General features: G+C 45.5%; 1 non-coding gene across 1 annotated transcript; it reads right to left on the bottom strand.

Annotated features, from left to right (window-relative positions):
- Window positions 1–36415: 36415 nt before the first annotated feature.
- Window positions 36416–36490, bottom strand: Trnat-cgu. Its single transcript has one exon. It is a non-coding gene; the product is annotated as a tRNA-Thr (tRNA).
- Between the last annotated feature and the right edge of the window lie 35599 nt (window positions 36491–72089).

The following is a 72089-nucleotide window of genomic DNA, read 5'->3' as shown; positions in this document are numbered from 1 at the left end:
CATCAAACCAGCCTCAGTACTGAAGACCACAGCAACATCAACAACAAGTTCTAGTTGATTGATGACCTCAGATGTTAAGTCCCATCCTGCTCAGAGCCATTTGAACCATTTTTTACTTCTCTTTATATTATAGTTATACAGGGTGACAATTACTGAACTATACGAAGTAAAATCGTCTTAACTTCTCAACGGTTTGCTTTAGGTCGTTAAAATTGCGCGGTTGGTCGCGGGCATTAAGGGAATTAGTATGCGCATGCATGGTTTGATTTAGCGACGAGGCTCACTTTCATTTGGATGGGTTCGTCAATAAGCTAAATTGGCGCTTTTGGGAGACTGAGAATCCGCATTTCGCGATCGAGAAGTCTCTTCACCCTCAATGGGTGACAGGTTGCAGTCACAGAATAATCGGTGCGTTAGTTCTTGATGGCACGGTGACAACCGAAGGGTAAGTGAACGTTTTGGAAGAGGATTTCATCCCCACTATCCAAAGTGACCCTGATTTCGACAAGATGTGGTTCATGCAAGACGGAGCTCAACCCTATCGAAGCAGGAGAATGTTGTCCTGGTGGAGCACTTTGGGGACCACATTCTGGCTCTGGGGTACCCAGAGGCCATTGGATTGGGCCTCGATTGGCCGCCATATTCCCCGGATCTGAACACGTGCGACACCTATTTATGGGGCTATATTAAAGACAAGATGTACAGCAACAACACCAAAACCATTTCTGAGCTGAAAACAGCCATTCAGGAACACCATCGATTTTCCGACACTTCAGCGACCCATGCAGAAATTCGCTCTACATCTGCGCCACATCGTCGTCAATGATGGCAGGCATATCGAACATGTCTTAACCTAAATCTGAATGTCTGTAGTGACGTTCAATGTCAAATAAAGTGTGTGCGCACCGTAGTTTGTAACTAATTTACGTGTTTTTTTTTTATATAGGACGACATCTGTCTGCCTGTATATGTGTAAAAAATGCACTTTTCTGACTCCGTACTTACTATAAAGCTATTTTTCAACATCAGTCTAGTTCACTGTACGATTTGCTCATACGATTATGTTATGTGCACAAAAGTACTGTTTCCAAGCGAAAAATGCTTTATCTCTGGAGGATATGTTTGTATTATGCTGGATGCTTGCCAGTTTCTTGTGATGTACAGCGTTTACAGTGAATAGCATTTAACTGTGTGAGCGATAGGCAATGTAAATGGAAACTGGCAAGAGGTGAATGTTAACGCTAATAGCGCCTATAGTGCCGCAAGTAAGTAGAGAAATTCGTTAATCGACATAATTTGACCTATAGCTAACGCGCAGGGCGAGACGTTAAAATCTTCCCTGTATGGTTTTCACAGTAAAGGTTGTCAAAGAGTCCAGCATCGTGCTGAAACATAAAAAATTAAACATCTGCATGTCTGATCTAAAGATGAACATGAACAGGTTCGTAAAGAGGTCAAAGGGAAAAAATATATTTGATTTACAAGTGAGAATGAAAGTAAATTTTAATAACACAGAAATATTTCGGTGAAATGTTGGTGGCTAGCATCCACTATTATTGGGAAAACATGAGCAATGTAATTCGAAACGATTTATGCAAAAACGTGAGTGAAGTTGGAGCTTGACTTACTAAAACCACTTATTGTCACCTAAGCGAATGTAAAAGAGATTGCTAGAAATAAACAGTGTCAGCCATCTTGGTGACAGATTATTTCTTCGTGTAATTGAAGGTCTCCAAAACATTCGAATTTTCGATGTTCACACATTAGCACGCCACTTTAAAAATTTAGTCGGTTTAGTTAGTTTAGTTAGATGGGTGCTAGATTTTGTTAGGTGTCATATCAGTCAGAAGTAATGGTCTCAGAAACATTGGGAACCACTGCTCTACGTGTTCACTCGCAAATATCGATCTTCACTCGCAAATATCGATCGCGTATTGGGAATTATTGTTTTAAATTTTGGGGGTAGCAGGGACGAAATACATAGGGGCAGAAGGTTATTTTCAAGTCGTGGGCTATCATTCAATCTGTACATTGCGCATTCTGTAAAGAAAAACAAGGTGAAATTTGGAGAAGGAATATAAGTTCAGGGGTAGAAATGACAAATCTGAGGTTTCGCTGATGGCATTGTAATTTGGTGAGAGACGGCAAAGTACTTGGAAGAGCAGTTGGTCGGAGTAGATAATCTCTTGAAAGGAGGACATAAGATGAACAAAAATGAAATAAGAAAGAAGGTAATAGAAAGTAGTCGAATCAGATCAGGCGATGCTGAGGAAATTAGTCAGCAAACTAACTGACGTGGGCCGAAGGAGAGAGGATTTCAAATGAATATTGGCCTTAACAAGGAATGGGTTCCTCAAAAAGATGAACTCGTCACCATTGAATATAAAATGAAGTGCTATGATATCGTTTATGAAAATATTTTTTGCGAATGAGTGTTTTACGATAAGCAGCATAGACAAGAAGAAGCAGAAGCTTTTGAAATGTGGTACTACAGAAGAACGCTGAAGACTGGCTGGGAAGATCCGGATAACTGTTCAAGGGGCACTGAATCGAATAGGGGAGAAATGACCAAAAGAAAAGATCATTTGGCAGGACATATTCTGCGGCATCAAGAAATCGTCTGGTAATAGAGGGAAGTGTGGAGGACAGAGTTGTACAGGGAGACTAATCCTTGAGTACAGTAATCAAGTTCAGAAATGGTCCAAATGGCTCTAAGCACTATGGAACTTAACATCTGAGGTCATCGGTCCCCAAGACTTAGAACTACTTAAACCTAACTAACCTAAGAACATCACACACATCCATGCCCGAGGGAGGATTCGAACATGTGACCGTAGCAGCAGCGCGGTTGCGGACTGAAGCGCCTAGAAACGCTCTGCCATAGCGGCCGGCTAATCAAGTTCAAGTGGATGTAGCTTGCAGTAGTTCTGCACAAGGCAGACTACGAGAAATGATGGATGAAACGAGTGTATTGGCTGCAGACAGCCCGCATCTCGTGGTCGTGCGGTAGCGTTCTCGCTTCCCACGCCCGGGTTCCCGGGTTCGATTCCCGGCGGGGTCAGGGATTTTGTCTGCCTCGTGATGGCTGGGTGTTGTGTGCTGTCCTTAGGTTAGTTACGTTTAAGTAGTTCTAAGTTCTAGGGGACTGATGACCATGGATGTTAAGTCCCATAGTGCTCAGAGCCATTTGAGCCATTTTTTTGAGCTGCAGACAGGAACAAGAACAGTTAATGATTGTAGCGCCCGGCTCAGTGGGTTTCGCGCAGTCGGTTTACATGAAATGGTAAAGCATCACGTAACGACATGCTGCACGCGGGACGTGTGCTCCGGCTTGCCCCCTGGACCCGGTATGTTGACACTGGACGTAGTGCAGCAAGGCCGCCGGCTGCGGGCCACGCCGGCGACAGAAGGCGTGAACAGCGCGGGCGGCGGCGGCGGCGGGCGGGAAAGCCGAGAGTGAAATCGCGAGTGAAAGTGAGGCGGCCCGCGCGCCGCCGGCATCGCAATTAGAGTGGCGCTGGGCTGAGGCTGAGCCCGCCTGTGGCGGCCTTCAGGGGCGCAGCGCCGCGCCAGCGAACGCCCGCTGCCGCTGCAGTCCTCCGGACAACACGGCCGCCCGGCGTAACAAGGACGACGGCGGCTGGCTTATCCCAGTCCGCCACCTGCTCTCTTAACCTTCGTTACATTCCAGGAGAAATATTCACTCTGCGCTGATATGAAACTTTCTGACAGATTGAAACGTGTGTTCCCGACGGAGATTCTAACTCGGTACCGTTGCCTTTTGCGGGCAGGTGCTCCACCGAATGAGCTACCCAAACGACTGAGCTACCTAAGCGCGACTCACGACTCGCCCTAAGAGCCTCACCACCTATCGAAGGTCCCGAGTTCGAGTATCGTTACGGCACACACTTTTAACCTTCCGGGAAGCTTCGTTACATTACATAAATCAACCTCGCTTTGACCCAGTCAGTTAAGTAGCTCATAACACGTGCTAATAACGCATTCTGACGTTATTGGTTTGTCACGTGTCGCTAAGCGATTATATACCGGGTGATCAAAAAGTCAGTATAAATTTGAAAACTGAATAAATCACGGAATAATGTAGATAGGGAGGTAAAAATTGACACACATGGTTGGAATGACATGGGGTTTTATTACAACAACAAAAAAAGTATTACTAGACGCGTGCAAGATCTCTTGCGCGAGTCGTTTGGTGATGATCGTGTGCTCAGCCACCACTTTCGTCATGCTTGGCCTCCCAGGTCCCCAGACCTCAGTCCGTGCGATGTATCGTGATCGACCGACATCTCTAGGGATGACGAAAGACGACATCCGACGCCAATGGCTCACCATAACTCCGGGCATGCTTTACACTGCTGTTCACAACATTATTCCTCGACTACAGCTATTATTGAGGAATGATGGTGGACATACTGAGCATTTCCTGTAAAGAACATCATCTTTGCTTTGTCTTACTTTGTTATGCTAATTATTGCTATTCTCATCAGATGAAGCGCCATCTGTCTGACATTTTTTTAACGTTTGTATTTTTTTGGTTCTAATAAAACCCCATGTCATTCCAAGCATGTATGTCAATTTATACCTCTCTATCTACATTATTCCGTGATTTATTCAGCTTTCAAATTTATACTGACTTTTTGATCACCCTGTATATCTTGCATTAATATTTCTTGCATATATTACTAAAACTAGCACCGCAGATGTTGTGGAAATGGAAATGCTATTGATATACGGTTGGTTACAGACTGAATTGGTAGTCAAGGGCTCGTATTGTTAGCCAATAAATAGATTGTAATAACACTTAGATAATGTATTTTTGTGCAAACACACACCTTTTAAATGAAACAACGCCTGTTGACATTAAAAAACTAGAAGTAAGAGAAAGCAGAATGTCAGTGGTGCTTATTGCAGGATTTTACTGCAGAGATACAGTATTTAGAAAAAGTTCCCACACCGACACTTCTTTGTGCCATTCAGCCTGCGTAGTTGCTAGGTACGATGTTGTTACGTTTGCTTACAGTGTGCTTGTGTCTTCCTTGAATGCACTGCGACTTGCTATTGAATTAGTGTGTGACACTCATAGCAACAGGTCGTCAGTGGACGATGGGATTTACCAACGCACAAAAAAATGGTTCAAATGGCTCTGAGCACTATGGGACTTAACATCTATGGTCATCAGTCCCCTAGAACTTAGAACTACTTAAACCTAACTAACCAAAGGACATCACACACATCCATGCCCGAGGCAGGATTCGAACCTGCGACCGTAGCAGTCGCGCGGCTCCAGACTGAGCGCCTAGAACCGCTAGACCACCGCGGCCGGCACCAACGCATAAAAAGCTGACATGCTCGCGGTGTATGGAAAGTGTAGGAAGAGTTTAGTATGTCCTTGTACGGTGTATGCGGCGAGATATCCAAATAGCCGTCAACCACCTCGACAATTATTTATCAGCCTCTTCAACCAGTTACGTGAACTAGGTAGCGTAGCACCTAGACAACTTAATAGAAGAAACAAGTGACGACAGAAGAGGGGGAAATTAATGCTCTTGCTGCTGTTGCAGTTGATCAACACGGTAGCTCCTGCGCTGTCGCACGAGCAGTTGGCATGAGTCAGGCAGGTTTCCTCGCTGCCACGTCTCTCTCCGTCAAGAGCTGCATGGAAATGATTATGAGAATCTTGTGAACTTCTGTACATGGGCATTAAGACAGGATGCTCCAGATATATCATGTATCTTGTTTACTGAAGAAGCCACATTTACTACTAATGGCAAGGTAAACTACCAAAACATGCACTATTGGTCTGTTGACAATCCCCGTTGGTTTTGTCAGGTGGAACGTCAGCGTCCATGGAGTGTAAATGTGTGGTGTGGAATAGTGAACCATCAGCTCATAGGCTTGTTTTTCATAGCCTGAACATGCACAAGTATCGCAGACTCCTAACAGGCCGTCTTCCACGGGCATACCAATTACACCAGATGATATGCAACGATGCATTAGTGCAGCCGGCTCGGACATCTCCGCTGAAATGCCAGCACATGCGCAGTAGTTGTTCATACCAAACTGGAAGCGCATATTGCCGCAAACTGTGATGGTCAGTTGTTTCGTTACTGGTCAGAATCCACATAATGAGTGTATGCTCTTGTGTGTATGGTACCACTGGTATAGTACAAGTATCAGTGTGGGAACTTTTCAAAATACCATATCTTGTTAACGACTCACTCAAGAATCCTGCAATAAACGTTACTGACATTCTAGTTCACCCTACTGCTAGTTTGTAATGTCATTTCCCCATTTAAAAAAGTGTGTGTTTGCGCAAAAATACATTTTCTAATTATTGTTACAGTCTGTTGATTAGCTAAAAATACGAGCTCCTGACTTCCATTCCATTCTGTGCGTACATCAATAGCACTTTTCATTCCCAGTATTTGATGTGCAAGTTTTAGATAATTCACCCTATATATGTACACGGGATGGGCAAAATAATGTGAACATCTGTAATTACTTGGGAATGGTTTATTAATAAGGGGCTGGAGCTCCATTTGCCCGTAATACAGCTGCGATTCTTCTTGGAATACTGGCTTATAATGCTTACATAGTCTCCAGTGAAATGTTATGCCACTTTTCGATCAGAACCTCTCCTAACTCTTGTAGTGACGAGGAAGGCTGAAATCTGCTCCGGAGTCTGCGCCCACAAGGATTCGATAATATTCAAGTCCGGGTACTGTGCTGGCCAGGGAAGACGCTGCAGTTCAGTTGCATATTCCTCATACCACGATTGTACTGTCCTGGCTGTGTGAATGGATGCATTATCGTCCTGAAATATGGCATCGTTCTTGGGGAACAACATTCGAATTATGGGGTGCACCTGATCACCTAACATCTTCACATAATCATTGGCTGTGACACGGCCTTTGAGAGTTACGATGGGACCAGCAGAATATCATGGTATGGCTGCCCCCACTCTCACACTTCCACCTACATGCTTAACCGCTGGAATCAACCAATCAGTATTGTAGGTTTCTTCTGATGTTCTCCAGAAGTAAACCCGGCCTGATGTTGGAAATAACGAAAACGTTTACTCGTCGGACCATATGACGTATTTCCACTGACCAGCCATCAAGGATTTATGCTCCTGACACCGTGTTTTACGCTTCTTTGCGTTGGTTGACGTCACTAATGGTTTCGGTACAGCAGCTCGTCCATTAATATTCCCTTTGTGGAGTTTTCGGCGGACAGTGTCAATAATACGGGGTCTCGAAGATGGCTATTGAGTTCTGCAGTTACTTTATCCGCCGCAGTTTTGTGTTGTTTTGACACAATTCGTGTCATCGTACGACGATCTCGGTCATTTACTTTTGATTTGCACCCACTATTACATTTACACGGTGATGTTTTTCCATGTTTTGTGTAGGCTGTCATGACTGGAGACAGTAGCACTTGAAACATTCAATAAGTTGGCTGTCTCGGTTACTGATGCTCCAGCTAATCGGGCCCCCACAATCTGCCCTCTTTGGAACTCTGTTAGGTCTTTCATTGCACGTCGACCTCGGCCTCTGAATGCAAATACGAAGTGTGCACTACTCGTAAACAACGAGCACTTGTGCCTAGTCCGTACTGAACATGCGCAGTCCAGCGCGACACGTGCCTTACCTGCATTGTTGACCGCCAAACTCAACCATCCCATTACTGCCACTGCTCACATTATTTTGCCTATCCCGTGTGTGTATGTGTGTGTGTGTGTGCGTGATTTTATGTTGTATTCTCGTAATATTTATGAATGGAAGAACAGGGCCTGTGTATTCTGGCATTTTAGCTCATGTTCCTCCCAGTTGTTAGAACTTGGCGAGACAAGCCACCTGCAAGCTTTAGACGGTGGGTAGACAATGGTGGTAATCTAGGAGGTCTCGCACCAGGAATTCCCGTGGGCAGTGGTCGACCAAGTAAGCCGTTTTGGTATCTCTTACGCCAGAGCACTTCAACGAAACCTTTCAATGCGAAACATGTGAACCCCCAAGAGACTTCAACAAAATCTAACAGGTTGTCCTAAAAGCGGAAGCAGAGAACAGAGTCACCGCTATATTCCCATAAACAGCGTGGCAAGCATCCACCAGGTCGTTTTTCGTATTCCAAAGGTATCTGATACCAGGCGTTTACTCACAGATTCAGGCCAAAGGAAGGTGCTAACCACATGTGGTTTGCCAGTTCGTTTCGACCCGTATTTAACTCCTGTGCTGCGAATTGTAGTCCTGTTCTTACCTGTTCGCCATGGAACCTGGCCGCTGGGCCGAAAGTTACGCCCGATTTCCATCTCTACTTAATCCTAGAACATTAGAGGGGGGGGGGGGGAGTTACATTGCTACTACACCATCGTAAAATTTGCTGCTCCAATTTTATTCAACGAAAGTCATAAGTCATAGATTACGCATTAGTTAATTACAATTATTAGACCTCCAGCGGTGTGTTACGTACCATATTAAGTACAAAATGTCTTGTTTTATACTATACTGTAATCTAAAATTGTATGAGGACTTAGTAATCTAGGGTTAGCCGACTAGTGATTGCAACCAACTTTCTGGAATATTTTAGCAGTAATATCACTGAGAAAAATTACAAAAAAATAACCGACGTATCAAAATCACACGTAGGCCTATGTAACAGAAATCGCCGGCAGTTGTAGGTGTCGTTAAGGTGATAGATGTACCTAAAAGTGTAGTCGAATAGGAAGAATAGTTTTTGTTGTTGCACTAGTCTTCAGTTGGAAGACAGTCTTGATGCAGCTGTCCATGCTTGTCTACAGTGTTCTGAAACACGTCTCTTCCACTGAACAAGTGCTCATAGCTCTTAACGTATTAAGTATTTTAGTCCACATGTTCACTAGACCTTTTTTTGTTTTCTTCAATACTACCACCTCTGAATCTTTGTCGTTGTAATTCTTGTTCACCTTCCGTGAAATCTTCTCGGGTGATCAGCCGAGTAAAGGCGTCGTCTTCTCGCAACGTTTCGAAGGGTTTCGTACCCATCATCTTCAAGCTTGAAGATGATGGGTACGAAACCCTTCGAAACGTTGCGAGAAGACGACGCCTTTACTCGGCTGATCACCCGAGAAGATTTCACGAATGGAATACGCCGAGAAAGTCTCAAATCACTTGTTCACCTTGTTTATATCAAATCCATGTATGTTATAAAAGTGGATGTACATGGGTATGTATGTATGCTCCACGTCCTCTCGTAAACCACTGGACCCACTTCAACGAATCTTGGTACACATATCACTTAGAGCTTGGAACGAATCATTTTGAGGATAAGAACGACGTACCTATCGGAGGGGTGGGGTAGCGATGAAAAGGCGATGCAGCCCACACCGCGGGAATACCCATACTTTATATATCCAGTATTGCGAATGAGAGCACTTAACGACTTGCAACAAACTTCACACATAATTTTAAACATTTATGCAAATTTTTCTCGCTGACAGCCCCAACAAAATGGTAAAAGGAGAAAAGTTTATCGCTTACTACACTTTCGCTACACATTTTGCAGACGGTATTCATACACACTACTGAATGTGCAAACTTAGTTCAGGAGACATGACGTTATTAACACTGAGATGTCTAAACAACTGCCGCGTCATGCATGACATTTAAATTTATTACTTCTTTGCTATATACTATATTCGTAATAAATTTCGCACATCGTATTCGCATAAGCCTTTGAATGTACCTACAAAATTATATCAGTGTATGACACACAGTTCAGGAGATGTCATGAAGGCTGAGATACGCGAAAAACTATTGCATAATGCATGACGTTTAAATTTATCATTTCTTTACTACTAACTGTGTTCGCAACACATTTTACATACGGTATCCAGACATGCCGCTGAATGTATACACAAAATTATATCATTGAACGAGCATTGGCGACATGACGTCATAAACATTGAGCTGCATGAAAGAGAAACTACAAGGAGAAATTCACTAGAGATACATGTCATACACTGACGGAAAAAATTAGTACATCCGGAAAGACGAGGTCGATTTTGATCCGATGACGGCATAAGGCATATGAGGGATAGTAGATATACTGATAATGGTTTCAGCGTCTTCCGCCAACAGATGGCGTAGTAGCATACCTGAGCCCCGTCTATGTGTTCCCTTTAATTGGGAGTTCAAGCAGCCAGAAAGCTCAGTGTGCCGCAAATGTGTGACTGGTTGGTTGATTGATTTTGGGGAGGGGACGAAACAGCGAGGTCATCGGTCCCATCGGATTAGGGAAAGATGGGGAAGGAAGTCGGACGCGTACTTTCAAAGGCACCGTCCCGGCATTTGCCTGAAGCAATTTATGGAAATCACGGAAAACCCAAATGATGATGGCCGGACGCGGGTTTGAACCGTCGTCCTCCCGAATGCGAGTCCACTGTGCTAACCACTGCGCCACCTCGTTCGGTGCAAACGTGTGAAGCAAGCTAGCAAATATCCCATGGAGCCGCACTGAGCGAGTCTGAAAGGAGTCAAATTGGGGAGTTCCGAGTGGAGGGAGGCTGGTTCTTTCGGAGAATTTCTACAAAAGCTGGAGTACTGCGCCAGATGTGCAACGACGCTGGTATCAGGAGACACGTGAACATTCTCACACCAGTAGACAAGATTCTGGACGTCCACGCAGCACAGTCGTCCGCCAGGATCGTCATATTGCAAGGGCAGCAGCGGCAGATCGTACAGCTACCGCAGCACAGATAAGAGAGCTTGTGCGCCCAGACGGGTCATCACGAACTGTTGAGAACCGGTTATTAATAGTGGGACTACGGGCACGTACAGCTGTAGCCCGTCTTCCAAGCCACCGCATCGACGTGCGCGGCTCGAACTGGTGCCGTCAGAGGTTCACGTAGAAGGTGGAATGGCTTGCGGTGGTCTTCAGCGTTGATAGCAAATTCAGCCTGCACGGAAGTGATGGTCGTTCGCGCGTACGACGTAGACATGATTTCCTCTGTCTCGTAGAGAGCATTGTTTCATGACACATTGGCCACACTCCAATCCTTGTGGTCTGTGAGCTACAACTCTCTTTCTTCTATGGTGTTTCTGGAGACATTGGTAACTAGCAGAATGTTGTTAGACATGTTCTTTTGACATTCTTGCAACAGGAAGCTGATGTGTTGTTGCAACGGGATAATGCTCGCCGACATGCTGCCCTACATAAGGCTCGTGAAACTCAACGTGATCTGCAAGATGTGCAGCAACTTCCATGGCCAACACGATCTCCGGCCTTTTCTCCAATGGAGCGCGAGTGGGATATGATGAGAGTGAAATGACTCCTGCGATCCGCCAACCAACTCTTACAGAACTAAGTGAACAGGTCGTGCAGGCTTGGCACAACGTATTCTAGGACAGTATTCGCCATCTGAACGATCGGCTGTATCCCAGAGTCAGCTCCTGCATTGCAGCACATGGAGGCTATACCACATACTAGTATAAGTGGTTTAGCATTCGTCGATGCCTGGTACCTCATAACAGCACGTGTTATGAATCTGTAAATTTAATCATTTCATGTACTCCACATGCACAGTTGTGGCAATAAATCTTTAGTGAACTGGAGACATCTAAAAGGGTGTATTACTTTTTTTCCTGTGGTGAATGTGTACAAACATATTTCAAATGTATTAAATATATGTGGCATTCATGTGACATCTGTGTAAGCGGACAAAGCTGCGGCTAAAAAATTCATCCTAAATCCATGGATCGTTTCCAACCAAACTTGGTACACGTGTTACTTATTAACTGGAAAATAGTGTTTATTGCCACATTATTTTCTGAGACCGCTTTTGTTGCTGTTGCTGCTGTAATTCTGTAACACAGGTGTGTATCTTGACATTAAACTCACGACGCGAAGTTATTATTTAATAATATTTATACTTAAGTCCCCTGTTTCACAAATGCATTCAATTTTTGACGTGCACCTTTCTTTCATGACTCTGGCAGAAAGAAGAGCAGATTTATTACCTTACTTAAATGGTGAATCTTCTTTAGGTGCCACTCCCCATATATTCTGCTGTTTCGCTTGTGTAAGTAGACACTCTTCGCTGCGTCAGGCTGGAGCGATCCCTTCAAGCTGACGCAACAGTTCCTTAGAACAACACGAACTTCTCGCATAAGACAACAATTGATTTGATGTTCAAAAGAAATAAATCCTAAGTTCTAATTGCAGTAGTTTCTCCGAAACAGCACGTGTTATGAATCTGTAAATTTAATCATTTCATGTACTCCACATGCACAGTTGTGGCAATAAATCTTTAGTGAACTGGAGACATCTAAAAGTTTCTCCGAAACTACTAATAGTATTTTGAAAAGTGAATCGCCGTTGAATTTTTCTCTTTTGGAACAAGTATACTAACAGCAAAAGTTACAATAGCTACATCTGAAAAAACGAAGTTGATATCGATCTCGCTGTATGAATATACAGGGTGTTACAAAAAGGTACGGCCAAACATTCAGGAAACATTCCTCACACACAAATAAAAAAAAGATGTTATGTGGACATGTGTCCGGAAACGCTTAATTTCCATGTTAGAGCTCATTTTAGTTTCGTCAGTATGTACTGTACTTCCTCGATTCACCGTCAGTTGGCCCAATTGAAGGAAGGTAATGTTTTTGCTACTCATTGCTCTACAGTACTAGCATCAAGCACATCAGTACGTTGCATCAACACGTTAGTGTTCATCACGAACGTGGTTTTGCAGTCAGTGCAATGTTTACAAATGCGGAGTTGGCAGATGCCCATTTGATGTATGGATTAGCACGGGGCAATAGCCGTGCCGCGGTACGTTTGTATCGAGACAGATTTCCAGAACGAAGCTGTCCCGACAGGAAGACGTTCGAAGCAATTGATCGGCGTCTTAGGGAGCACGGAACATTCCAGCCTATGACTCGCGACTGCGGAAGACCTAGAACGACGAGGGCACCTGCAATGAACGAGGCAATTCTTCGTGCAGTTGACGATAACCCTAATGTCAGCGTCAGAGAAATTGCTGCTTTACAAGGTAACGTTGACCACGTCACTGTATGGAGAGTGCTACGGGAGAACCAGTTGTTTCCGTACCATGTACAGCGTGTGCAGGCGCTATCAGCAGCTGATTGGCCTGCACGGGTACACTTCTGCGAGTGGTTCATCCAACAATGTGTCAATCCTCATTTCAGTGCAAATGTTCTCTTGAAGAATGAGGCTTCATTCCAACGTGATCAAATTGTAAATTTTCACAATCAACATGTGTGGGCTGACGAGAATCCGCACGCAATTGTGCAATCACGTCATCAACACTGATTTTCTGTGTACGTTTGGGCAGGCATTGTTGGTGACGTCTTGATTGGGCCCCATGTTCTTCCACCTACGCTCAATGGAGCACGTTATCATGATTTCATACGGGATACTCTACCTGTGCTGTTAGAACATGTGCCTTTACAAGTACAACACAACATGTGGTTCATGCATGATGGAGCTCCTGCACATTTCAGTCGAAGTTCAAAATGGTTCAAATGGCTCTGACCACTATGGGGCTTAACATCTACGGTCATCAGTCCCCTAGAACTTAGAACTACTTAAACCTAACTAACCTAAGGACAGCACACAACACCCAGTCATCACGAGGCAGAGAAAATCCCTGACCCCGCCGGGAATCGAACCCGGGAACCCGGGCGCAGGTAGCGAGAACGCTACCGCACGACCACGAGCTGCGGACTCAGTCGAAGTGTTCGTACGCTTCTCAACAACAGATTCGGTGACCGATGGATTGGTAGAGGCGGACCAATTCCATGGCCTCCACGCTCTCCTGACCTCAACCCTCATGACTTTCATTTATGGGGGCATTTGAAAGCTCTTGTCTTCGCATCCCCGGTACCAAATGTAGAGACTCTTCGTGCTCGTATTGTGGACGGCTGTGATACAATACGCCATTCTCCAGGGCTGCATCAGCGCATCAGGGATTCCATGCGACGGAGGGTGGATACATGTATCCTCGCTAACGGAGGACATTTTGAACATTTCCTGTAACAAAATGTTTGAAGTCACGCTGGTACGTTCTGCTGCTGTGTGTTTCCATTCCATGATTAATGTGATTTGAAGAGAAGTAATAAAATGAGCCCTAACATGGAAAGTAAGCGTTTCCGGACACATGTCCACATAACATATTTTCTTTCTTTGTGAGTGAGGAATATTTCCTGAAAGTTTGGCCGTACCTTTTTGTAACACCCTGTAGTTATCAAAACAGTCTGTACATTTAGTGAGAACCATCTCATACTTAATTCGGGTGAAGAGAGAAATAAAAGTTGGACGGTTCCGGAATATCGAAGATAAACAGCTTAGCCGATCCACCATGTTTATTAGAACACGTTTCCAAAGGCAGCCATTTGTCTTTCGTCATATGACCGCCTCGTCCGATTCCTTTGCGCCCCCCCCCCCCCCTCCTGTGACACTCTGTGGAGCGCGCTAAGTAGGAAGTGAAATGAATCGTGCGATTCGCCTACCAAGTCTTACAAAACTGCTTGAACAGGTCCGATTAGTTCGCCATTTAACCAGATCTGCTAACGCGCACATACTTGCTCTTCTGCCATCGACAGGCTGTGCACAACAGGCGTGGCAGTGCCGCAGCAGACGTTAGGATGTTACTGGCAGGCTCTTGTATATATTCCCATTAGCAGTACATTCCAAACCAGTGTATCCGCCCGCGCTGCAGCAGCCTACTCTGCGGAAAAGCCCGGACAGTAATTAGCTCTCCGTTCAGAGTCGGACTGTAGGGCGCAGTGTTCCGACATCCGGGCGGCCATCGTGCCCCTGCCAGATACACCGATATGGGAAAGAGAAACTAATTTCGCTGCTAAATTGGTCTCGGCGAGCGCGAACCAGCGATAGCGGCCGAGTGCTCTTATCGTCTCGCAGTTCGCCAGGCCACGATGAACTCGTATCCAATGCAGCCCCTTTAGCTTACTGTGTTTGCTCACTAATCAATACACGGTATCGTTGCGCGTTTATCTGGTATATACTGAACTGCAGCGTAATTTGTACGTTGTTGGCCAAACATTTCAAGCGCAAAGTGTATCTGTTAGTGGCGGCCGTACAAAAGATACTCGGGGACTGCTGCAATGTAGTTTGAGAGAGATTGAGTGGAGTTCATACACTAACTCCGCTGTCATAGTTCAGCTTTTCCGTCGTAGTCCGAACAGTTTGCTGCTGCCTCAGAGATGGCACCTTAAGCAGGGCTAGGGTCGATTCCCTTCACCAACCGCGCCTTAGCTTGTGCTTCAACTACGACGAAGTCATCGTCTGTATTACCACGTCGGGTGACTGTTCGCGAACGATGTTGTCATTGTCTTTAGGAAGGCTGTAACGGCAGATACCTGTGGAGTTTCGGCGCTTGATAAAGGGACTGGCAGTTGGCCTAGAACGTAAGTGAATGTGACGTATTCCAGCATTCGCTCATACCTTACTTCTCACCAGCCGTGCTTCACGTCGGGAACCGTAAAGTTACAGTGGAGGCTGATAGTAACAGGCGTCCACCAGGTGACGGTATAAGCTACTATATACTCTTCCCAGTGTACGTAAATGATTTATCATCAGGCTTGTCCTATTGCAAATTAAACATGTACACTGATGATCTCCAATTGTATCTAAGTGCAAAACCAATAAATCTTAAGACAGCTTTCGAGAATCCCAATACCGACCCCCGTGCACTATAGTTTTATAGCTCAACCCGCCCAAACCCGAAGCGGTACTAGTTGGTCATTCTAGGCTCATTAGCCCGAATTATCGGGAAACCGTAACATCTTTAACCAAAAATGAGACAAAGATTAACTTATCACCTTCAGCAAAGAGTCTACGAGTAGTAATATATGAAAATCTAAGTCGGATTGAGCACGTAACTGTAATGTGCGAGAAGGCATCATAGTCTCTCCATGCCCTACAAAAACATAGAAAGCTCGTGGCCCTTGATCTGAAAAAGAAATTTGTACAAACACTTATACTTCCATTTATTGACTACAACGATGTTATCCTGCAAGGCCTTTCTCAGAAAAGCACACATCGCCTACAACTGGTTATGAACGTCTGTGTTCGTTGTAGCTGTGAAGTTCAACTCTTCGACCATATTTTACCATCATATGCACAGGTGTCCTGGCTGCATGCAGACAAGCGGAGAGATTTCCATACCCTCCCGTGCGGTTCTGGGCGCTACAGTCTGGAGCCGGGCGACCGCTCCGGTCGCAGGTTCGAATCCTGCCTCGGGCATGGATGTGTGTAATGTCCTTAAGTTAGTTAGGTTTAATTAGTTGTAAGTTCTAGGCGACTGATGACCTCAGAAGTTAAGTCGCATAGTGCTCAGAGGCAATTTTTCCATACCCTCTCTCTTTTCTACTGTCGCATCAATCAACACTGTCTCTCATATCTCTGCTCTATTTTAACGCTCTTACCCGTCTAATATGAAAAAAACACCCGTTCCCGTAAGAGCAAAATCCTTTCTGCCGTACTCCATTGTTCAGCCACATTCTGAAAGTCTTCTTCAGTAGCACGAACCCGACACTGAAGAAGCCTCTCGCATTATATTAGAGAACTGAAGAACATCTCCAGCTTCAGAAGACAATTAATGGCATTACTACTGAAGCGACAATAAGGATTACCATTGTCGCTGTATGCACTCGTTACTCCTGTACATCCTCCTTTTCAACCTCATCTTCATTTCCCAGTATTCTTAGCCAACGCAGTCTCCTTAAATGTCCTCTACTCTCCCCCCCCCCCCCCCCCCCAACTCACTGTATCAGAAAACATATATTTTGTAAACTTATAAATACTTATTTCGTCTGCCGTTATCATTCTTGCTATTAATGTCACAATTATTATTATTATTATTTCTCTTTCCTGTCTCAGACGTTAGTCTGGTTAAAAATGGAAATTGACGCGGACCTTGATCAAGCGTGACTTCCTTTTAACTGTACGGTATATGTTACATTGCATTTAGGTACTTTCGGGCAATTGAACATGTATCAATAATTACGGATTTCTGTAATTGTATATATACGTTTGGATGTAGCTGTATTGCGTTGATGTACTGGTGGATATTGTGTGGTATGACTCCTGTAGTTGATAGTATAATTGGTATGATGTCAACTTTATCCTGATGCCACATGTTTTTGACTTCCTCAGCCAGTTGGATGTATTTTTCAATTTTTTCTCCTGTTTTCTTCTATTTGTTGTATTGAGTATGGATATTTCGATTAGTTGTGTTAATTTCATCTTTTTATTGGTGAGTATGATGTCAGGTTTGTTATGTGGTGTTGTTTTATCTGTTGTAATGGTTCTGTTCCAGTATAATTAGTATTCATCATTCTCCAGTACATTTTGTGGTGCATACTTGTATGTGGGGACGTGTTGTTTTATTAGTTTATGTTGTATGGCAAGTTGTTGATGTATTAGTTTTGCTACATTGTCATGTCTTCTGGGGTATTCTGTATTTGCTAGTATTGTACATCCGCTTGTGATGTGATCTACTGTTTCTATCTGTTGTTTGCAAAGTCTGCATTTATCTGTTGTGGTATTGGGATCTTTAATAATATGCTTGCTGTAATATCTGGTGTTTGTTGTTTGATCCTGTATTGCAATCATGAATCCTTCCGTCTCACTGTATTGCCTTTTCTTAGCCATGTGTTGGATGCGTCTTGATCGATGTGTGGCTGTGTTAGATGATACGGGTGCTTGCCATGTAGTGTTTTCTTTTTCCAATTTACTTTCTTTGTATCTGTTGATGTTATGTGATCTAAAGGGTTGTAGAAGTGGTTCTGAAATTGCAATGGTGTAGCCGATGTATTTATTTGAGTGATTGCTTTGTGTATTTTGCTAGTTTCTGCTCGTTCTAGAAAGAATTTTCTTAAATTGTCTACCTGTCCATAATGTAGGTTTTTTATGTCGATAAATCCCCTTCCTCCTTCCTTTCTGCTTAATGTGAATCTTGCTGTTGCTGAATGTATGTGATGTATTCTATATTTGTGGCATTGTGATCGTGTAAGTGTATTGAGTGCTTCTAGATCTGTGTTACTCCATTTCACTACTCCAAATGAGTAGGTCAATATTGGTATGGCATAGGTATTTATAGCTTTTGTCTTGTTTCTTGCTGTCAATTCTGTTTTCAATAGTTTTGTTAGTCTATTACTATTATTATCAGTGTTGTTACTATTATCATTGTCGGTGACAGCAGTTGGAGTAGTACAAATAATGCATTTTTTATGACTTTCTAAGATTCTGTCATTTCAGTTGTAATTGTTCATTATCTATCGTACGTATTCGTTTCTTTTCCTGTCCCTGTTTCTCAACCGGACAACTAATCGAAGACGTCGCATTTCGAAGGGTTGGACTGAGTATGTTCTTGCTAATGAGAACTCACATTATAGCCCCGTATAAAGCTGCTGATATCAAAGATGAAGATGTAAAATTGTATAAAAATCGCGATTTCTCATTGCCCGTAGTTCGAACCAACACGTTTTGTGTAACTGTTGTGTATAGCATGGCATGTCGGAATCAGCATTTCTGATTTGCCGCAAGAGGAAAGCATGTTCCTTTCTCTGTCTTATAACGTGTCGCAGATACGCGACCAACTTCTCCATTTACGTTGCCGCAAGACGCTGAGCAAAGGATGTTCAGCATGCACTGGGCGGTATACAAGAGCGATGCGACACCATGGTCTTGTGTTGCGATGCATAAAAATCAGTTCATGGTACTTAACACGAAATTCATTTATAGGAGTCTGGAAACTGCAGGCAGTAAGAATGCTTACAAGCACTTCTGCGACTCATCCTATTATTCGTTATTCGGGGGGGGGGGGGGGGGGGGGATAGAAAATGGGGATCTACATCCACATCCATACTCCGCAAGCCACACTACAGTGCATGGCAGAGGGTTCTATGATACCACCGCCATTTCTCTGTTCCATTCACTGTTAGTGCGAGGGAACGATTGTGCCAGTAAGCTTCCGTATGAGCTCAAGTTTCGCGAGACGTATATAGGAGGAAGTAATATGTTGCCCGTATGCTCTCCAGATTTTAACGTTAGCAGTTACTCTCTCCGTGTTACACAAAATTAGGTGATACTTACAGTTTCCTTATATTTTGTCAAAATTCCACTGTTAGAATCCTTAAAACAACTTGTCCTATAGTCCTTAAATAACGAGTTCACTCTCAGAAGGACAACATTCTTTTTTTTATCATTGACATGCTGCGTCTCCCTCACGTGTTCTTTTTTAACATAATGTAGTTGAGATCTTTGCTTATTGGGAAATGAGTGATTTAATGATCATCTGAAACAGCTGTATGGCAACTTGTTACTTCAAGCTTGTCAAGCATTGGCCTCTACTGGGAAGTTGGCGAAGCCTTCAGTATCTCTAATTGCGGAATGGAGCCAGAGTACTTGGACACGTGTAGCCAGTGCATCAGTTGTGAACTGCTTTAAGAAGTGTTGTCCAGCAAGTACATTAGATGGGACTAAAGACGATCTGCTATGGGATGAGATGCAAGATAACATCTATGGCAGTGGCAGTGACACATGAGATTCTGTGGACCATTCCAGTGAGGAGGAGCAAGTGACTAAGGAAGGTCTTTATCTGATTTTATTTTCTGTGTGCCCAGTAATTTTATTTTTACCTTCGGTTACCAGTAACCATGTAACCATTTGTAAATTTTCAAAATGGACCTAGCACGTTGAGGGGGTTGTCTTGCATTCGCAGTCGTCTTTGTTTCGGAGACCTGCGGAATCTGCGACCAACACTGACATCATCAATAGTTGCCGGTGAGTGTCAAGGCAGTTAGGAATTTCTGGTGAGAATAGCGTATGAAGAAGAGAGTTCAGAGGAAAGCAGAGGGTCGCCAGGAAGTGTCTGGTTGTGGCCGGCGCGCCCCGCCGTCCTTGGTCCTCCGGTGGCCCGTCTGAAGGCGAGCGTCGTCATACATATGTATGCCGCACGGACCCCCTGTCCGCGCTGTTTAAAGCCGGACCGTTACCCACTGGCCCACCCCACAACTCACCAGGCCTGTCTTCCGTCCGCCCACTCACTCAAATTTATCTCGCTCCCTGGTACAGGAACACGTAACAGGCGCGTCCTTCCCGTTTTACGAAGACGGGCACTTTCCATGTGGTCACCGCCATTTCGGCCATCTGACGGCCTTTTACAACAGGTGTTCACAAACTTTCGGATTCGCGGCCCACTTTGCCGTGACGGAAGTCGCTGTCCAAGTCGAGCTGCGCTGACGCCGTGGCGTCGCGCCAACACCCTAGCAGCGGCGGCCGGAAGCCACGCGCTCTTAACGAAGAGCGGCGCGCCAGGCAGATTACGCGAGTATAGCTCCACTGAGCGATAGAGAATTTATCGCGGGACGCGCATGTATTCTCGGCACTGCTGCTACTTCGCATCGATGGTAGGAACAGGTTTCAGATTACTCGGAACAGTCAGACTTCTCTGAGCCTGAAAATTTTGGTTATAGATGTACGAAATTCGAGAGTATTACGCAGCTAAGTGCCGAGTAAGGTTGCAAAGGATGGAAAAGACGTACCGGGTTACGAAAGTCGTGTTGAAAAACAGCTCCGAAAGTAAAGAGAATTTCACCGCACATTCGAACGTACGCAAAGGCTTGTGGGCGAACGAAGACTGGACGTGAGCCGTGGTAAAAATTGCTGTTTTGAAGAGCGCGCCGCAGCGCATAGTGTGAAGGAGTCGCCCTCCGTTTCTGGCGGTGGCGCCGCTGTGGCAGTCGCAGCTTTGGTGTCTCCCTCTGCTGGGAAAGGGGCAAGGTTGCCTGTTCACGTGCATTTAAGGGGCGCTATGAGCTCGCCAGCCGGTCAGTCTGGGTCAGTCTCTCGTCCCCAGCTTGCTAGTCTGTCTCTCGTCCGCATTTGTTAGGCAGTTTAGTGTCTGTCTGTCGTTCGGATCAACCTTTAAAGCCGGCTAAATGAGAGTCTTTCCACTCCGCCAGTAAGAGAACTCAGCGAGTGGTCGCCTGGTCGGGCCTCAAGGTCCGTCCACACGCAACGATCTGTCTGCGCAAATGTCTGCGCACATCACATCTGCGCAGACAGATCGTTGCGTGTGGACGAAGATTTGCACCAACCTGAGGTGTGTGCAAACCTGGAAGTTGGAGTTGGAGGTTTGAGCGAAACATCTCAAATCTGTGGGTTCAAACCACATCTGCGCAGACAAGTTGGAGCGTGTGGACAGAAGATCGCCGCAAATCTGGCGCGAAACAACTGTTTGCTCAGTCTAGTGTTTGTATTTGTGCGCACAGGGCATTAAAATGGCTAATGTGTTCTCGAGAGTTTGTAAGTGAATTCATTTAACTATATAGAAACCACCAATGTCTGTGGATGATTAAAAGTAAAGAATATAGTGACCGAGACAAAAAGATAGCAGTATACAATGCTCTAGTTGAAAAACTGCGGGCAGTTGACGCCTCGGCAAACAGAGTACAGTAATAAAAAAAATTCGTTGCGAACTGTTTACCGAAAAGAGTTATCCAAAGTTCAGAAATCTAGAAGATCTGGTGTAGGAGTTTTGTATGTTGGAACAAAAGTTTGTAACAGGTTGCTTCTACACAGTAGCGAACTGAAAATGCCTACTCAGAAACAAAGTAAACCATAGCTCAATGGTCATGTAGGTATATAATCGCTAATAATATAGGCCTACTGTGTTTCAAACACGTCTACAACACCAAAAATATTATCTGTAACTTGACAGACTTAATTTACTTGACTTGCCTTCATGAACTCATCCTTCAGGACAGTGTAAATAGCTTCACATGTGTTGGGTATTATTTCACTCAATGCTTGTTTCGATACTGCAGTTGAAAATTCCAAATCCGTGTAGCTCCTTCCTGTTGCTAGGAATCTTAATGTTACCGCCAGCCGTTCATGAGGAGAAATTGCCCTTCTCATACAAGTATTTTTTCTCATAATATGAGGAGTTACAAGCTTTAAGAGATAATTATAAGTTTCGACATCCATCCGCAAATAATTTCGACAGTCAGTCGTTAGGTTCGCCCTGCAACTCTCGCAGTAAATTTACGTGAGAAAACTGCTTTCGCTTTAGCAGCCACTGTCTACACCATTTTGACCGCTTTCTCTGTTTCCTGCAGTTGGTCTGAATGTTTTTTGCAACAAAAGTTGCGAACACAGGCCACAACAGAACTTCCTCCATTTCTATATTTCAAAATAACTGAATTAAATTTTTGACGTTTACGGGGAGCGTAGTCGCTTGCCACTGATATTTCTTTTCTACACCGACAGATGGCGGGCGAGTAGTAGATTGGGGTTTGTGTCTTGTGAACACACCACATTTGCAGCGATCTTTTGCATGTACAGACATCTGCGCCGATGTCTGCGCAGACAGATCGTTGCGTGTGGACCGGGCTTTAGTTCCTGCATCTGAGTCTGCGCGCTAGGCCGCCAGTCTGCTCGATTTTGCTCAGGCAATGGTCATTGGCGGTTGGATCGATCTGTTGGTCGGTCGCGCACTGAGGCACAAGATTATGACGTCCGTCTTGAGCGTCGGCGCATGTGAGGTCCCCACGTGAATCCAGTGGGCCGCGGCGTATAGCGAGGGGTAGTGACTTCGCGGTCGACACGAGAGCAACAGGAGTCAACCCACGACATCAGTCTGGCCGGTGCGAGCTGCGACGCCGTGAGACGGGAGATCGGCGCGCCTTCCTGCGCCCGTTGAAGCGGCTGGCAGCGGATGGTTCGGTAGAGCGATTTAGGGGTGCTGCGCCAGGTCTTCTCGAGAAATCGCAGTTTATTAGAACTTAAGTGATTGGTGATATCTTGTTTGATTTACTCTTGTTAAATTCTACTCGTTTTCTTGCTGAGGTCACGAGCCGTTTTGCTTTGGGGTCGTCCCACCATTCTTCTCCGTTTGCCCACCCACGGGAAGGTGGTTGTTTATAAATTGGGTGGTCCATTTTTTGCCTTGTGGAGTAGGGGCGGGTTAGAGCAACCTGCGGTTCGGGTTGTTCGGTAATCTCCCTATCAATCTATCGTATGTTAGTAGCTGCCTCTGTCATTGTTTGTCGGATTTGGTGTGTTAACGAATTTTGGAGTGCAACGGCCTAATACCTGAAATATGTTTTGATCTTTGGAAACTTTGATATTATTGCCTATGACCTTGAGAGGCGGTATCTGTGTACTGTAGAGCATCTTAACTATTGTTTGGCCTACATTGTAGAATTTTATATAAGATTGCATTTCATGGGCTTTTATTTAAATTGTCATTTTAGTACATAAAGTTGCCACCCTTTCGCCGTAAGACTTTTCTTAGAAGTTAAAATCAAATTGCACCTTCGGTGGCAAGGTTAATATTTTAATTGTTAGCGTTTTGTACCATTTCCATCCCTCCTACGGGGGGTACATAGTTTGTGTGCTTGTGTAAATTGTTAAAACTCTTAGTTTAAAAGAATCTGGTGTGTCGCAGATTTGCAACAGTGTAGTCTTTCAGAGGCTGTTGTGAGCGGTCGTAGCTACGGCCGTGTCAAAAGGGAGCAGCAAGGTTCTTTGCCCGAAAGTTCATACAGTCAAAACTTGTTTCTTTCTGCCTCTGAATAAATTGTAACTTTAATATTTAGAGGGTGCTTTCTGATTGTAATTTTAAATCTATTTCTTTTAAAAGATGCTTCTGGGCATTATTAAAGTGAATAAAATTCCTATTTGTTAAAAGGAATTTGGTTATGATTTCATCAGTTACTCCCTGGCAACTACCTCCATGCTTACACAGTGTGATTAAATGTGTTAATATTCTTGATGAATCGCTAGTAAATAAAATAAATTTTTAAGAACAACCTTTGAAAATAAATCACGGTTCAGGACGAATGCAAAATTAGCGTAGGGAAGCGTTCACCATATTCTATAGTAAAATTCTATCTACTTATTCAACAGAAACTCGTAAGAACTTTGCTTCTTACCTTAAATCAATGTACGGATCAAGGGTGCTTGGTCAGAATCTCTGTGACCGCGATGGGATCGAAACAGAGGATAAGAGGACTAGAGCTCAAACAGTAAATTCATTTTTACAAAATTGTTTCACCGAGGAAGGCCGCAATGTGGTTCCTCATTTTGGACGCCGCACTAGCGCTAAAATGACATATTTCCAAATAAGTGACCGCGTAACCGAGAGTCAATGAAAAAATGCTCAACAGAGGAAAGCTGACTAGACTTGACGGGATTCTACATTTGCAAAAGAACTTGTCCCTCTTGTAATAGCAGTCTACCATTGGTCGTTCGAACAGCGGAGCGTACCTAATGGTGCGAAAAATGTGCAGATCATTCTCGTTTTCAATAAGGGCCGACGAACCGACTTTAGGGTTACATCGCTGATGACAATTTGTTGTTGAACTCTGGAACACGTTCATGTTAGAGACCGAAAATCTTCTGTGTGCGAAGCAACATAGATTCCGCAAACAACGAACATCTGAAACCCAGCTGGGTGTGTTCGTTCACGTGACCCAGAAGTTAGAATATTCCGGCGCCCAGGTTGATGCGGTATTCCTTGACTTTCGAAAGGAATTTGAGACAGTTTTCGCGCCGCGCCGTTGCCTACTGCATAAAATACAGAATATCGGACCAGCTGTACGACTGGTCTGAAGACTTCCTAGCAAAACGCAGTGAGTCATTCTTAAAAGGAGAGAAATCTTCATGTGTAAAAACTTCGGGCAGACGCCAAGGGAATGTTACAAAACTATTTCCGTTCACAGTAGACATAAATGACCTACCGGAGGGTGTTCTTGAATAATGCAGTAGTATACGGACAAATCGCGTCGCTAGAAAATTGTAGAGAAATTTAAAAATACCGGGTGGCTATAATTAAAGTGGAGCTATACACAGAGGTCCATTGCCGGCTACAGTTATCGTCTGGCAGCGAAGCTTGGTAGATACTATAATGCGTTAATACGGAACCGATTTACGGTGGAAACAGTTACTTCTAATTTTAGCTGCCAGATTCAGATCTGCCGCTGTGAATGCAAGAAAGACGTATAGCAGTGTTTTCATATGTAATGGATTAGGAACGAAATGTGGGAAAAAGAGGTCAAACAAGTGAGAAAGGGTAATGTTGTTTTTATTATAAACCACCGCTTAACACGGTCTGTTCAGTATGAGCACTGGAGATGTATACGAGATACTGCATCCGTAAAACGACGTGGTGATCAGTTGTTCACAGCAGTTCCGGGGAATATGAGGAACGTGTTCCTGTATACTGGCCTTCAGATCAGGTAGAGACCGGACGTGTGGCTGGTAAACGAGTTCTTTTGGATATCCCCAGAGCAAAAAGTCACAGGGATTCAGGTAGGCGATCTTGCAGGCCGTGCATGTGGAAAATCTCTGGAAGGTTTCATTAAGCAGATCGTTCACAGGCAGAGTGACGTGAGGTGTTGCCCTGTCCTGCATGAAAACAGTGGTTTCGACACAGTTTCACTCTCCCAAAGCAGGAATCTCATGTTGTACAATGAGGTGTCGATAACTGCAGACGTCGCTGTACATCTGATACTCTGGGTGTATTCTCTTGAAAGAAGAACAGGCCGAGAATAAAGCCGCTTGTGAATCCACACCACACAGTCACATACGGCTAGCGCAATGGCTCTTCGTGCACAATACACTGTTTAACAGTACCCCAAACTGGGCAGTTGTGTGTCTTCACTGCACCTGTAGTGTAAAATGTACTTCGTCACTCCATAGAACATTGCCCAACCACACGTTATCAACTTCGATCCGTGCCAGAAACCGACTAGCAAATTCATAACGTTGCTACGGATCATTATGTTTCAGTTGCTGCATCTTCTGGAAACGAAGTCCCTCCAAAAACAGTTCACGTTTCCACCAACATCTCCTCTTTCGATTCTTTTGCTGTCCATTACTATCGCTACACAATTCACGATCCCAGGAAGGTCAGCCATATGCAGCAAATATCGAAGAAAAAGGCATTCAAATGTGTACACGAGACAAAGTATCTAGACTGTCTGTATACAGTGTCCAGCTGTCTATATACAGTCTCTCTCCAATTTTGTATACAAATGTGTACTTACCTTTAGAGAGAGGCTCATCCAACTCCAGCTGCAGACACTTCAAAGAGGCGTTCTGGATCGGGGTGCGATTTTCTGTTAAATTTCCGAGACCGTAAGCTCCTAGAAGAGCCAAACAATATACACCGAGGTGGCAAAAGTCGAGGCATACCTCCTAACATCGTGTCGGACTTCCTTTTGCCCGGCGAAGTGCAGCAACTAGACGTGGCATCCACTCAACAAGTCGTTGGAGGTCCCTTGTAGAATTATTGAGCTATGCTGCGTCTATAGCCGTCCATAATTCCCAAAGTGTTCCAATGCAGGATTTTGTGCACGAACTGGTCTCTCAATTATGTCCCATAAATGTTTGATGGGATTGATGTCGGGAGACGTGCGTGACCAAGTCATCGCTCGAATTGTCCAGATTGTTCTTCAGACGATTGTGGTCTGGTGACATGGCGCATTGTCATTCCCAAAAATTGCATCGTTGTTTGGAAACATGAAGTCAATGAATGGCTGCAAATGGCCTCCAAGTGGGCGAACATATCCATTTCCACCCAATGATTGGTTTAGTTGGACCAGAGGACCCAGTCCATTCCATGTAAACATAGCCCACATTATTATGGTGTCACCACCAGCTTACAGATCGCGTTGTTGACAACTTAGCTCCATGGCTTCGTGGGATCTGCGCCACACTCGAATCCTACCATCAGCTCTTACCAACTAAAACTGAGAATCAACTAGCCAGGCCAGGGTTTTGCAGTCTTCTCTGATCCAACGGATATGGTCACGAGCCCATTTCACACAGTGTTACTTGTCTGGTAGCACTGAGGATTCTACACAAACGCCGCTGCTCTCGGTCGTTAAGTGAAGGCCGTCCACCACTGCGTTATCCGTGGTTAGAACTTACAGCTGAAATTTGGTATCTCAGCACACTCGTTCCTCTGTGGATCTGGAAATATTGAATTGCCTAACGATTTCCGGAATGGAATGTCCCTTGCGTCCAGCTCCATCTACCATTCCGCATTCAAAGTCTGTCAATTCCCGTCGTGCGGCCATAATCACTATGGAAATTTTTTCACACGAATCACCCGACCGAGCGAGGTGGCGCAGTGGGTAGCACACTGGACTCGCATTCGGGAGGACGACAGTTCAATCCCGCGTCCGACCATCCTGATTTACGTTTTTCGTGATTTCCCTAAATCGCTCCAGGCAAATGCCTGGGCACGACAGACTTCCTTCCCCGTTCTCTTCTACTCCGACGAGACCGATGACCTCGCTGTCTGGTCTCCTCCCCCACAATATCCCCGCAACGAATCACCCGAGTACAAATGAAAATTCCGCCATTGCATTTCCCTTTTATCCCTTGTGTTCGTGATACTACCGCCATCTGTATATGTACATATCGCAGTAGCATGACTTTTGTCACATCACAGTATTGCTCCCTCCTGCGTATATAGCATAAACGTAAAAGTAGATGGATTAGCACTGACACAGAGACTTATTAACAGTCGTTCTTCCAGCATTCACAACTGAATCAGGAAAGGGAGGAAATGGTGATGGTACATAACGTACCCTCCGCCATGTGTCACAAGATGGGTTGCGGAACGGTCCTGTAGATGCGTGTGTAGTGGCCACAAGAAGTCATGGGTATGTAGTGGTGGTGATCATTGTTTATTGAAGCCTATGCGGTACATTTCACCAGGGGCAACGCCGGTCAACTGCTGTTTGTGTATGAGAAATCGGTTGGAAACTATCCTCATGTCAGCACGTTGTAGGTGTCGCCACCGGCGCCAGCCTTGTGTGAATGCTCTGAAAAGCTAATCATTTGCATATCACAGCATCTGCCAGAAATGGTTTCCTGACACCCCACATACGAATAGATGACGGTCGGGCTTAGCAGCAGGCCGTCGCTGGCCCCATATGGCTGTGCGGAGCGGCCCGACACCTGTTCGAATGGCTCTGAGCGCTATGGGACTTAACTTCTGAGGTCATCAATCCCCGAGAACTTAGAACTACTTAAACCTAACTAACCTAAGGACATCATATACATCCATGCCCGAGGCAGGATTCGAACCTGCGACCGTAGCGATCCCGCGGTTCCAGACTGTAGCGCCTAGAACCGCTCGGCCACTCCGGCTTGCGACACCTGTTCATCAAACACCTGTTGTCGTGTGCAGCGGTTTACGCGCATGGAAACATTCAACATGCGATAAGAAGGGTAACGCTAGGCACTGTTGTTCTCGGAAACCCGAATCCTTGAGTAATCAGCAATTCAGTCGTGACGTTGAACCCTTTGATTAGAGCAGACCAGCTCAAACGCGTGAAGTGCAATCCACCAGCAAGTAATTTCAATCATAGTACAGTTACGTGATCAACTCAGTGCCCACTGGCAAAGTAATACCTGGATCGTCCGAGGATGCAGGAAGCTGGAGTGCGAGGTTTTTCCTGTGGAACACAATAGCAAGGCGAGAGCTGTTGGCCGTCTGCGCGCATTGTGGGTCGCGCTTTGCGGCCGCCTCGTGGTCCCTGACCTCCAGCAGGAGGAAGGGGGGGGGGGGGGGGGGGACTGCCAGCCGCCAGTAGGCAGGTGCTGCATTGTCCGCCGTGCGCCCTGTCTGCTCACTGCCACCGGCGGGGTCGATTTCGCACTCAGATAAGTGGGACGTGCGAGGCGACAGGTTCGCTGTGGCTGCGTTCCAGCGGAGAACGTAAACCTTACTCAACGAAGAATAATAATACCGCCTCTAGTGAATAATAATAGCGCCTCTAGTGTTTTCAGCGTACATAAACGATTTGACAAGTATTACCTGATAAAGGACGATTCACACTTGACAGAACAGAGCGTGACGTCACGTCAAAACATTCCACGATGCGTTTAAAATGATAGCATTCACATACGCCGTCAACGGAACGGAACGGGACGAGACGGCACCGTCTAGGTTTCTCGGGAAGATAGTTTCTACGTCGACCTTTCTGGGAGCATCTGAGTTGTCATCCGCAAAAATTGGAAGTTCGCCCCTCTCGCTTATGTTGTAGGAGTGGATTTTGTGCTTTTGCGTCTTTTGATTCTTCATTTTATTTGATTTGATTTTTTTTATTTATTTACGTTCGCTTCGTTTCATGGCAAATTGCAATTGTTTCTTGACGATCTCTTTGATATTTTTTGCACGGAGAGTTCCTCTGTGTGAGGAGCCAAATATCTGCAAGTGACAACCGGTTTAGGTTTAACAGTAACGGAATAGAGCTGACGCCTTCGCTAAACGTAAGTAAGAACGTAAACTGAGCAGGGAGTTTTAGCTACACAACTGACCATTAAAATTGCTGCACCACGAAGATGACGTGCTACAGACGCGAAATTTAACCGAGAGGAACAAGATGCTGTGATATGCAAATGATTGGCTTTTCAGAGCATTCACACAAGGCTGGCGTCGGTGGCGACACCTACAACGTGCTGACATGAGGATAGTTTCCAACCGATTTCTCATACACAAACATCAGTTGACCGGCGTTGCCCCTGGTGAAACATTGTTGTGATGCCTCGTGTAAGGAGGAGAAATGCGTACCATAACGTTTCCGACTTTGATAAAGGTCGGATTGTAGCCTATCGCGATTGCGGTTTATCGTATCGCGAGACTGCTGCTCGCGTTGGTCGATATCCATTGACTGTTAGCAGAATATGGAATCGGTGGGTTCAGGAGGGTAATACGGAACGCCATGCTGGATCCCAACGGCCTCGTATCACTAGCAGTCGAGATGACAGGTATCTTATCCGCATGGCTGTAACGGATCGTGCAGCCACATCTCGATCCCTGAGTCAACAGATGGGGACGTTTGCAAGACAACAACCATCTCCACGAACAGTCGACGTCGTTTGCAGCAGCATGGACTATCAGCTCGGAGACCATGGCTGCGGTTACCCTTGACGGTGTATCACAGACAGGAACGCCTGCGATGGCGTACTCAACGACGAACGTGGGTGCACGAATGGCAAAACATTTTTTCGGATGAATCCAGGTTCTGTTTACAGCATCATGATGGTCGCATCCGTGTTTGGCGACATCGCGATGCATGCAGATTGGAAGCGTGTATTCGTCATCGTCATACTGGCGTATCACCCGGCGTGTTGGTATGGGTGCCATTGGTTACACGTCTCGGTCACCTCTTGTTCACATTGACGGCACTTTGAACAGTGGACGTTAATTTCAGATTTCTCACCAATTCTACATCTACATCTCCATCCATACTCCGCAAGCCACATGACGGTGTGTGGCGGAGGGTACCTTGAGTACCTCTATCGGTTCTCCCTTCTATTCCAGTCTCGTATTGTTCGTGGAACGAAGGATTGTCGGTACGCCTCTGTGTGGGCTCTAATCTCTCTGATTTTATCCTCATGGTCTCTTCGCGAGATATACGTAGGAGGGAGCAATATACTGCTTGACTCTTCGGTGAAGGTATGTTCTCGAAACTTTGACAAAAGCCCGTACCGAGCTACTGAGCGTCTCTCCTTCAGAGTCTTCCACTGGAGTTTATCTATCATCTCCGTAACGCTTTCGCGATTACTAAATGATCCTGTAACGAAGCGCGCTGCTCTCCGTTGGATCTTCTCTATATCTTCTATCAACCCTATCTGGTACGGATCCCACACTGCTGAGCAGTATTCAGGCAGTGGGCGAACAAGCGTACTGTAACCTACTTCCTTTGTTTTCGGATTAAATTTCCTTAGGATTCTTCCAATGAATCTCAGTCTGGCATCTGCTTTACCGACGATCAACATTATATGATCATTCCATTTTAAATCACTCCTAATGCGTACTCCCAGATAATTTATAGTATTAACTGCTTCCAGTTGCTGACCTGCTATTTTGTAGCTAAATGATAAAGGATCTATCTTTCTGTGTATTCGCAGCACATTACACTTGTCTACATTGAGATTCAATTGCCATTCCCTGCACCATGCGTCAATTCGCTGCAGATCCTCGTGCATTTCAGTACAATTTTCCGTTGTTACAACATCCCGATATACCACAATATCATCCGCAAAAAGCCTCAGTAAACTTCCGATGTCATCCACAAGGTCATATATGTATATTGTGAATAGCAACGGTCCTACGACACTCCCCTGCGGCACACCTGAAATCACTCTTACTTCGGAAGACTTCTCTCCATTGAGAATGACATGCTGCGTCCTGTTATCTAGGAACTCCTCAATTGAAATTGAAAACGTCTGGTCAATGGTGGCCGAGCAACTGGCTTGTCACAATACGCCAGTCACTACTCTTGGTGAACTGCGGTATTGTGTTGAAGCTGCATGGGCAGCTGTACCTGTACATGCATCCTAGCTCTGTTTGACTCAATGCCCAGGCGTATATAGGCCGTTATTACGGTCAGAGGTGTTTGTTCTGGGTACTGGTTTCTCAGGATCTATGCACCCAAATTGCGTGAAAATGTAATCACGTGTCAGTTCTAGTATAATATATTTGTCCAGTGAATATCCGTTTATCATCTGCATTTCTTCTTGGTGTATCAATTTTAATGGCCAGTAGTGTAAATAATTTTCATTAACTGAAAAAGTTAGCTGTGTTGAAGAAAAATATTCCATTTTTTCATGACATTATTTACTACGTGGAAAAAGAACATAACGCACAGGGTAAACAGGCTCTCTGTATTCCCTTATAAATATTGTTTGAATGTACGTACCGGATAATTATAATTGAAGTGCAGCTACTCACAGTGGTTCAGTGCTGGCTGTAATTACCGTATGACAATGAAAATTTGTTCATTGATATTCTAACGCTTTAACGTGGAACCAATTATCGCTGGAAGAAAGGTAGTTCCAGTGTTGGCCACCAGGTACAAATCTGGCGCTGTGAATTCAAGAAAGAAGCGTAGAAATGTTTCAGTATTTAATAAATTAGGAACGAGAGGTGGGCAGAAAAGGTCATACAACTGAGAAACGCATAACATTTATTTTATCGTTAAGCGCCGCGTACACCGTATGACCATCGGAGACGTCGACGAGATGGTGCATTCGTAAGACGACGTGATCAACAGTTGCTGTCTAGTTGCCTTCAGATCAGGTACAGACTGAACGTGTCCGCGGTAAACGCTTTCTTTTAGACAACTCCAGAGCCAAAGGCACATGGATCCAGATCAGGTGGTCTTGCAGACCATGCATCTGGAAAACATTCGTTTAAGGTTGCATTAGCCAGTTCTTTCACAGGGCGAGTGACGTGAGGTATTGCCCCATCCTACACGAAACAGTGGCTTACAAGTGCGCTTATCCAAAGCAGGAATCGCATGCTGTGCAACGTCTGGATAACGTGCAGACGTCACCATACACCTGACAGGCTCTCTTTGTGTATTCTCTTGGAAGAAGAACGGACCGAGAATACAGGACTTGTGAATTCAAACCATACAGTCACGTAAGGCAAGTGCAATGGCTCTTCGTGTACAAAAATGGCTCTGAGCACTAACTTCTGAGGTCATCAGTCCCCTAGAACTTAGAACTACTTAAACCTAACTAAGCTAAGGACATCACACACATCCATGCCCGAGGCAGGATTCGAACCTACAATCTGGAACCGCGCGACCGCTACGGTCGCAGGTTCGAATCCTGCCTCGGGCATGGATGTGTGTGATGTCCTTAGCTTAGTTAGGTTTAAGTAGTTCTAAGTTCTAAGTTCTAGGGGACTGATGACCTCAGATGTTAAGTTCCATAGTGCTCAGAGCCATTTGAACCATAGTGGAATGACTGCGTGCCATGCGTAGCGTCGACATAGCTATTGCCACAGGTACAGAAGTCACTTATCGGTTCTCTGCAGAAAGAACAGAATAGGAACATACCGTATAATTCTCGCACTTAAGCTGCTCCTGAGCATTCGCTGGCGGTATTTGAAGGATTTGCCGCAAAAGGACAATTTTGGAGTGACATTTATTGTCTTGTGACGAATAAAAAGATCTTTCGTTCAGTCCAAGAAAGATCTGAGGCCGTTAGTTGTCTTGTTATTCAGAAATTGAGATTTCTGTCACATTAGTTTACCGCAACAAAGAGGAGGCTCCTGGAGTTACGTCACTGCTGCGTCAAACGACTGATGTGGTTTGTTTACAGGGACTTCAGGGATCTGCCGAGTGTTTTCATCCGGTGTCTCGCGTTTTTTTCCATACACATAATACTGTATATTGATGAAAGAATAATAAGTGATTCGGGAGGAAAAGTCTTGTCTCTAGATCTAGCGACTTACATGAGTTCCCTGACAGGCAAGATAGTGTAAAACAGGAATCTCATTTCCTTTCGGAAAACGTTTTAAAATCAGGTGAATGTAAAGTAAGCGGATCATTGATGATAAGGTGTTGTAAAGTCGGAAGGATAAGTTATGCCAAGTTTCTAGCCTATCTTATGCGTAAGTACCAATGTTTCAGTAAACTTAGCGATCGTGAAAAAATGTGTCTTCTGTTTTCTTTCACTAAAGTATTTGAAAGCGATCATAATATGTATTTATTAGTGGGTTCACGGACAAGAAAGAAGAATCAGCAAGGGTTCAGGACCTCCTCGAGTGTTTATTCTGTTCGCCTTGACTATAAAAATAAGAACAAGAGTGTAAAAAAGGCAATTCATCACTTTACGGCGCAAAATATTATGAATGTAGATATGGCATATGTTTCCCATAATTAGACCGAAAGATGTATAAAACAATTGAGTTTTAAAATGGTTTTCATGGTTTATCGAAAACTGGAGTTGCCTCAATTTTGCAGTTATTAATTCATTTGTTGAATTATCTTTCCCGGTGATGTCTGTCTTGCGTCTCTGTGGATTGACCGTCTGTTGTTTCAGCCGCGGATGACGATGGCGACAGTTTCTTCGTCCATCTAAACATCTAAGCGCTCCAGCAGTTGTCAGAGTTTTCTTTTTTTTTTTTTTTTTCCTGTGCCGTGCCGCTTTTCACCAGTCTTCCGACATCACAGCAGCAAGAGCATTGCTTTTTTTCCGATAACGAGAAGCTTGGCATATTACGACTTCGCATCTTATTCCATAATTCTAGATTGGCGCTACTAAGTTTATATCTGCTGATCTCAAAACTAACTTGTAGCTGTGAGGCAGAGTAATCTAAAGCAAAATAATTACGGTAATAGACCAGGAAAGTCGCTCCCACTCTTTCCTTGCCTCAGTATCCAAACAGGCCGTGCCTCTTATGTCCACAAGGCGTGTGCGTAGCTTTTCGCGTCAGCTGCTGGCTTGTGTAAACACAAAACTGTGGAGGCTTTCGTATTTGCTTGTTGACATATTGTTTGTTTCTTTCGTATCTGGGTCTTCAACCTGCGTTTGTCTTACGATTTTGTGACATTTCGGCAGTACGATTGCCTGGCATTGTTAATACATACATCTTCATCCAGTGCTGGTGGCGGACTGGAGTCGACCTCGTGGCATCAGACTGTATGTACCTGTCGTGCAAGGTCTCAGGGCTTTCTCCTGCACATAACTGCTGTGTTTCTCCCATTGCTACCTTCAGCGGTCGTTCGCTGCAGCAAGGGAATCCAGGAACCTTTCACCTTGACGCGTTCCTCTTTCTTGTCAAAGCTATTGTCATGTTTGCGGATTTCTCGGGAGTGGCTCTTGTCTACAGTAAGAACTTCCGTGTCGGAGAATTTTATCATGTGGTCGAGCTCACACAGCGTGTAGTTCGCCACGGCTGATTTCGCCACCTGCCCCAGTCTGCAGTGCTGCTTATGTTCTGTGACACTGGTTTAGATGGATCTCCAGACATTCCAACATAGTTCGCCCTCATGTATAAGATATGCGCCATATTCCCAGCATTGCAAGTGGAACCCTTTCGTCTTCTGTTGATCTGAGACACTGTTTGATCTTCTTGGTCGTTTTGTAAGCAGTCTTCACACGGTTCTTGTGCAATATACGGCAAGCCTATGCGTTACCCTGGGTGTGTACGGCAGAAAAGCTGACCTCAAAAGGCGTACCTGTTGTTCTGCAGACCTTCTATTCACCTGATCCAAGTTATTATGTGATTATTCTTTTCTCAAAATTGAAAAATGTCTTAAAATGACGTCATTCTAGGACTCTGGAGAAGATTCAGAAGGTCGTGATCGACATGTTGAAGGCTGCTACCAAGAGCCGGCCGGAGTGGCTGAGCGGTTCTAGGCGCTTCAGTCTGGAACCGCGCGACCGCTACGGTCGCAGGTTCGAATCCTGCCTCGGGCATGGGTGTGTGTGATGTCATTAGGTTAGTTAGGTTTAAGTAGTTCTAAGTTCTAGGGGACTGATGACCTCAGATGTTAAGTCCCATAGTGCTCAGAGCCATTTTTTGCTACCAAGACTGAGAACAACTACTCCACCGGTGTGTAGCTGCCGAAGAGAACTACTTTGAAGGGGACAATACTGTTGCTTGCAAAAAACAAAAACTTTGGTAGATAAAAAATCAGTCTCGTTGCTTTTTTGACACATTTCTTAATTAATCTGCGATCCCGAAATGGACTCCAGTCCGCCACCGGCAATGCAGAGTGAAGCTTCGACAATGCCAGCACTCGTGCTGGCGAAGCGTCAGACAAATTGTCAAACAAACGCCGGGCGGAGAACCCGAAACAAGCAAACAGGCAATATGTCAGCTTGTACAAAATCTACTAGGTTTTAGAAAATATCATGCTGTAAAACGAACCGACGTTCCGGCCACTTTTGCAAGCGTCTTTGTTCTGTATTGGCCGGATGAGGATTTGAACCGCCGCCTTCCTAAATACTAGTTACCGCTGCGCCACGTAGCCATATGGGAGACCACGGACCTGCAAACGCACCCTTCGTCACACACCACGCGAGTACAGCCCCGTACCCTTGAGACGGGAAGGACAGCGCGTTATTGGCTAGGAGAGCCGCGCATCAGCACTGGGGTGTGCAGCAGACAGGAGAGAGTTGCATTCCGGCGCTCTCGTGCAGGCACGCTCGCACGCACGCGCGCGCGCGCACTGCGGCTTGCCGGATGACTGGGCACCGACAGACGGAGGTGTCGGAGCGGAGGAGAAGGCCGCGGCGGTGGGCGGCCTCTGTCTGCGCTGTTGCCAGATCACCCGCCCGGCCTGTTCCCGTCATTCACCTCCCACCCCACCCCACCCCACCCCGCCCCATACCGTGATACCCACAGCTGCACTGGTCTCTCTGCCTATCAGCTATCTCGATCTTCCTCGACGTGGCTACACACACGTCTGCATGCTTGACAACCACACATGCGCGGGCTTGTTTACCCTAGCAAGCTTGATTTTGTGTAGAATAGATTTGCGCAACCATCAAGACCATACGAGCAGCTTCATGTTTGAAACTTCCTGACAGATTAAAACTGTGTTCCGGACCGAGACTCGAACTCGGGACCTTTGCCTTACGGGGGCAAGTGCTCTGCCAACTGAGCTACCCAAGCACGACTCACGCCCCGTCCTCACAGCCTTACTTCTGCCAGTGAGGACGGGGCGTGAGTCGTACTTGGGTAGCTCAGTTGGTAGAGCACTTGCCCGCGTAAGGCAAGTACCCGAGTTCGAGTCTCGGTCCGGAAGACAGTTTTAATCTGCCAGGATGTTTCATATCAGCACACACTCCGCTGAAGAGTGAAAATTTCATTCTAGCTTGATGTTTGATCGAGTTTCGATTATGCATGCTTGTGCAAAAGTTTCATGCGTGTGCATGCTTGAACATGTGTTGCAGTGGTATGGAGGCTTCTGCAAGCATTCGTCGGTTACCTGATGTAATTTCTATTTGGGCTTGTTAAATTACGTTCTCCATACTTTGTACTGTGATGTACAACAAATCAAGGAATACAGTATCGCATGGAGAAAAAAAGAAAAACAAGAATAATGCGAGGCAGTTTCCGAACTATGTCTACTGCGAATAGTTAATACGGGGATAAGGTTTTCGTTTCTCTATACACTCGTACTTCACATATCGTCTTGTGCTTTTTTTGTAACACAAAAATGTTGCCGAGCTCAATTTCTGGTAAACAAACTGACGCCTGAGCCCTGCTGAACGCGAGTAATTTGTGCATGCTTGTGCAAACAGTTAGTATAGAGCAGAAAACATATGCCATGCTCAGTTGCAAATGGCATAGTTGTCAGTGAAAACAGCCTCGGAATAGGTACTTACTTTCCGGGTGCAAGATATATAGTAATGTAGTATTTCGCCCCTTTTGTTCATGCTGTGCTTCGAAGAACAACGACGGAAATAAGAAGAAGGTTCAGGAGTGAGATTAAAATTCAAGGTGAAGGGATATGAATAACAGTAATCGCTCAGACATATCCTGAGAGAAAGTGATGCAGAATTGCAGGAGACGTGAGTGGAATGAAAAGGGTAAGAAGCACACATTAAGAACGGAGAGTAAACCGAATAAAGACGAAAGTAATGAGAAGCATTGGGAATGAGATCAGTGATGAACGTCGGAATCGGAGACCACAAGGTAGACGAATTGCTGGAATTCTCCTACCTAGATAGCAGTAAAACGTGATGGGCGAAATAAGGAGGACACAAAGATGAGACTATCAGACGCAAAGACGGGATTCACCTCAAAAAAGAAGTCTACTAGTATCAACTGTAAGACGTTAATTCGAGGAAGAAATTTCTGAGGGAGTACATTTGGAGCACAGCACTATATCGATGTGATTTATGGATTGTGAAAAATCAAAAACAAACAGAATCAAAGCATTCGAGATGTGACGCTATAGAAGGATGCTGAAAATTAGGTGGACTGATAAGAACTGAGGAGGTTCAGCACAGAATCGGTGAGAGGTACAGCATGCGGAAAACTTTGATAAGAAGAAGGGTCTGGATGAAGGGGCATGTGTTCTAATTTCAAGGCCTAAGTTCGGTCGTGCTCAAGGCAACTGTATAGCATAAAAAATGTAGGTAAAGATACAGACAGGAATATATTCTGACCAATAGTTAAGAATGTTGGGTACAAGTGGCTCTCTGATATGAATAGTTTGGCACTAAAGAGAAATTCGTAGCGGCCGCGTCACATCTGTCGGGAAGTTGATGATACAAGTCAGGCATACAGTGCTGACTACTGTACTGCTTAATAAATGGTGATGGCCATCCGTCCGAAATTCAGATACTACAGTAACAGATAATCAGGTCACTAATTAACCTCGTTCGATCAACATGTACGACGTACAGAAATTCAGATGTTAGAATTAAGGAGATTTCAAAAAATTACTTAACCGTTCTAGTAACTGCGGTATGTCCCAGTCTCAGTACATTAAAATTTTGTGTGACAAGCCGCTTGGTATACGTTTGTATTTGATCTGAGCACAGTTATAACGTGACAAATTCAAGTACATGGCGGAAGAAAGAAATTAATAATTCAGATGATGAATTGTTGTTCCAGGTGACTACGTGGACCACCCACCGGCAATAAAGAATGCTTGAAATAGATTAGTGGTAGAAAAGTACCGGTAGTAGTGCTGCAATCAAACATACTGTCTCTACTTGTCGACTGTTTCTGGCACGTCTGCGATCTCAATTTTGCTCAGTGCAATCGTCCCGTGGTTCGGGGAAGGGAAGCAGGAGAACAAGTACGACCGCGCTGTATGCGACCAAGTCCGGAATGAATCGTGGCCTTAATGCTCCAGAATTAGCTGCGACGAGTCTATCGGCAAATGTGGAGCAGGCCGCCGCCGCAGTTGCAGCTCCCTGCTAACCCACAACGTGCCAGCGAACGTGAAAAGCATAACGTTCTGAAGAACGAAATACAATGCCTGTACCGCCAGATCGTGAAGCGACACCGGAAAGCGAGTGTACGAAAATTACGAAATCGAACTATTCGCTAACATAATGAGTACGAGTGGTAGTCATAAAGTTCTAATACGTGAAACTTATTGTCAGTTGAGAATATGGACAATTATCGGTTGTATAATGGAATGACGACGATAAAATTTGTGCCGAACCGGTACTCGAACCCAGATTTCGCGCTTATCGCGAGCGGTCGCCTTACCATTAGGTTATCGGTGCACGAATCGCGGTGACACCCAAATTTCCAAATGTCGTCTACCATGTCTCTACAACGATATGTCCAAAGGAACACTGCAATATCGTATTTATCCTCCGACACCGGGCAGGCGACTTTCAATTATAATGTCTCCCCTGTACCGGAATATATGCAATGAATTTACTGGAGCAGGTTGTAGACACATGGTTGACGACTTATGGACGTTTGGGTATGGCCGTAAGTCGTGCTCGGATAACGAGAAAGCCGGATTCGAGTCTCGGTCGGGCACAAATTTTCACTCTCTTCATTCCATTATACGGCTGATGGTTGTCCATATTCCAACCGGGAAATACATTTCATTTATTCCATAACGGCTGTTGTCGGCGCAATGCTTGTTCCTTCGGACATGCATGAATGTCTGAAGTAATATTGCACCGTAGTTCTGAACAACAGAGGCACTGTGATACCGGATATATCCGCCGACACCGAGCAAGCGACTATCAATTACAACGTCTCCCCTTTACTGGAATATATATATAATGGGTGTATGGGTGCAGGTTGTAGAGACATGACTGAGACATGTGGAAGTTTAGGTCTGGCCGTGGAATAGCGTAATGGTAAGACGACAGCTCGCGATAAACGGGTCCGGCACAAAATTTCATTGTCGTCATTCCATTATACAGCTGATAGCTGCCCACATTCATAACGGTGACTGCATTTCACATATATCAGAAATGTACATGATGTGAACAAATAAAGAGCGTGAGGTCATCCACATGAGTACTTAAAAAAAAAATCCCCTAAATTTCTGATTCACAATGAATCATACACATTTAAAGGCTGCCGATTCAAATAAATAAGTATAAATAAGTAGATATTACAATTACAAACAACACAAATTGTAGACATCAAACGTCAAATGCTGTGCAAAAGACAAACCAAAGACTGAATTTTATTGGCAGAGCTCTTAGAAGTTGCAACAAAAAAATGGTTCAGATGGCTCTGAGCACTATGAGGCTTAACTTCTGAGGTCATCAGTCCCCTAGAACTACTTAAACCTAACTAACCTAAGGACATCACACACATCCATGCCCGAGGCAGGATTCGAACCTGCGACCATAGCGGTTGCGCGGTTCCAGACTGTAGCAGCTAGAACCGCTCGGCCACTTCGGCCGGCAGAAGTAGCAACAGATTTACGAAACAGATAGCATTTACCACATTTGTCCGTCCTCTTCTGGAATACTGCTGCACGGTGATGGATCCTTCCCACATAGGATTGACGGAGGACATCGGAAAAGAATAGAGTGGAGCTTGACATTTTGTATTATCGCGAAATAGGGGATAGCGAGAGTCACGGATATGACAAGCGCGTCATTGTTATCAGTAAATCAAAGGCGTTTATCGTCTCAGTCATTAACTTCCTCCTCCGACAACCAGAATATTATCTAAACTCCCCCCTATATAAAGAGGAATGACCTTCGTGATAAAAGAAGGAAATTTTGATATTCACTATTCCCACGTGCTATTGGAGAGTGGAACGGTAGGGATTTAATGTGAACGTGATTCTGTACACCCTCTGCCAAACATTTAAGTTTAAACTGCAGAGTAATCATGTACATACAGGTGTAGCTGTTCCAATGGGTTGCGCCAAGTTGTTTGGCTTAGTTTTACAGTAGTGTGTCGAAGCGAGTTCAGTGTGTACCAAAAATGCAAACATTGTAATAATTAATACTTTTTGAATACAAGTCGTAATTTCAGTGAACGCTTCCTAACATAGAAATGATAATTAATCGAAACCCTCGGCTACCAACAGATGTTGTTGATATACCTCAGTGGGGACAGCTGAAAACGTGTGCCTCGTCTGGGACTCGAACCCGGGATCTCCTGCTTATACGACAGACGCTCTATCCATCTGAGCCACCGAGGGCACAGAGGATAGCGCGACTGCAGGGACTTGCCCCTTGCACGCTTCCCGTGAGACCCACATTCCCAACTGTCCACAACCTACATTCGTAATGTCCCTAAAGGATATTTGACCTTTCACTCATTACTAGCGCCAACTAAGGTGACGATTCCCGTAAGAGTTCGGGCAAAGTGTGCGCTTTCGCACAGAAGAAGGTCAATGGCCGGGTAGCCTTTAACCTGTTGGCAGCTGAGCGTTTCGGTTAATTATCATTTCTTTCTAGAGAAGCTGCATGGTCATCATTGGTATCTTTTCTTTTAGAAAAGTTACTACCTTCATATAGCTTCCCAACATCCTATTGGTTGCACATGAATATACCGTAACCGAAAGGGACTCACACTCTACCGCCTTAATCAATTAAACTCGATGACTGAGGCTGCTCTCGAAGGTAGAACCTCGCCTCTCCTGGGCTCGTGACCCTATCGGTTGGACCATAGACGACTGGAAAACCGTGGCCTGGGTAGATGAGTCCCGATTTCGATTTGTGAGAGCTGGTCGTAGGGTGCGAAGGTGGCACACGAAGCCATTGACCCAAGTTGTTACCAAGACACTGTGCGAGCTGGTGGTGTTTCCATAATGGTATGGGCTGTGTTTACATGAAATAGACAGTCTCGCTAACACTCCAGATTTGCGAATGTTTTTATTCACGGTGTCTCGATCGCAGAAATTAATAACAAGGTCGACCGGTTTCAACTGTTAACCACCCCTCTTGAGAACCATTCGAAGTAATTTGTCACAGTAACGGTCACAAAATAGACAGTATCTAGTTTCTGCCGGATTTTGGTTTTCCATGGTTCCTTAAATCGAGTTATGCGAATGCCGAGGTGTTTCCATTGAAACAGGCACGGTCGGTTTCCTTGTTGAGTCTTGCCCCTCAGCCTGTTCTCCTTCTCAAGTAAACACGCCTTCGACTAGACGTTAAACGGTTATCCTCTCCCTGATGGCGAGATGTGTTTAAGTAGGCTGCTTTACATAACTCACTCAAAGCCAAACGACGTTCGAGATGAAGAAAGCGTTCCGTTAACGCTCTCTCTCTCACACACACACACACACACACACACACACACACACACACACACACACATGCTTGCAATCTGTCGCTCGCTTCGACGGCACCATGCACGAGCGTTCTACCAAGCTATTTCAACCAACAAATTTCTTACACAACTGTGCCGAGTAATTCTGCTATGGAACAACGAACTGTCATGTTTAGCAGCAGTGGCAGCTGTTCTCCATATCTTTTCGAAATCGATGGGCATCAATGTTTTAATATTTGTATCCCTTCTTAGTGTAAGTACTAATTCGTACTTCGGCCGCTTTTAGAGTTCATGCTGCCTGAAAAACTATAAATTCTAACATAGTTTCTGGAAGTTTGTTGTGAGGTCCTATGGGACCAAACTGCGGAGGTCATCAGTCCGACACTATTTAATCTAGCTTAAACTGACTTACGCTAAGGACGACACACACACACACACACACACACACACACACACACACACACACGCCCGAGGGAGAACTCGAACCTCCGACGGGGGCCGCCGAAATTCTAACGTAAAATTCTTCCATGCCAGCATGACGAAAATAAAACTACAAAACAACGCTTAGTAGCTAGACAAAGGATCGTAACCAGTCAGCCATCTTCCCACGCACCATCGCCGGCGATTCGTCGGGCTGCTTAGCAATTACGGGCGACCACCGATCCATCGTTTCTATCTGCGATTTGCCGACCCCTGTTCCGGACACGGATTACTGCAGTACGTTGCTCGTGCGCGCAACACACACACACACACACACACACACACACACAGAGAGAGAGAGAGAGAGAGAGAGAGAGAGAGAGAGAGACAGAGAGAGAGAGAGAGAGAGAGAGAGAGAGAGAGAGACGTGCGCTGACGCTCACGCGCTTTCGCTTACTCACTGACGTGTACATGGACATGCATCGAAAGTGGTTAGTGTTTATCATTTCATTCAGATATTAATGCACTGTCGCCTACTATGTTCTGTTCGTTATGTAGCTATTAAAGCTACTTTGATTAAAAGGTAATGTTGCAATGAGAGTGCCGGCCGGGGTGGTCGAGCGGTTCTAGGCACTACAGTCTGGAACAGCGCGACCGCTACGGTCGCAGGTTCAAAACCTGCCTCGGGCATGGATGTGTGTGATGTCCTTAGGGTAGTTACGTTTAAGTAGTTCTAAGTTCTAGGGGACTGATGACCTTAGAAGTTAAGTCCCATAGTGCTCAGAGCCATTTGAACCATTTTTTTGCAATGAAAGTAATCTGGTAGCAAACGCCCATTACGAGGAGTTGCCGTACGCATTGCAGCAAGTACATTACTGTCCACTAAAATTGCAACACAGTGAAGATGGCGTGCAGCAAACGTCATAATGACATGCTTGCATTTGCGAATGATCAGCATTTCGGAGCAACCGCAGAAAGTAGCTCAGAAAGGACAACGTTTTCCGCCTGAATTATTATGAAATGTAGAAGGTGCGTTCAATAAATAATGCAACAGGTTTTTTTCTCGGCCAATTTCGGTTGAAAAAATGTGGAATTTGTTGTGGGACATGCCCCTGTTATAGTTTCATGAGTTCCAATAAGTGGCGGCGCTATACGTAATGTAGCCTTCGCAATGGCGTGTGTAACTGAGGTGCGTTCCAAGCAGAAAGCTGTCACTGAGTTGTATTTTTTTTGCACATACCCGGAGTATCGCAGCATATTTACAGCCGTCTTCAGAATGTCTACGGAGACCTGGCAGTGAACAAAAGAACAGTGAATTTTTGGGTGAAGCGTCTGCAATAGTCGCAACAAGATTGCCCATACCTGTCCGATCTCCCGCTCGCTGGCCTGCCGCACATACCCTCATAAAATTAAAGAAGCGACTTCAACACGTTCATCGTCCCAAAAAATGCATCGAACTCCGCCTTCTCCATGACACCGCAAGGCCTCACATAAGTCTGCGCACCCGAGAGGTCACAAAACATGATTTGACTTTTCTTTTTCATCCACCCTGCAGGCCGGGTCTCGCACCTTCCGACTCCGTAGATATTCTGAAGACGGCTGTGAATATGCTGCGATACTCCGGGTCTGCGCAAAAAAAAAAAAAAAAAAGTCAACTCAGTGACAGCTTTCTGCTTGGAACGCACCTCAGTTACACACGCCATTGCGAAGGCTACATTACGTATAGCGCCGCCACCTATTGGAACTCATGAAACTATAACAGGGGCATGTCCCACAACAAATTCCACATTTTTTCAACCGAAATCGGCCGAGAAAAAAACCTGTAGCATTATTTATTGAACGCCTTCCGACTTCCATCTGTCTGGCTCAATGACGGGAGCATTCCGCAGGAAGCAGTAGGTGGATGATGGGAAGGAATGCAGCAAGACATTGGCTCCGACGTCGACTAGTAGAGTGGTACCACGCGGAAATATAGGCCCTCCCAGTAAGGTGGCGTAAGGTCGCCGCATGGCACGGTGATTACATTGGAAAAACAGTGGAGAATAATACTGTGTGTAGGAAACCTGAATAAAACCAGCCGGCTTTCAGAAAAAAAGTGTTGCATTACTTACTGGGCACTTCTCGTATTTACTTGCCACGATCGCGATTTCGACCTATTATCCCACTTTTAAGTGACAGCTCACTATGGATTGTTTCAGTGCATCGTTCATTTTCAGAGCACGCTGTCCTCTCATCTACCATGTTAACATATCTTATATGTGTTATAACACAGTTCTTCGTTTATATAAAAGAACGTAGCAGTTCATGTAATAACTGCTATCGAATCTATGTCGTCTGCGCGCATGATTTTCACCGTGCCTCTAGAAGGAGTGGTGTGCTCTACGAAGTTTCGCAGGAAAACAAATCAGTCTGTAAAGGCTGCGTGTGAGTCGTGTTTGTATAGCACAGTCGGTAGAGCACTTGCCCGCGAAGGGAAAGGTCCGAGTTTCGAGTCCCGGTTCGGCACGCAGCTTTTATCTGTCAGTGTGTTTCAAATCAGCGCAGAGTGAACATTTATTCTGGACTCCATTACAATTTTTATAAATAGCAGTGAATGTGAAGAAGAGTTATAGGAATTTATGAAGGGAGTTAACGATCTAACTGAGCTCAGTATGGGTTGGGGCTAAGCCAAAGAAAGACGAAAGTAATGCGAAGTTGCAGAAATTAGCGATAAGCGTAACATAAAAACTGGGGATATCGCACTGCCCGAAGCGAAGCATTCTGCTGCTTTATACGCAAAATAACGCATGACGGACACAGTAGTCACAAACCACTGGAAAAAGAAATAGTGACATAACGGAGAGAGTGAGGGGTGACTCTTGAAAAAGGACTTCGGATATAAATTTGTACGCGGCAGTAAGTGTCTGGAGAGTGTTTCATTCAAACAAATCAAGATCAGCTACAGAATTGATGTGTTGTTGAGCTTAATGGCATCGTTAATTGCAAGTAAACGTCCAACATTCTTGATAATGAGTTCAGCTTCGAATGTTTTGGAGCAGATTAGTTCGCTCCTTGTTATTTCGTTCGACGTAGTAGTGCAAACGAAGGGGCTTGAGACGCCGTTTACGAACACCCAGACTCGTAAACAAGATTCCCGGTATCTGCGAGCAGGGACGCGGCAAGTGTTTTCGTCCGGCGCCGTCTCCGCTGCGGATGGTAAGGGGAACTGCGACGCTCCGACGAGTAAACACGCGCCACCGCTCTCTGCTCTTCTCTCTTCTGTATTCGTGCAGCTGGCTCCACTGCATGGGCGGTAAGCCGCCTCCAAGTACGGACCCTGCCTTCTCTCTGTCGCTTCTTAATCTTCTGCGACGGTCCGCGCTGCCCTTGTGTGACAAGGAGACGTCCGCAGCGGTGCGATCGACTTTTTGAAAGCATCTTTGCGGCAATGCAGATGAAGGTCCCAGGTAGCCCTTCATCCTGGTGGATCCTTGTTAGCGAGTACTCATCCAAAAAAAAAAAAAAATCTGAGTTTTACTTGAGATAATCACTTATTATTCATAGGTAAGTTCACAACCAAAATATACATCTTTGCCGTTTACATGGCCCTCTCGGTCACGAGCTAAGGACAGCCGTCCGACCGACGGCCCATTCGCCACTGTCAAGTCTCTCCCTCGCCGCAGCGAGTGTCCCGTTAGGTGACCACTGTCCCTCATGTTCAAATACCTCCAGATCGAACAGAACATACCGGCCGCCAAACAAATATTACTTTCTTTCCAGCATAATACAAGAAACACAAGTCCTACTAAAATCATAGAAAATAACACAAGTAAATACACACAACATTGCGTCCTTCAATCGGGTATTCTGTCCATAGAGTTTGTAACTGGTATCTGGAAATCACAATCACATAAACAAATATACATTTAAACATGAAAATTGGCGAAATACACTGAGTCTGCTGCATACAAGACAAAAGAAGAAAAACACACATATAAAAAACACGAGTACACTGTTCACTTTTGAATCACGTCACTCGGTAAAGGACATAGCTTGCAGATTTGTCTCTTGAAAACTTCTTGCGGTGTGCGAATAGTGGGCACTCGCACCATTCCGTCGCTCCCAGGGTGATGACGGCCAGCTTCCAACATAAGAGTGGTAGGTTATCTTCTCTTACTATGACCAATGTACCAGGTTGCACATTCCTATTAAGGACAATCCACTTGGCCCGCTGCTGCAGATGATGCAGGTAGTTAGATGACCAGCGCCGCCAAAAGATCCGGAAGCCTTGCTGCAGTAGTACCCACCTTGTGAGCAAGCTCAGGTCGGCTGTACCTAGATCTGGCTGAGGGATGCTGGTGAATGCGGTTTCAATCAGGAAATGACCTGGGTTGAAGGCTTGGGGATCAGTAGGGTCGCAAGACAGTGGCGTGAGAGGACGAGAATTCAAGCAAGCCTCAATCTGGCAAGCCGGGGTTGTCAACTCTTTGAAAGTTGGACATATGGTTCCCATGGTTCGCCACAAGCGGTACGTGAAGGACTTCACTCCAGCTTCCCATATTCTGCCAAAGTGTCGTGACGCAGGAGGAATGAAGTATCAGTCGATGCCCTCTTCGCGCATAAAGCTTTACACCTGTGTCGGCTGATAATGGCTGCTCACAGCAGCTTGTAACTCGAGAAGTTCCCGACTAGCTTCAACGAAGTTTCTCCCATTGTCGCTGTACAAATCTTAGCACCTACTCCGCCATGAAACAAATGTTCTGAGGGCCGACAGGAATGGATCAGTCGGAATCTTGCCAACTACCTCCAAATGCACTGCTCGCGTAGCCAGCCAAACACATAAACAGGGCAGCGTAGCACTTTTCCTTTAATTTGGATTTCCGTCAGCCTGTTTTCACACAGATCGGTCCTGTGTAATCAATCCCACAACTGAAAAATGACTCTGAGCACTATGCGACTTAACTTCTGGCGTCATCAGTCGCCTAGAACTTAGATCTAATTAAACCTAACTAACCTAAGGACCTCACACACATCCATGTCCGAGGCAGGATTCGAACCTGCGACCGTAGCGGTCGCTCGGCTCCAGACTGTAGCGCCTAGAACCGCACGGCCACTCCGGCCGGCCCACAGCTGAAGAAAGGCCTCACACCTTCTACACGTGGACGTGGCAGGTCTCTCAAAAGCTCTTCTGCGGGATTCGCCTTTAATCGCTGACAAGTCAAGCACTGATGCAGAACACGCCGGATTGCATTTCGTCCGTTAGATATCCAGTATTGCTTTCTGAGAGATGTAAGCAACAGTTGACATTCTGCTTGGGAAAGACGACAACGTTCACTTTCCACTATTACTTGTGTGAGATGATGGTTAGGTGGCAGTACGAGTTGATGCTTCTTCTCATATGACAGATTAGCATTTCGTAGCCTGCCTCCAACCTATAGAAGTCTCATATCATCAAGGATAGCTTGCAGTGATTTGAGCTTGCTATTTTTATCCACTAGCTTTATGGTCTTCCACTGGTAGATTTCCGTTGTCTATCTATCTTCTTGTGCTATCCTGACACACTGTAGCAAAGCGTCCTGAAGTTCATTGCGAGATAATTCAGCAGTTACTTTCATTTCCTTTGCAGTTATTAATGAATCTAAGACAGTATGCCAGTATCAACTGTAATCGTGACAACTTTGAGAATCGACAGATGATACCGTCTTGAACTGCTCTGCTCATGTGACAAAGGACTTTAGCAGCTCCTGGGCTCCAGAATCGCTAGGGGTGTCTATCACAGGCCGTGGAGTGATGTCTTCCTTAAGCCAAGCTGGCCCTTTCTATCACAGACTGTTTTCTTGCACGTTTGCAGGAAACACTCCTCGCGAAGTCAAATCAGCTGAGTTTTCCATTGTAGATACGTAGTTCCACACCGTGGCTGCTGTGTTTTTCTGTATCTCAGCGACACCGTTCCCCACAAATGTCTTCTACCGCGTGGGTGTAGACGCTAGCCATGCCAGTGTGATAGATGAGTCAGTCAACAAATAAGCTCGTTCTACACTCCTGGAAATGGAAAAAAGAACACATTGACACCGGTGTGTCAGACCCACCATACTTGCTCCGGACACTGCGAGAGGGCTGTACAAGCAATGATCACACGCACGGCACAGCGGACACACCAGGAACCGCGGTGTTGGCCGTCGAATGGCGCTAGCTCCGCAGCATTTGTGCACCGCCGCCGTCAGTGTCAGCCAGTTTGCCGTGGCATACGGAGCTCCATCGCAGTCTTTAACACTGGTAGCATGCCGCGACAGCGTGGACGTGAATCGTATGTGCAGTTGACGGACTTTGAGCGAGGGCGTATAGTGGGCATGCGGGAGGCCGGGTGGACGTACTGCCGAATTGCTCAACACGTGGGGCGTGAGGTCTCCACAGTACATCGATGTTGTCGCCAGTGGTCGGCGGAAGGTGCACGTGCCCGTCGACCTGGGACCGGACCGCAGCGACGCACGGATGCACGCCAAGACCGTAGGATCCTACGCAGTGCCGTAGGGGACCGCACCGCCACTTCCCAGCAAATTAGGGACACTGTTGCTCCTGGGGTATCGGCGAGGACCATTCGCAACCGTCTCCATGAAGCTGGGCTACGGTCCCGCACACCGTTAGGCCGTCTTCCGCTCACGCCCCAACATCGTGCAGCCCGCCTCCAGTGGTGTCGCGACAGGCGTGAATGGAGGGACGAATGGAGACGTGTCGTCTTCAGCGATGAGAATCGCTTCTGCCTTGGTGCCAATGATGGTCGTATGCGTGTTTGGCGCCGTGCAGGTGAGCGCCACAATCAGGACTGCATACGACCGAGGCACACAGGGCCAACACCCGGCATCATGGTGTGGGGAGCGATCTCCTACACTGGCCGTACACCACTGGTGATCGTCGAGGGGACACTGAATAGTGCACGGTACATCCAAACCGTCATCGAACCCATCGTTCTACCATTCCTAGACCGGCAAGGGAACTTGCTGTTCCAACAGGACAATGCACGTCCGCCTGTATCCCGTGCCACCCAACGTGCTCTAGAAGGTGTAAGTCAACTACCCTGGCCAGCAAGATCTCCGGATCTGTCCCCCATTGAGCATGTTTGGGACTGGATGAAGCGTCGTCTCACGCGGTCTGCACGTCCAGCACGAACGCTGGTCCAACTGAGGCGCCAGGTGGAAATGGCATGGCAAGCCGTTCCACAGGACTACATCCAGCATCTCTACGATCGTCTCCATGGGAGAATAGCAGCCTGCATTGCTGCGAAAGGTGGATATACACTGTACCAGTGCCGACATTGTGCATGCTCTGTTGCCTGTGTCTATGTGCCTGTGGTTCTGTCAGTGTGATCATGTGATGTATCTGACCCCAGGAATGTGTCAATAAAGTTTCCCCTTCCTGGGACAATGAATTCACGGTGTTCTTATTTCAATTTCCAGGAGTGTATGTCTATACCCAGCGAGCGAACAACATCCTGTAGTAGTCGCGACAGCAGAAGAGCACCACAGAGCTCCAGGCGATGTAAGGATAACTTTTTCAGTGGAGATACTCGTATTTTGGAGCTTAACAATTTGACACATGTTATTCCATGATGATTAGTTGATCTTACATGTATATACCAGCCACAGGCCTTCTCTGAAGCAACCTAGGATCCGTGCAGTTGAATACTGACAACTTTTCCTTCTGTAATGACTTTACGAGCAACACGAATATTATCTATCATGCGAACCTCTCTGTATAATATGTGCCATATGCGATTCAACTCTTGAGGCAAGGGCTCGTCCCATGTTAACTGAAGCTGCCACAGACGTTGCAAAAAGATTTTGCATGTGATAACATTGGGACTGGTTAATCCCAGAGGATCGAAAATGGATGACGTGACAGCCAGTACAATGCGTTTTGTGAAGCTGTAGATCTTAAGTGCTGGCGTGACATTATTTACAATTTGGAGGAGTAAACCTAAGGTTTTAATGTCCTCGTCGTTATCAAGCCGTAAGGGTACTTGCGTCTCTCTTAACTCTGAGGGGATATTTTCGAGAAATTCCACGCTGTTAGTGGACCACTTCCGTAAAGAGAAACGACCTTTTTCCCAAAGCTTCGTGAGATCTTGCTGGACTTTGATTGCAGTCTCTACTGTATCGCAACCTGAGATACAATCGTCCACATATGAGTCATTAGCAAGAACGTTTGCTGTCTTGTTACATCTCTTCATGAGCTAATTGTAACAAACATTGTACCGCAAGAAATGGTGCACGGGCCATTCCGTATGTGACTGTCTTTAACTGATGTCACTCCTCCACAGTATTCGTTGGTAGGTGCGATCTTCATAAGCTACCAGAACTTGCCGATACATCTTCTCTATGTCAGTTGTGAAGCCTATACGATACATGAAGAAGCGTAATATTGTTGTTGTTGTTGTTGTGGTCTTCAGTCATGAGACTGGTTTGATGCAGCTCTCCATGCTACTCTATCCTGTGCAAGCTTCTTCATCTCCCAGTACCTACTGCAACCTACATCCTTCTGAATGTGCTTAGTGTATTCATCTCTTGGTCTCCCTCTACGATTTACCCTCCACGCTGCCCTCCAATACTAAATTGGTGATCCCTTGATGCCTCAAAACATGTCCTACCAACCCATCCCTTCTTATGGTCAAGCTGTGCCACAAACTTCTCTTCTCCCCAATCCTATTCAGTACTTCCTCATTAATTATGTGATCTACCTATCTAATCTTCAGCATTCTTCTGTAGCACCACATTTCAAAAGCTTCTATTCTCTTCTTGTCCAAACTATTTATCGTCCATGTTTTACTTCCATACATGGCTACACTCCATACAAATACTTTCAGAAATGACTTCCTGACACTTAAATCTATACTCGATGTTAACAAATTTCTCTTCTTCAGAAACGCTTTCCTTGCCATTGCCAGTCTACATTTTATATCCTCTCTACTTCGACCATCATCAGTTATTTTGCCCCCCAAATAGCAAAACTCCTTTACTACTTTAAGTGTCTCATTTCCTAATCTAATTCCCTCAGAATCACCCGACTTAATTCGACTACATTCCATTATCCTCGTTTTGCATTTGTTGATGTTCATCTTATATCCTCCTTTGAAGACACTGTCCATTCCATTCAACTGCTCTTCCAAGTCCTTTGCTGTCTCTGACAGAATTACAATGTCATCGGCGAACCTCAAAGTTTTTATTTCTTCTCCATGGATTGTAATACCTACTCCGAATTTTTCTTTTGTTTCCTTTACTGCTTGCTCAATATACAGATTGAACAACATCGGGGAGAGGCTACAACCCTGTCTCACTCCCTTCCCAACCACTGCTTCCCTTTCATGTCCCTCGACTCTTATAACTGCCATCTGGTTTCTGTACAAATTGTAAATAGCCTTTCGCTCCCTGTATTTTACCCCAGCCACCTTTAGAATTTGAAAGAGAGTATTCCAGTCAACATTGTCAAAAGCTTTCTCTAAGTCTAGAAATCCTAGAAACGTAGGTTTGCCTTTCCTTAATCTTTCTTCTAAGATAAGTCGTAAGGTCAGTATTGCCTCACGTGTTCCAGTGTTTCTACGGAATCCAAACTGATCTTCCCCGAGGTTGGCTTCTACTAGTTTTTCCATTCGTCTGTAAAGAATTCTTGTTAGTATTTTGCAGCTGTGACTTATTAAACTGATAGTTCGGTAATTTTCACATTTGTCAACACCTGCTTTCTTTGGGATTGGAATTATTATATTCTTCTTGAAGTCTGGGGGTATTTCGCCTGTTTCATACATCTTGCTCACCAGATGGTAGAGTTTTGTCAGGACTGGCTCTCCCAAGGCCGTCAGTAGTCCCAATGGAATGTTGTCTACTCCGGGGGCCTTGTTTCGATTCAGGTCTTTCAGTGCTCTGTCAAACTCTTCACGCAGTATCGTATCTCCCACTTCATCTTCATCTACATCTTCTTCCATTTCCATAATATTGTCCTCAAGTACATCGCCCTTGTATAGACCGTCTATATACTCCTTCCACCTTTCTGCTTTCCCTTCTTTGCTTAGAACTGGGTTTCCATCTGAGCTCTTGATATTCATACAAGTCGTTCTCTTATCTCCAAAGGCCTCTTTAATTTTCCTGTAGGCAGTATCTATCTTACCCCTAGTGAGATAAGCCTCTACATCCTTACATTTGTCCTCTAGCCATCCCTGCTTAGCCATTTTGCGTAATATTATGGATCACAAATGTTTTTGAATCGTTGGTCTACCATCAACAAACTGTTTAGCGACAAATTAGAGCTCGTTTTTGCCGAACAATCAAAAACTACTCATGTTTTGGTAGTCGTGCTGGCTTCCTTAAGAACTGCATGGTGTCGCATGCAGTATGAAATAGCAGTAGGTGTAGCTACTGGTTCCATACGTCCGGGGTCTGCATATTCCCTCATAAACTGTGTGTAGCTTTCTTTAAGCTTCGGGTGTCTCACCAGTTTCTGTTCGGTCTGAGAGAAGAGCTTTGCTGCAGTGTTGTAATTAACTTGGCTCTTCGCGAAACGGAAGATGGACAACGAATCTGCCTGTGGAATCTTTCGCTGTGTGTTGCATGAAGTGTGCTTGACATTGTTCCTCTTATTTCGTCATTACTTCACGATTTAATTCTTCTGTCTCCCAGAATTTCTTCAAGAGTGATTGAACATCAGTGTTTGTTTTTACAAACCACGACACGACCGGCCGCCGTGACGAAATGTTGCCCTCTACCGTTTGATACTGACCAGACATGACCCAACCTAGTTCTGTCTCTTGAAGCTCTGGATGATCAGTTCCTAAGGAGATAGTCCTTCATTTGTGAATGTATGGACAAAATTCTGCTCCTAGCAACAGATCGATCTTTGCAGGTGACCGAAACTCTGGATCAGCGAGTTGTACATTTGGCAAGGACCACGTACTGGTATGTTTTTCGTTCAGGCAAGGTGTCAGTTATCTTTGGCAAAATTAAGCGTTTGACAGATGACATAAAGTCGTTTACACAGGAGCCCACTAGTATAGAGACATGGTGTATTGTTTCTGAGCGGGTTGCACCTAGTCCTTGAATCGGTACTCTCCTGTGCCACCTTTGGAGTCTGAGGCGTTGTGCACATGTTTCCGATATCAAGCATGACTGCGATCCAGAATCTAATAGAGCACAAGTCTGCCATTTTCCATTGTTATCTTGCAGCCTTACCTTATTATCGCTGTCGTTTGCCTGGACCGATCTTCAGTGAACAATAGCTCGATGTAGTTGACTGATGTTTGTCATTGTCTTGGTGTTGCATGTCACCTGTACACACCTTCCTTGGTGCGTCTTGTGTCCGTTGTGATTCTGCGTGTAATAACTTGTGGGTTTGTTTACCACAGGTATGACAGGTAATGAAGTTGCATTGAGAAGTCCTGTGATCACTCTTCTGACAGTTGTAGCACAAGTTGTTGCTCATCACAACAGCCTTGCGTTCACTACACGTGGCTTGTTGAATTTGCTGCACTTGTGCAGTGTGTGAGGCTGGTAGCACATGACACATGCAGTACCTGTACCAAAGTATGTCTGTGTCGAATGCCCTAACTGCTTGGTGTTGGGCGCATTCTGATGTTTATTAACAGTTTTGCCTGATGTTATGGTGCTATATTCTGGCAATTTCTGAAAGATTTACATTTATTCTCGAGAAAGGCACAGGTTTCTTTAAATGTTGGAAAGCTACTCGAAATCAGATTGGCTTCAAACTCGGTTCTTATTGAATGTTCAACCCTTTCTATAAGGAGCTGTGATGTGATTATGTCTTGCAAAGAGACATCTAGCTGCAATCCCATCAGCGCACGCACATAGCTTAAAGCTTCGTTTAGTAGTGCACTAAGTCCTCTTGAACAAGGATTTGTCACCGCCGGTAGCGCTAGCAGTTTCTTTAAGTGTGCTGATGCAATCAGCCGAGGATTATTGTATCTATTACAGACCAAATCAAAGGCTACCTTAAAGTTATTATTAGTCACAGGGAGATGGGCAATTACAGTGTGTGTTTCATCTGTTAATGAACGCAGCAAATGATGGTACTTAGCAATGTCCCCATGTTTCCCATTATTTACGAAGAGACTCACAAATGTGTCGTAAAAATGCCGGAATTGCATTACATCACCATTAAATGACGGCAGTTTTATGCTGGGCAGCTTGATGCTACGTATTGATACACTCGAGTTAGACCCAGCATCTGAGGAAACTTTGTCAACTACGTTTGTGTGATTCATCTGAATCGCTCTCATTTCTTTCGAAACCTCGAAGACCATATTTCCGAAGGTTTGTCTGTCCTCAGTAGGACTCTGCATCTTCAAAGAATTCGAGTTGTGACTGCGCGTCATCATACTTCTCCACGATCTTTGGCAACTGTTGCAGCCTGTCAGTAATGTCCAAAGTGTCCGATTTGCCTGTTACATCGAATTCGTTTGCAAACTTGTAACAACCGCTTGAGGCTTGCTTTCGCCACCCAGCGTGTGGTTACAAGTTTCTGTCTTAATACTTCGTCCATCACGGAAAGCTAGCGGTGGCAGGCAACAGCAGAAGCAGCAGTTAACAATGAGTGGGAATTACAGGAAGCAGGATAGCCAGACCAGGTACTTAACTTTCAGATGCGTCGTCTCGGCGCTGTAGGCTGCGTCTCCGTGTTGCTCCGTCGACACTCGTCGCTGCCGTTCCGCCGATGGAAGGCTGTCGCTGCACGAGACTTCGTCAAATCCATCACAATCAGGCCCGGAGGACCAAAATAATTGCGTCCGCAGACGAAAACGTTAATGTACCGGAGGACCATGAATTGAAGAGGACTGTATAATGGTTCGAATCCATTGAGATTGTAATGACACACGATAGTTGAGATAATCACTTGGTGTAAATTAACAAACGAAATACACATCTTTGCCGTTTACATGGCGCGCGCGGCCACGAGCTGACAGTTGTCCGACCGACGGCCCATTCGCCACTGCCAAATCTCTCCCTCGCCGCGGCGAGTGTCCCGTTACGTGCCCTTGCAGGGGTGGCCCACTGACCACTGTCCCTCATGTACAAACACCTCCAGAGGGGGCAGCACTGTCAAGAGACTCAGTCAAATGTAACAACCGAACAGCTTTAATAAAGCAAAGTTGTAAAGAGTGGTTAAGTAGCGTAATAGGGTTTTTGGTTCGAATATCCTCAGGTCCTTTCAGATATTTTAAATCTTTCTCGAAATGACGTTAATCTCTAAAATATTCAGTCAATTGGTTTAAATGTAATTTTTTATGTCTTTTCCTTTGTCACGTCATTTTAATCACCGTACTGACTTTTTCATCTGCTGTCATTTCTCTCCTCGTCATTGTTTTTCCACTGTGAAACTTTGTTCGTATGATTTTAATAAGTTTTTTGTATTAACTTCATTTTTTCCGTTTAATCATCTATATTTTCGTCCATGTTTCTGCATTCATTATAGGGATGTACATAAAGTCCGGGAACACTTTAATTATTTATTGCACAAGAACCAAACATTGTACAGATATCATACATATGTCATTTTGAAGAGAAACCATGAAATTTTTTTTCATGTATACCGCCATAGCGTTGTTTGGTAATTTGCCGATAGTCATTGCTAGTCACAAACATGGCGAGCTCAGGTGCGGAGCGAGCTTTCTGTGTGTTGGATTTCGACAAAAATAAGTGTGCTTCAGCTGTTCAACGGATGTTTAGAACCAAGTACGGTAAGAAGCCACCAACAAGGAAGGCCATCTACCACTGGCACAACAAATTAGTTACGACGGGTTGCTTGAGCCCGGCAAAGCGAAGCGGACGTCCCAGTGTGAGTGAATTGTATGTGGAGACATTCATAAGGAGTCAAAATGTTCCAGCAATGGCTGATGCCTCAAATGCAATCGGACTCTCCGGTCATCTTTCAGCGGGATGGGGCTCCACCCCATTTTCATCGTGAAGTTCGTGGGTGCCTGAACACGGAGCTGCCGCATCGATGGATCGGCCGTGCTACAGAAGGAGACGGCTGTTTCATGAAATGGCCTCCCCGATCACCAGATCTCACTCCGTGTGACATTTTTCTGTGGGGACACATTAAAGATTCGATATATGTACCGCCTCTACCACGTGATGTAGCAGAGCTACGGGGGAGAATACGGGAAGCGACTGCCACAGTCGACGATGCCATTCTGGGACGGGTATGGCAAGAATTCGATAATCGTATTGACGTCTGCCAGGTCACTCATGGTTCGCGTATCGAATGTTTGTAAAAATAACTTTCAGAGTTTCTCTTCAAAATGCAATATGTATGACACCTGTACAATGTTTAGTTCTTGTGCAATAAATAATTGAAAGTGTTCCCGGACTTTATGTACAGCCTGTAGATCTTTTCGTCTTTTGTTTCTTCAACTGATAAGAGTGCCTCTATCTGATAGAGTGGCATAATCAAATACAGTATATATATATATATATATATATATATATATATATATATATATATATATATACTGTATTTGATTCCAAGTGGAAAAAGAATGATAGGAAGAAAATGAGAGAAATTGAAAAAGATAATACAGAAATTAAAAGATGTGACAAAGGAACACCAATAAAAAATTAATCAAGTCTTTTCGATAAAGATTTAAAAATGAAAAGTTTGGTTGCGCCTGAGGAGACTGGAATCCACAACGTTTGGCATGTGTCTCTAGCTTAACCGTTACGCTGCGCAACCAATCTGCACTACATTTCTTTTTTAAAGAAGTAGGACATCACGCGAAATTCGCAAATGTTTTCGTCGATTACTCGTAAATGGAGGCCACCAGATGAACGGTTGCAGGGTGTGATTACCTGGGACCCTCCCGAGATCCGACCACTGAATTTGGAACACGTCCACCGCTAAGAGTTCATGTACTTCCTTAAAATGGCACCGACAGCTCCCGCCGGTAACTTCCACAACCAAAAAACAAAAACGCCGTTTGAAGTCAACAGTGAAAAGTCGCACATAAACACCACATTCATATTTTCAGGGAACGGAATAAACTTTATTCGCTTCGGTGAAAGACTCGCCAAATCAGTCTGAGCGACAAAGCTCCATCGCCCAGCTAGCTATTTGGCTCCACAGTGGAACGTTCGCGGTGTGTTCGCCTGTTTTGCTTCTGCGTACAATCTAACCGGCAACATTCGGCTAGAAAACCGGAACGATTCGAGGAGTATTCACGACCACACAGGGAGGCGCACGTGCAGATTGTCTCAACTCTCCGTACTGCCAGAAATAAATCTGCTGATCACGAAGGATCGCCTTCTCCCGTCTTCTGAACACACTCGAAAGTAGCACCGCCGCCCCCAGAAGACACACGACTTCTACTCCCCGTATGTGCTGCTGGCCGACTTCGCGAGTTCCCACAATGCCCCTCGGAATTATTTAAGATTCGGGCCTTCGAACCAATGACCAACAGGAGCAGAAAGCAGGGATTTTGATTTGGCATTTCCTGTTCTCACTTGTAGCGTCTCTGTAAGGAGCCTGCAATCTGCCCTGACTTTCACAAATTTCTCTGCTAGGGTTGTCATAAGCAGAATTACCAGCTCTCCTTCCCCCCTCCTGCTCCCCCCTCCCCCCCTCCTCCCGCAAGAGATCAGTCTTTTCAGCTACTACCGCCGCCTGTTTGGAAGGGGAGAATTTCGGAAAGACCAATACATCATACAGAGGCCCAGAAGAAAACCTCTTTCCCCTGCAGCTGGGCGACAACAGTAGCGCAGAGGCGCAGCCAGGAAGCCGTATGCTGTAACTCTCCAGTCGCGAATAGTGCGCATCGAGAAATTTTGCCGGTAACTTTCCGTACCAGCGCCAGTTACAAAGCTCTGAAAATCGTGTACTCAAAGCGTTGCTGACAGTGCATTTCTCCCGGTGACGGCAAAGGAACTTGGAGGATAAGTTGAGTGGAAAATACAGTGTCTTCAAAAGACATTCATGGATGAACGTAAGTAAAACTAAGAATATGGTTACTCTGAGGGAAGGGGAAAAGGGGCTCTGAAAGTGGTAGTCGAGTTTTGCTATTTCTGCAGCAAAGTAACTGATGACAGCAGAACAGGCTATAAAATGCAGACTGGCAACAACAAGAAATGACTCGTGAAAAAGATAAATAAGTATAAATCCCTAGAAAGTTTTTCCTGAAAATATACGTTTGGGGGCCGGCCGGAGTGGCCGAGCGGTTCTAGGTGCTATAGTCTGGAACCGCGCGACTGCTACGGTCGCAGGTTCGAATCCTGCCCTGGGCATGGATGTGTGTGATGTCCTTAGGTTAGTTGGGTTTAAGTAGTTCTAAGTTCTAGGGGACTGATGACCTCAGAAGTTATGACCCATAGTGCTCAGAGCCATTTGAACCATTTATACATTTGGGATGCAGTCTTTTATGGAAGTGAAACATGGACGATAAGCATTACAGATCAGAAGACTGTAGAAACTTTTTAAACGTGGTGCTAGAAAACAATGCTGAAGACAAGATTGATAAATCGAGTAACTGATGAGCAGTTGTTGGAAAGGAAATAAATTAGGCGGACAAATTCACTAAAATATGTAATCATTCGATAGGACACATCCTGATACATCAACGAATAACTAATTTGATAGTGGAGGGAATAGTAGTGGTTCAGAATTGTAGAGCGATGTCGGTACTTGAATACATTAAGCCGGTTCAAATGAATCGAGGGTGCCGTTGCTGTGCATACCAAAACACTTGCACAGACACTAGCATGGAGCGTCTCTGAACTAATGTCTACAGTATCGACAGCAACAACGACGATGACAAGATCACATTGGTTTTTACTTTAGAGAAAGAAAGAGAATACATGATGGTGGTATCTCGAAGAAACTAATTACATTAATATGGTAATTATGTAAGGCCATATTATCGAAAATGAACGCGGAAATTATTTGATGAAAGTGGATACGAAGTAGCACGATTAACTTTTGTGATTATTTTGTAGAATTACAACGGTTACTTGTTGGAAAAGCAGAAGGAAAGCTGAAATTCATTAGAAGAATCTTTGGTTCAAAAAATAGGTTCAAATGCTCTGAGCACTATGGGACTCAACATCTGAGGTCATCAGTCCCCTAGAACTTAGAACTACTTAAACCTAACTAACCTAAGGACATAACACACATCCATGCCCGAAGCAGGATTCGAACCTGCGACCGTAGCGGTCGCGCGGTTCCAGACTGTAGCGCCTATAACCGCACGGCCACCGCGGCCGGCAGAATCTTAGGAAAATGAAATTCATCCGCTAAAGAAATGTTTTATGAAACACTCATCCTACCTGTTCTTGGGTCTCGGATCCTTCTCGGACAGGATTGATGTAAGGGATGAGATCCAACGACTAACTGCACGTTTCATCACACGATCCTTTACAATACGTAATAGCTTACACAGGTACTCAACGAATTCCAGTGGCAGGCACTACGACAGAGGCATTGTGGATCACGCGAGAGATAACACTGTAAAACTCCTGAATCCGTACTTTGCAATCTATTACTTGTATACGTCGCTAAATTAGAGAATTTGAACTCATTCAAAGTCTTATCTAGAATCGTAAGTCGCTCGCAGAAAAGCGAGATATGGTAGTGGTGCGAGGAATGTGGTCCGCGCAATGTCGATTAGGTGTGATCAAAATTCATTCTTGGCGCGCTCAATCTGATCGAAGAGAAGTATATTTCTGGCTGCTAAAATGGCGACGCCAATTGTCATGAAGTGTACTACAACGCCTGAATATGGAGATAACCAGCGTTTCAACGGACAAAAGTAGAAGTAACGCCATCTACATTCTGTGCATAAAGAAAGATTATACAGCGGGTTCCACAATCACAAATCATTTCAATGTTGGCTGTTCCTCAGAATACCGTCTTATGCCTCATTTATGAAGCGGGAAAGTCTACCAACAGGTGTCGGGATTTCTACAGTGGTACGATCGTGTCCTATCGACACTGGCGTATGTTGTTCCGCGGCATTGTTGCTCGCGTTGTTCAGGATCTCACCGCTGTCATACGAATATGAAATAGGCGAGATCAGACAGGCCCATGCGTCTACAGTCTACCGCGCGAGACAACTGACAATTTGAGAGCTCGCCCGTGTAGGGTTCTATAGACAGGTCGAGCACCTTGACACATGAAGCGTGTTTGTTTGCAGCAGAACACATAGGCACACGGGCAGTGCGACCAAGCCCTGGGTATCACGGATTGTCACTACGGTGACCATTGTTGTGCCTTCCCTTGACGCGACAACGTTTGACGCAGGGGTGGCACCACGTCGTCTTTTCAGACGATTTCCGTGTGTGCGGACAGCTCCACAATGGACGTATCCGTGTGTGGAGGCTCCGAGAAGAACGGACGTTGCCAGATTTCATTCGTCATCGTCATACCGGCACTGCACCAAATGTTATTGTATATAGTGCCTTTCGGTACACAATATGATCGCATCTTGTTCGCATAGCCATGATTGGGACAGCAGGCGTTACACGTCTGGCGTGTTCAGGTCGATGACTGCCCCATGTCTTCCCGGTATCCGTGACGTAATCTTTGAACAAGATAATGTAGGACGGCATGTTGGCCGCACTGTCCTGCGCTGACTTACCTTAATACATGGAGTGTTCGGGTGTTGTGGCGAGCACGTCTGCCATTTACTTCACCTGGTCACAGGCTGCCGAGAGACTGTCACACGACCAGTCACCACCCACCACGATTCGTAACGTCTGGTATGTAGTTGATAGTTGAAATAAACTGGAATGATGAACCAGTATATTTCATCGAAGCTCAGTTCGACTCGACGTACATCTGGGTTGGCGCCGCTGTTGCTCCCAGAGCTGGCGGCTCTATGTGAAACAGGGCATGGATACAAATATAGTGTTTCTAGACACAAACAACACACTAACTAAACTCGGTCCGAACAGGTCTCGGAGGACCTAACGGTACTGACCGACCGCCGTGTCATCCTCAGAGATTAGGCGTCACTGGATGCGGGGACGGAGAACACCGCTCTCCCGGCCGTTCTCAGTTTTCGTGACCAGAGCCGCTGCTTCTCAGTGAAGTAGCTCCTCAATTTGCTTCACAAGCACTGAGTGGACCCTGACTGCCAACAGCGCTCGGCAGACCGGAATCGTCACCCATCCAAAGGCTAGCCAAGGCCGACACCGCTTAACACCTGTGATCTGACGGGAACCAGTGTTACCACTGTGACAAGGCCGTTGGCACCAACACAGCACACTACATTGCCCAATCCGATGTAGGAAATCCTTTGCCTTTCAAAACAGCTTCCAGACGATAAGTTTCGAGAACATTTCTCCCGGAGAACAGCGGTTTTTCTTAGTACTTCAAAATGAACATAAAGTCTCAACCGTAAGAAACCTTTATTTTTGTGGTTACCGGTTTCGGTTGGTTACTGACCATCTTCAGACCTCATACGAAGGTGGTAGGCGTTGAGCAGTTGACGTTCGTGGAGTTCGCAGCGCTTGCTGCGTTCACCGCCACCATCTACCAACATGATATGAGGTCAGAAGATGGTCAGTAACTGATTGAAAACGGTAACCACAAAAATGAAGGTTTCTTGTCGTCAATACTTTATGTTCATTTTAAAGCTTCCATGTGTGCTGCAGGATGTTCAAGTGAATGGTGTACGTTTCTTCCTGCAAAACAGTGGGAGGTTTGGCTAATGATGATGGAAGTGGTTAGAGATCTCGCACCTTTCTCTCCAAAGTCGACCACAAAGACGCAGTAATATTGAGATCTGGCAACTGTGGTGGCCAGAGGACATGGTGACGATTCATTCTCGTGCTCCCAATACCACCCCTGGACGATTCGAGCTGTGGTGAACAGTGGCCCTGTCGTCGGTAACACAGCATAACCATTGGGGAACAAACATTGTACCACGGCGTGGATGTGATCAGCCAAAATGGTCGCATAATCCTTGCCAGTAATGCAACCTTGCAGATTAACCATGGGACAATGGAATCCACTACATGGATGCCCAAATCATCACCGAAACCCGCCGTGTTTCAATCTTAGGACGTAAGCTCGGCCGGAAGTTGGGAACAGTGTGCAACAAGACTCGTCCGACCAAATCACTTTCTTCCATTTGTCCGAAGTCCTGCTTCTGGAGGTCACGTCGTGTTTTTTGGGTGCTAACAGGATTCGCGAGTGCGTCATCCAGTTCTGCAGTGACTTTTGCAGCTGTCGTCCTTTTTATTTTTGGTCGCAATGATCTTCACGTCCTTTTTATTTTTGATCACAATGATCTTCAGTGGGCGTTTCTCACGTTCACACACACACACACAAACACTTTCATCCGCGTTGTGACTTAGCGGACGATGTGTTCTCGCTTTCCCTGTTAGCGGTGTAAATCTTCGATGCAGTGCCTCTTGAAAAACCAAACATTCCGGCTACTTTGTTTACGGAAGCAGCCACCATACGAGCACCAGCAATTGGTCCACGTTCTAGTTCACTGAGCAACGACATAATGCACTTACAACGACACGGAACTCTGCTCTGACCGGGACTGACATTTGAGGATATTGGAACAGGGGCCGTCCGTCGTCAAATACAAGAGCGCGACCCGCAGGCTAGACTAGCATTCTGCGTTTATGTTCAAGCACGCAGCTCTCGCGGTGCCTCCATATTTTTGTCCAGCCTCTGCACGTTCCACATCCTGTAGATCCCCAAATCACCTAGTAACTAAATCACTGATATGCGGCCTGATATTTCAATGTTAATGGTCACTAGTGTAGTACCTCGGACACTGCGCGTACTTCAGTGAGGTCAGGCGAGTGTCCAGAACGCGGCACTCCTAGGTGACTCCGAGTACGCGCGGAAGCGGGCCCGGGCGAGGCAGTCGCGCTGCGGTTTCCTGTAACGGACGTTGCGTTACGCCGCCTCGCAGCTCGCAGCCGGCGCTCATTACACAACGCTGCAATTTGCCGGCTGCCGAGCGGATTGGAAACAGTCACGCTTCTGCTCGCACAGGAAGTACCCGAGTAACTCACAGCGTGCCCTTCCTGCAGCAGCACACTTCACTGGCACCTCTCGCAAAACGAAGTTGCGTCAAACAGTATAAACAAGTAGGACTGTACAAAATAATTTTTTTTTAAATTCTAGCACTTTCTTCAAAAAGCACATTTATGTGAATTTTTATTATATTTCGTTGATTTTCCTATTTTGTTTACTGAACCAAACATATAGTATTCATCATATAGTTTTTCCGTATGTCAGTTTTCTCTGTAACTTTCGTTCTGACATTTGGATGGCTGAGTACACGTTGCTCTTTATTTAGTTTTGCTGTGGCAGCTTTTTCAGTTCTCAGTTAGGTGTTCATTTATTGAGACAAAAAATAGCCACAGGTTTTCTTTATTTCAGTCTGTTTTCCCTGATTTTATTCTTATCTTTACCACCTACTGTTATTAGCGTACAAGCAACACAACTGTTGAAATGAAATGAGATGTCCACGTGCCACATGTGGCATATTTGGGGCGGAGTCCCATTCAGGACAGTCCTGCCGCCTGGCGGAAGTATTTTTATCTGAGGCCACTTCGGCCACTTGCTGGTCGATGGGGATAAATGATGATGAAGACAACCCAACACCCAGTCCTCTAGCGGAGAAAATCTCTGAGCCTGCCAGGAATCGAACCTGGGCCCCTCGTATGGGATTCCGATTCCGACGCGCTGAGCACTTTTTTCCCTTTTTTCGCGTAACTATGTGTAAGTGTATTCTTGAGAAAAAGAAACAAAACTCAAAGCTCCCCCCTACACGGTGCCGCCACTTTTACCTTTCCATAGAAAGGTCAACTATCACTCTTCAGGCGTTGCCTCTAATTATTCCCAAAACGTCTCCCAGGGCGATAGGATGCGGTGTTCCGTAATTTTTATGTGATTATAATTAGTAATTTTGTGCAAATGAAAAACCTATAAAACAAATAAAATTTCTAGAATGCTTGTCGAACTTCACCTAAAAGAATCTTTCTTCAAGAAATGGTGCGACTGGATGTTTGTTGTCCACTGCCATCGGCGTTATCTGTTTCCAATAGTGCCTTCTAAAATACCTACGACAGACTCATGCTGCATTGCTAATGCCTGGATGAAAGCAACGTTCCACGAATCAGGCAATCTCTCTTCTTTCACACTGCGCACAATTCAGGGCTTCCTGTCTTCAATTTGGGCTTAACGAAAACGCTATGTAAATAATTTTCAAAGAGTATACGGTACATCCGTGTGCGTTCGAGGGCGATGTGAGGATTTTGCAGATACCACCAAGCTCCAATTCCTCCCCTTCGCCGAAGTGATAGTCGATGGCCACTGGCCACTCACTTGCCAGGATGGGGCGGGGGGTGGGGGGGAATAATAGCCATCCGGAAAGACTAGGGCCCGAGGTTCAAATCACGTCATGTGTGACGCGGAGGTAACAAGGTAATGGCCAGTTTCTACTACGTTACGCGGAACCACTCGCAGAAGGGAGGTGTAAAAGTCTTTTGCCTTCGGAAGGCGTGTTGCGGGGAGATCCGAGATCACATAGATGTATTCGGGAGTGAATGTCGATACACAGCAGAGCTGCGTCGCGACGTATGCCACCGACACCTGCGGAACGTGAGAGCGACATCGGGACCTCCAGTAGACGACATATGAGGGAGGCGTGTTTCGATCGTTTCCACATATTTCATCGCGCAGGTGGAGGGTGAGAGTGTCGTAAACACGTGTCCTGTGGATAGGTAATAATCGACGGCCGGCTGAAGCTTGCGACCTATCAACGACGGTAGGGCTAGGACCTGTGCCACGTGACTGCGTTCTGACGCCACGTATGGTTCAGGCTGTAGCCGGTTCAAGTCCCGGAGCAGGTCCTGGCGCACCATCACGCGTACGATATGTAGTAACAGTCGATAGTTTGCCACCGCTTTTCCGTGCTCATCCTTAGTAAACGTGGCTTCCAAGTATCACAGTTCAGTAACTGGCGAGAGGGGGCGACAGCATTCGGCCACTCAGCTATGGAGGCGGAAGCAGTTTCCATTGCGGACACACTGAGCTCTCGTAGTGCCCTGAACTACGGCAGCAGTAGCGGGAGGAAAAAGACCCACGCTGCAGGAATGAAGTACGTTGGGCAAGAGCCAGCGGTAGGTAAGTGCCGCCTACGCCGGCAGTCGGTACGGAGACAGCGAAGCGCGGGGCACGTCCAAGGACAACGGGCAGCGCGAACAGCTGTGCGCAGACGACTGCGCGCGTTCCGTCCTCAAGAACGTGGCGAGCTGCAAAAGCTCTGCGATACTCCTGCGGTTGCCTGCCTCCTTATCATACGATTACGCTACTGTTCCCGTCTGAGCTGGACAAGTCCTGCGATATTCCTGCAGCAGGCTGTTACTATCACACGGCGTCTATCTTAAAACAACTGTGAAGCACACACAACGCGCAACAAATTCTAACAATAATCAGATTTAATGAAGCGCAACCCTATCAAGTTCTTGGCGATAATGATTTAACTTTTTCACAACTACCAACCCAGGCAAACGCCCTACGACTTCTGTATTTGATATCTTATGTTAGCAACAAGTAAAACATAAAAAATAATACCGTACGAGCAGTCCTACTAACGTGCAATATGGGCCTAATTGTCCAGGAATAGATTACGTCCCTCAAGGACACATTTCAGTGCAGAAAGAGATGCAATTGATTTATGTATACAGTATTTTTTACTTTGCTTTGTTGTTCCACCTGAGACTGACCATGACTCGTTTCACGATCAACGTAATTAACGTCTCGAGATCATACAGTTTAGTGAATGACTCGAATAATATCGAAAAATAATATTACGTGATTTCTGTTGGTACTATGTAAAGTGAAAGAGTTATATAGGTTTACATTTGTTGTAGAGAAAGGTGTTTCATCTCGGTTTTGTCCTGTCATATAGATTCATTGGAAGAATTCTCAGGAAGTGTAATCTATCAACAAAAGAAGTAGTTTAAAAAAGCACTCGTTCGACCTGTACTTGAAAATTTGAGAGGTGCCGGGGCTAGCAGTGTATATAACACTAAATTCTTCTAGAATCTTCATATGTAAATGATGCTCTAAGCCCCCCTATTCTAACTCCGACTTCTGCTGTTGCACGTGGATTAAGAAGAAACGCGAACTGACTGTAATAGACCCTGCAAGTGGAGTAGAAAAGAGTTTGGCACCTGCAGTAATTTAATTTGATATAAATTAATTAAATAAAGGAAAGTTTCATTAACGTAGTAAGAAATGAAAGGGTTGCTCTACCAATTAACAGAATGAAAGTTCTGTCCAAAATAACAATTTGATTTATTACGACTAAACTCAAAATCATAAACAAAACACATGAAACATTTACAATACATCAAATTGGATCAAATTGGATACTCAAATAAATGCTGTGAAGGTGAAGTTGTCCATAAACTAGATTGTGACATTTATGCCCAAGTGGTATGTGGAGCCAATTCCTTGCAACTCAAATCTTAAGAGAAACACCCAGCCAACCCAACATTAATTGCTGCTACAGTAGTGAGAACTCAGACAATGAACATCCAACACAGAACCACTTAAGAAAAGACGGGAATAGGCGCGTTCTGCTGAGCTCTGATTATCATAGAGCAAATTCCATAATCTGTCTTCTTAACTGCAAGGACACGATCTGGCGTACCGGAAGCGATGGCTGGTTGCTTCGACGTCCCGTCGTCGTGATGATAATGTTGCGAGTATAGCCCGAAACAAATTATTCTGGTCTGGTTGTTCCAGACTAAAGACTTCCTATCAATACAAATGCGCCTCTGAGGGAGATGAAGGAGGCCCGCCACACAATCACTGACGGTACAGTGATTGATTTTAACAAGCGAAGTCACACAGTAACTCCGATACAGTCAACTTTAGCCAAAACTGCTCAAGACAGACAACATAGGCCGCTTGTACGCAAAACGCTGAATAGCCAACTGTACTCTGAAAGTTACGTTGAAGTCGAAACTTCATCAATTTCGTCAAACAGTTACAATTAAATAAAAGTATATTAGACAGCCAACGGAAGGCAGGCTGTCCAGAGCAGCGAGAGCTCAGTCTTGTAAGCTACTCCAACTGAAAAGCGAGAGCCCACTCTCTCAAGAGCACCTGTACAAGCCGAACTCAGAACATTCCCGCCCCCACGACAGTGGCCGTGGTTAAACGTTCCAATCAGTAACTCGAAAACCGGCGGAAAATTCCACTCTATTGCCGACGCACTACTATTCCACCAGTGGAGATACTTGACGCCAATTCCTGCGCCGATTTTGCTACGTCACAGAGCTGTCCCCTGAGCCAGCCAATCACAGTTATGATTTTGCAGAAAACGCGGGAATTTGCCTGCCAAGACTGCCTGGGAACACAAGTCATTCCCACGCCTCGCTGGTAGCCCGCCAGAAAGTGTTTTCAGCAAGTTTCTGCGAAGTAACGGAATCTCTAGCCCAGCAGCTCCGTCAGACCCCTGTGGGTATGTCGCTCCCGCTCTTATGACAATGTCGGCGTCTGGAAAGCATCCACTCGACTCCCTCACACCCGTCGGCTTAACCCTTTCAAGTTCAGCAGAACCCGCCTGTCACCGGACCACCCAGGTGACGAGAGATGCTGCATAGGAAGTCCGCGTGTGAAGGAATAGCGACTTTTCACTGCATGCAATTAGAGAGGAAAATCGAATTACTCAGGGTAAGATAGAAATATGAGAGTGGGCTCATGCCCCCTCTCAAATTTCTCGTCAGTCTGGTTCAAAAATGGTTCAAATGGCTCTGAGCTATGGAACTTAACTTCTGAGGTCATCAGTCCCCTAGAACTTAGAACTACTTAAACCTAACTAACCTAACGACATCACACACATCCATGCCCGAGGCAGGATTCGAACCTGCGACGGTAGCAGCAGCAGCGCCTAGAACCGCTCGGTCGCAACGGCCGGCTCGTCAGTCTGCGATCCGTACCAGATAGAACTCGTACAGGTAATGGAGAAGCTCCAAAGAAGAGCTGCACGTTTCGTTACAGATTCATGTAGTCAGCGCGGAAGCCTCACGGAGACGCTCAGCCACCTCCAGTGGCAGACGCTGCAAGACAGGCATTCTGCATCACGGTGTGGTCTGTCGTTAAAATTCCGAAAGCGTACGTTCCTAGAAGGGTCAACGAGTATGTTGCTTCCTTATATGTATATCTCGCTAAGAGACCATGACGGTAAAATCATACAGATTGCAGCCCACATGGAGCCTTACCACCAATCGTTCTTCCCGCAAATCGTTCGCGAGTGAAACAAGAGAAGGGGGGAGTGGCACTGGTACACACGTACCCTTTGCCACAGTCTATGACCTGCGGAATATAAATGTAGATACCACGCGTTTTCAGAGCGATGCTCCAGAACAAACGTTAGTGTAAATAACACTTTCACTTTATGTACGGCCAGTCGCAGCCATATTATCATATAATGTTTCTGTAGTATTCACGTAATTCACACAACATACCATGTGGCGCTAAACCTCTCAACCATTGTTATACAGTTCAGGAGCGGCCGGAATGCTGCTTACGAATATGTTAGCACAATTAGACGAGGACAGACATTTGAAAATGAGAATCATAGCTCAAAATCGGTAATGTCATTAAAATTTAAATGTAATTTTGATTGCCTCCTTTCTCTATACCTTTTAAAAATAAATAAATACTGGTAACGGATTTGCTCAAATTACATATGACTGTCAATATCCAGTATGTTACACAGGACTGTGAATGTTCACCAGAGAGGGTCGGCGGCACAGCCAAATTGCTCGTTGTTGCGAAGAGAAAAACATAAAGCATCGTCGCTTGATGAATGTAAAGCACCTTTTCCACAAGCGACTTTCTGGTCAAAATCGGCTTTTCGAAGTGTGTGCGCCTTTCGTGCCTGCGTATAAATCAGCAACAAACCACGAGGCGAATGTGCCTATGATGTATAGTTGTGGCGATTGTGGAGTTCTGAATTTTCGAGTTCGCTGCATGTGCAGAAACAAGGAACTGTGGCGACGTCTGCTGACATCGAAGTCTAACCTATTTTGGCCGAGCTCACTCCCATTATAGAAATGCATTTTGTGCTTTCGAGTCTTCTTAATATTTATTTTGTGTTGTTGACTTTATTTCCATGCACATTGAAAAGTTACACAAGGTCCTGGTAATTTTTCCTACCAGTGTTCTCCTACAAGAGGGACGAAATGTCTGAAAGCAGAAAGGTATTTATGTTATTTACGTTTCACAGAGAAAAAATTTACCATGTGGATAAATAAGAACGTAAATAGATAAACGTATTTCAAATTCAAATGGTTCCAAGCACTATGGGCCTTAACATCTGAGGTCATCAGTCCCTATACTTAGAACTACTTAAACCTAACTAACCTAAGGACATCACACACATCCATGCCCGAGGCAGGATTCGAACCTGCGACCGTAGCAGCAGCGCGTTTCCGGACTGATGCGTCCAGAGCCGCTCGTCCACAGCGGCCGGCTAAATGTGTTTAATGAACATTATTTCAACGGTAGAGAAATCAGAGTTATTTGATGAGAAAAATAAGTTTCTTTGGTTCTTGGCACTCAGCGAGAAAACAAGATACGAAGTACAGAGCAATAAATGTTCATGACCTGGATGGCACTTTTCCGATCCTTCAGTTCTCAGGAGTGTAAAGAATTTACCAACCTTTGGTAAGAACTTGCACTACGAATTCTGTCACGCCACACGCAATTCTCTGACGGGCGTCTTAAATAAAACGACCGCTCGAGACAGACGAGACTCACACCTGTGATGAAACGCTGCAGTAGAGTCACTTGTCTCGAGCACTCAGCTGAGACAAGGAAGTATCGTGTAAAAGGGGCTCCATTGTATGCTGAACGAGTTACGCAGTATCTACCCTTTCTGTACTACACGTCACGTGTATGGAAATTTGCATAAATGCGTTTGTTTAAACACATTGGTCACAGTACTCTTATGGGATCCGATCTGGAATGCTGATCCAAGTTTCGGGAAACCTACAAAGTGGTCACAATAACAGACATCGAATAAATTCAGAGAAAAGCTGCTAAAATCGTAACAGGTCAGCGAAGGGCATTCTACAGCGTAAGAGAGGTGCGTGTGCGATAACGTGATCACAAATTCGCAGATCCGATATTCGAGGAAGGGTGACTCGCAATATTGCTGTCTCCATCATACAGGAGGAGCAGCAGATGTTTCACGTGCTATGCGAGCGCTGAATGCATCGCCCCGTGCAAAGTTGGGAACCAATACAAGGGAGGCTGTTTCCGATTGCCGCATACACTACCGCCCGTTTCTCGGACTCTTGTAACTGGCATATCGGCTTTAGCGGAAAGGCAACTGAGAAAATCGGTGAGTCATTTAGCACTTCAATAGTATCTGTGCTCTGAGCTGTGCAGAGATACAAACTGAAACCTTACAAACTGAAGGGAGTGCATCGACCGAACAATTCACATCTTGTTACTCGACGTCGTTACTGCAACTGGCTACTGCACTCTGTGTGTGAGGGGCGGGTTGAGCTGAAATTCGGCTGCATTTATCTGGTTCTGTGAGCTAGCGAAGATCCGCGTTGGTGTGAAAAGTCTGTGAATAATGTACTGAACATTTTTCCAGAGAACTAACAGCTAGCAAAACAAACTCGTTTTTTTAAATATACGACAATGCAAGAACACACTGTAAATGTCTCTCTGACAGTATTCCGAGACGTTTTTCATGATAGAATAATAGAATGGCCTCTTTGCTTCCCAGACCTACATCCCTGTGATTTTTATATTTGGTGAATGTTAATAGATAAGGTATATGAAAACATTCTTCAATTTCTCCAAGCGTATTTTATGACGAAATAAATCTCGGGTGAACAGCCTGGTATGAGTGTGCATAGGACACAATATTTCGGCAATCGACCACGTTGCCATCATCAAGTGCGCTGATGTACTGACCGGCGGTGCGCGCGGCCTCATATCTTCTGGACTGGGTGTGGAATAGCCCAGTCTATCGGGAACGTAGTAGGGTTTACCCGATGGGCATTTCCTACCACTGCTGTGGTGAACATCTTGTTTGATAGTGTTAGTCTCGGAGAGGAGTCGGTGGTGGTGAAGCTTCTACATGGACCTGTCTATTCGATCAGGGCAACGGGCCGCCTATAGTGGTCGTGATTGTCATTTGGTCGTCCTAGCTGCCGGAGGAGTGGGTTGTCGGAAGTGCGGGTGGTGTTGTGAGACCGGCGCGCCGCTTCTTGAAATCGCTCCTTTACTAGGGGTTCTTCTGCAGTTCCGTGTAGGAGACGGTGAGGAAAGTCGTTTGGCACATGGTAAACGCGTCGCAAAATCTTGTTTTGAAGTTGTTGGAGCTTCTGTATGTGCCAGGGAGCAGCGTTACCCCAGACTTCACACGTGTAGTGCACGACTGGGCGGTTGCAGGTGCGGTATAGGCGCAGACCATTGTCGACTGGGATCGAGGAGGTTGCGTTGAGCATGGGGTATGGCCGGCGCCAAGTATATATATATAGGACAATCCCCCTCCCGCTCCACCCTCAGGCGCTTCCTGTAAGTCGGCGCGGTCCGCGCCCCGCGCGCGGTCCAGGTACAGCGTCCGTTCTCCCGCCGTCTGGGCGCTGCG

Source organism: Schistocerca americana, chromosome 2, assembly GCF_021461395.2.
Source record: "Schistocerca americana isolate TAMUIC-IGC-003095 chromosome 2, iqSchAmer2.1, whole genome shotgun sequence".
In the NCBI taxonomy this organism is placed as follows: domain Eukaryota; kingdom Metazoa; phylum Arthropoda; class Insecta; order Orthoptera; family Acrididae; genus Schistocerca; species Schistocerca americana.
This window is presented reverse-complemented; position numbering and strand designations above follow the sequence as displayed.